This window comes from Lytechinus variegatus, chromosome 15 (genome assembly GCF_018143015.1).
Source record: "Lytechinus variegatus isolate NC3 chromosome 15, Lvar_3.0, whole genome shotgun sequence".
In the NCBI taxonomy this organism is placed as follows: domain Eukaryota; kingdom Metazoa; phylum Echinodermata; class Echinoidea; order Temnopleuroida; family Toxopneustidae; genus Lytechinus; species Lytechinus variegatus.
Window position 1 is genome coordinate 17,638,745 of NC_054754.1, and position 72,089 is coordinate 17,710,833.

Genomic DNA, 72,089 nt, shown 5'->3' on the forward strand with positions numbered 1-72,089 from the left:
ATGAATTCAGTTAACATGATGTGCTTACGGTTACAGTTGCAACAAACAATTACATGGGCGGATCCAGGGGGCCAAGGCCCCCCCCCCCAATGGCGGAGCAGAAAAAAGAAAAAAAGAAGGGGGAAATAAAAAAGAAAAAGAAGGGGAAAGAAAGGAGGACAACAGAAGAGGAAAAATAAGAGGAGGGAGACAAGTGAACAAAATAAGGTCAAGGGAAGACTTGGAAAATTATTTGAAAATATACATTTCATGTCACTCGCATAGCCTGTTCGATGCAATACATATCTTTCTCAATATGCTGATATGTAGCTAAAATATCAGGTTTAGAAGTAAGTACATATTTTAGCTCTGACATTAAGGTTTTATTATTTGGTTTGATTTACAAATTGATTTCTTGAAGTGCTCCGTAAGATGTCCGTTTTATGGTGTAATTATCATTTGCAGCTCTTTGCGCTTGCAGTATTTGCTTTGGCAAGTCGGCCTAAATATTGTCTTTGTTCATTCCATAAGATTCTTTATAAATTATATATATATAAAACAAACTAGTTAAAATTCCCCTTTTACGACAGTTTTTTTTTCAATTTTCAGGACAAAATACATGAAATTCCAACAAAAAATCAGCTCGCGCTTTGCGTTCGCACTATTCAAATAGGGCTGATGAGATAATTACATATTTTTATGTTGTTTTATAAGAATAAAGCTAAGAAATAACCATTAGGACCTCAGCTTTTTGCCCCCCCCCCTAAAAAAAATAAAATAAAAAAATCACGCCCTAGAAAATGGGAAAAAAGGAAAGGGATAAGTGAAATATATGCCAATAATTTGTCAAATGATATGTCAAAATGTATCACAAACTTTGATTTTTGTAATCAAAATGTCAAAATTTTTGCTCACCCGCTTCGCTCGCAACTTCTCATTAATTTTTACGCGATATGCCGTATCAAGCCCCCTCAAAATGTTTGGCTCGTTACACCACTGAGACAACCTCTTCAAAGAAAAAAAAATCAACTTTGAGCGGCCGATCGGGGAAAATATGGGTGAAAAAAATCGCCCCCCTTATTGGCTGGCGCTGGATCCGCCCCTGCAATTATATATTATTAAGAAAGGACTATTACATCAAATTAACATTGCAATAAAAAAAATCAAAGGGAATATTACATAGTAATGTATCGAAAATGAATATAAAATGAAAATTACTTTGATATCACTTTTGATTACAATGAGATAGGAGGGGATCATTATGAATACAGAGTTCTGTGTTGTTGTAAACGGTACCACATTTATGAAAATGATTACTTAAAGACAATGATATGCCTTTGCATCATCCTCATCGCTAGATATAATTTCTTGTCGAAGCCATGCATGGAATTATCATCTTCTTTTCCGACGTGAGAGAAAACGAAGAAAAAAAATCGAAGGATTTAATTCATGAAATAGGTATATATTGGCCCCTCTTTGTTCACGAAACCCCGTCAGAGACAATAGATATCATTTTATATCGGTTATTTTATGCAGTTTGGCAACAGTATATTGAACTCTTTCATTGAATACATGATACATTAAATAGAAAATCCTTTCTGAGTGACTTATAGCAAGTAATTCCATCAACCCGACTTAATACCTTAATACCAGTGAGATTAATGCCTTGGTCACATTTTGCTGTACGACGGCCGTACGGCGAGTCGAAATCAGCCGTTTTATTCATTTTTATTCAAACCAACCATATGTAGCTGGTACAAAATATTAAAACGGCTGTTTTCGACTCGCCTTACGGCCGCCGTAGAGCAAATGTGACCGAGGTATAAGGAATTTATGACGATTGGAATGATAAGATCTTCCAACTCACGTGATCCACTGGCTGTGCGGTATTATCGGCAACTGATTGGTAAGGAGGCGGGACTCCGGTTGTGACGTAATTCTTTTGTGGAGGGTTGCCAGAATCAACCGGGTATCCATTCCCGATAACGGGCAATTTAATTTCGTTTATGTTTACTTCCGTGGCTGTAAAATGTAAAAAAATTGCAATATGTTTCACTATTATTGCAAAAATTGAAATGTGAGACCAAATGATTGCACAGAAAACAAACAAGAATATGGAACAATTTAAAGATATAGGGTGAATAACAAGACATAACTACGAACTACGTTATATTAATCAAAGTTATGAAAGTACTAAAATCTAAATGATGAATCTACTGTAAATCAAAATCTAAGACTCGATTTTTAGCAAGTCCTTCCCTGTCATGCAATTGGCAGCCATAGTTGCCAAAATAATTTGTTTTGTTTAACCAATTTTACAGCCAGAAAATCAACCTATTCTTTTTTTCACGTTATTGTACTGGCAAGGAATCCACAATTCGTTTCATCATGTAAAAAGTAGTGGTTTATATAGACATTTTTTTTGTAAAGTTGTATTTTTGCATCAGTATTTTAAAGAGTTGATTTCGGATATTGCCGCGAGTAGAATAAAGATTTCCCCCATAAGCACGCGTGAGTAGTAATACACGTACTTCTATGGGTCGAGCAAAATGCGAGTGTGCGAGGGCATTCAGCTCAGAATTGACCAATGACAGAACGGTACGATGTCTCTTGCCGAGCTATCACTGAACGCTACTCGCCCATTCGCTATTGTTGTATGAATATTCAAGAAGCAATATACCTATCATCAAGGAAATCCGTATGCAAAGTAAAATGGATTACTGGGTGGTTTCAGATATTTCAGAAAAAAAGTGTTGAATTGTAAAATAATATTAATAATAGAACAGTTTTGGTATAGCGCAATACACCTTACAAAGGTCTCAATGTGCGTTAGGAAAAGAAGAAAAGGTGAGGGGAAAATGCTGGTAATGCTTTGATAATATCATTTTCGGTTAAAAAGATTATTTTCAGTACAGATTTGAATTGCCCAATTGCATCAATTTGCCCTAAATTGTTTGGGATACTATTCCAGAGTTCCAGCGCTGCGTGCGCAAACCCTAGTTCGCCATAAAAATCTGTCTTAACAACAGGGAAGTTATATAAATTCTTATGAAATGATCTAAAGATTTCGACCAGGATCACATTTTACGAGTAGCTCAGACAGATAAAATGCGGCCATTTTGTCGAAAACACTTAAATGAGAGTAGTAAGATCTTGAACTTGAAAGGGATGGTCCGGGCTGAAAATATTTATATCTAAATAAATAGAGTAAAATTCACAAAGCAAAATGCTGAAAATTTCATCAAAATCGGAGAACAAATAACAAAGTTATTGAATTTTAAAGAACTGCATTATTCCAGTGAAACAGTTCTAGGCATGTCTTTATGAATGTTTATTAGGTGGGCTGATGATATCATATCCCCACTTGTTCTTTTTTATGTTATCATATGAAATTAGGTTTATTCAACAAAAATTTTCTACTAAGAACTAAAACAATTGGATTAACAACTGATTAAGTGCATTATTGCCGCAACTTATTTCATCATAAGGGAGACAAATCATTTACAAAATTGTATGGAAGAATGACACATTTATGATTTCATATCGTAACATAAGGAAAAAGAAAGTGGGGATGTGACATCATCAACCCACCTAATGAATATCTCTGTCAAGTCATCCTTATAACTACAAAGACTATAATTAAAACATAAATTAATCATTTTTTTTTTATTGAAAAAAAAATCTGAAACAAGTCCTCAGTTGTGCTCGGTATTGAATCTCATACATTATTGTGTCTATCCTCTCCTCTATTTTCTCTTTCTCTCCTGTCCGCTTATCCGCCTTCCTACCGCTTATTTATTTACGGCATCAATCACATTTTTCGCGCATTATTCTTTCCAGGTCATTTTATATATTTTTTTCTCCTTTTATACACATCATGTTTGATTGAATCCAGTTTGCTTGAGTCCACGATGGCATGTGTTCTACCTACGTTCAACAGCACCCACCCATCTTCTCAGGGCATTCTTTTTCTTTTCTTTTTCGGGGGGGGGGGAGGTGGGGAAGGGTGGGGATATTTTAGGACGGGTTGTTTTGTCCAATACAAACTATATTTTTTGATAACTTCGTGTTCATTTTGTATTATTTCTCTCTCATTTATTTATATTTTTTCTCATTTGATTACATATATTAGTGTATTTGTACTTTGTTATTGTTTATGTTATCTATTTTTTGAGGGGTCGTGGAGCGGTAGGGAGAGAGGGTCGAATTGCACTCACAAAATTGGGGAAAAAATCGAAAACAAAAATCGAAAAAACAACAACAATCAAAATCGAAAATGGTGAACGGTAGCTGGTGATGATTTTTTTTCTCTCCGCTCCACGACCGTTCCAACAACGCTCGGGCGGTGTGATCAGGCCTGTACATGGGGTCGAAACCGGGGGTCGAAATCGAGATTTTATATGCATAACCTCTGTTTTCAATTCAAGGCCATTCGATCTTGACCACTCTCTATTCTCGCAATACACGTTCCACCTCTCCCCCCTCCGTATTCGGGCTGGAGATGGAATCACAAACCAATTAATACTTGAATATTAATCAATTTATATATCTGCAACTGTACTTATTCTATTATATTTGAAATCACCATATACGGCATTTTGTATGTGTATGCAATCTCACGGTATTGTAAGTCTATTAATTCTGTGTATGTGCGTAATTTGTAATTTTGTAAACCCGATGTGAAAGGAATTTCCTACACAAGACAATAAATACATTCAATTCAATTCTAATTTCCTTGATACAACTCTGCACTCTAGGAATGAGATCTTCTAAATCCGATGATTTACATGTCATATACATCTGAGTATCGTCTGCATAAGACATTTTAGAAAATCCAAAAGAATCAATAATATTTTCTAAAGGTATACATGTATACATGGTGAAAACTAAGGGTCCGATAACAGACCCTTGGGGCACACCTTGTGTCGGTATATAAGATGTTGATTGTTCACCATTAATAAATACAGACTGGGTACGAGATGTTAGATATGTGCGAAACCAGTCCAATGCAAGGCATCGGATTCCAAACCAATGCGACATTCTATGCAACGTGATGTCATGGCCAATTGTGTCGAATGCCGACGAAAAGTCCAAAAGGACTAGAAATACTTCGTGACCTCTGTCCAAGGACATCAATTTATCATTGAAAAACCGTAAGAGTGCAGTCTCACAGCTACCATGGCTACGGAAATGTCTGTAAGCTGATTGAGTTCTTGCAAGGAGATGGTGTTCAGACTCCACAGTTGAATAGCTGCTGCTCTTTCTACAGTCGGTATATGTTCACCATTAATAAACACAGACATTATACATTCTAATAATACCATCATACACCTGATCACTCAGCAATAGAACTCAATATTGATTTTACTCATTTGGTCAAACCAACGATTAAGACTGGTTATTGGAAATTTAATAATAGTTTATGTAAGGACGGAGAATATGTTAAAAGTATAAAGGAGGAAATTATTCGTTTGAAACAGATACTGTCAACAGAGATTATAGACAGCAGAATTTTATGGGATTGTGTGAAAAATGGAAATTCGAAGTTTTACTAGGAAGTACTCAAAGAAAAAGGCAAAAGAAAGAAAATAAAAGATTACAAGGCTATAGAAAAACCTTAACAAGAAAAAGAAATGAATTAAAAACAATTTATACTATTATGTTAATGACGGTAAAAAAGTATCAGATCTCGACCGCCGTGGTTTGAAAGTAGAGAAAATGAAGCTGCAGATTTTAACAATTGACAGATTCTAATTAATGGGAAAAATGTGTAATTAAGAACTTAAGGTGAATGAAAATATAATCAGTGATGAAATAAGTAGTTTGTAACATAAACATTGAATAACATTGAGTAACATTGTTTCAGTTGACCATATAGGTTATTGTAAGATTGATTAATGACATGATATTTCATACCTCAGTTTGAAAAGGCTTTCGATTCTATTTCACACGCTACATTCTTCAAAAGGCACTTAGTTTATTCGGTTTGGAGCGATGTTTAGTTATTGGGTCAAAGTACTAGTACACTAGTACTAGTACACTATGCAGTATGCTGTATTTTCAATAAAGGGAAATCAATCAATTCAATTCTTTATTCCATTTCCATTCAAAATATAATACAAAGTAATATAAATCAAGTACAATTTTACAGAAGGGCATTCTTACTTCGTAAAACAAAAAAAAACCAGTAAAATATTGAGCATAAATGGAAATAAGGGGGTCCACTAAAAAGCTAAGCTTGTAAAGTGTGGATCCCCCTTGGAAATGAAGAAAATATAGTCGACTTATTCATATATGCGTACATGTATAAATTACAGCAAAGAAAAAAGTTTCAATGTTGAGCGGGGACTAAGGTAAAGGGACCCCCTGTCCCCATATCTTTTTATATTGTGTGTAGAGTGTTTAACACACTGTATTCGAAACAAATTTACACTCTATAGATCGATTAGACATGATCCTTGAGAAGTTTTAAGAAAATTTCTGGACTAATAATTGATAAGAATAAAAACTTTCATTTGGCCTCTAGGGCCCCCTGTACCCTCCCTCTGGGAACGAAACTTGTTTTAATGGCGGGGGAAAGACGAAATGAAATGAAATGTACCTTCTTTTAGGGAGGAGGGGGTGGCTTAAAGCCTGTGTATAGCTTTGGTAAAGGGTCAATAATGTGATTGATAATCGAATATCATCTAATATGACAGTCTTACTGAAGCGTAGAGACCGTAAGATATTTTTCCAACTGCACTTCTCTGAGAAAATTTCAAATATTCAAATCTTGGATATATAGCGCCCTCTCTCGGCGATGCTTGTTATAAATTAAAAAAGGGGCATTCAAGCACTTATCTTATAAATTTAGTGATTAGATATCCAAAAGTTACAAAGAACATATCTTGAAAGTTTCAGCCCATTCCATGATTTGGAATAGGATTTAATTGAAAGACAAAAACACACAGATATTTTAATTTGATCGGGTGACCCGATCAAGTTAAATTTCCATGTAAAATCGCAAAATTTATCCTGTAAAACACATTTTCATTTCATATCCTCCACATCATAACTGTTATAGGGCATATCCATTCATATTAGCTAGCAATGAATTGGAATAGTGATAGGTGGATTTTGGTGGATTTACCAAAACTATACACAAGCTTTACCATGCTTAATTTCAAATTATTTGTAATGGTACAAAGGGTGATGTGGATTAAAAGGTTAGTAATTGGTGATCAGAAAGTAAAATGGAAAAGGCATTTTCAATTTATCCTGAGAACATTTGGTGGTAATTACCTAAATATTACCGAAAAGTCCTTTGTATTTGGTTTGATATGAATATTTTTATTTAAAAAAAGATACAAATAGTAAAAGAAGAATGGGGAAACATTTTTTCATGATTTTTTCCCCTCAAATTTTTTTTTAAAGTTCACATTACAGACGTAAAGTGGGCACTTAAAGGAAAAGTCCACCCCAACAAAAACTTGATTTGAATAAAAAGAGAAAAATTCACCAAGCATAACACTGAAAATTTCATCAAAATCGGACGTAAAATAAGAAAGTTATGGCATTTAAACAGTTTCGCTTCATTTCACAAAACAGTTATATGCACACCCTGTTCGGTATGGAAATGAGGAGACTGACGACATCACCCACTCACTATTTCTTTTGTATTTTATTATATGAAATATGAAATATTTTTATTTTCTCGTCATTGTCATGTGAAATGAAGTTTCATTCCTCCCTGAACACGTGGAATTCCATTATTTTAACATTTTGTGCTTCAGGCAAGGAGGTCCTAATCGTCAAATTCATAAAAATTGAAATATTGTATAATTCAAACAATAAAAACAAACTTTCTTATTTTGCCTCCGATTTTAATGAAATTTTCAGCATTGTGCTTATCTCATTTTTCTCTATATTGATTCAAATCAACATTTTTCTGAGGTGGACTTGACCTTTAAGCCGGATAATTATTTCAGGTGTATGGGATTGGACGAGGAGGAAGCACTAGCGTACCTAAGGGGGGAAGGGGACAGACTGCCCCCCCTGACGAGTCACAAGCCAAAAAAAGCGAAAAAGGGGGAAAGAAAAAGAAGAGGAAAAAGGAAAGAGATAAAAAGGTGGAAGGGGCAAAAAAAAAGAGTTGAAAGGGGAAAACAAAAACTGGGCTGCAGACTGTCGAAAAAAATAAACACTGTAGGGGACACGGGGCTTTTCCAACTGAGTCGGTTTTTAGTTTCACTAACTTTTTCGGTAAATTTCAATAAAACTGTACACTTTTATCGGTAAATTGTGATACAGAGTATGACCCATGAATTGAATAAAGTTGAAAATATGTATATAAAGGGACATGTCAGTGGCGGATCCACTTTTGAGAGGCTCAAAAATGGGGGGCGGGGTGTCATTCCTGTACATATTGTATATTACATATTCATGTACATATATTCTTTTTATGCTGAGAAAATAAATAAATTGAACTGAACTGAGTTTATTTGAATGATTTTAAATGAATTAAAGTGTCTTAAATTGATCCCATTGTCTGATTTTAACATTTGAATGACCGATATATCCTGGAAAACGATACCGCGTGAATTAAAATACACACGTCTAATGACTTCAAGTCACTCTTATATGAAATTGGACGGGAAAACCTATGTAACCCAAGAGGTAAAGTTGAAAGGTCTACGTCACTTCGATTATGATATAAGAATAAAACAAGCAGATAATGTACAAAAAATGACATATTTGGCTTCCCATAATTTTGATAGAGTTAGACCATGCCCATGGCCTAAGTTAAACCCGACTTCGGAATACGGGTCATTATCTCAATGGCTTATCATATTACCTTTTTCTACAAACCCTTCAAAAAGATTATATTCAAAATAATCAACAGAAATCAATACCTTCCAAAATGTCAACCTTCTCATTTATATCAACAGGAGTAAGCTATCAGATGGTTCTGTAAAACGACCAATACTGTATATAGATCAAGAATTAATATCGCTAGATTCTATGTCTTTTTGATTCACGGCGACAACTAGGAATTCAAAGGATTATACTTACTGGCCATTTTGAAAAATATAACAATCTTTTTTGAACTGCCTAAAGGAACACCTGCACTCTCGGACTGCTCTCCTAAAGTGATTCAAAATATTTTGAAAACCCGATTTATAGATTTTTTTTCATTCTATCACTTAATTGCCTCATCTACATAATAATATTCTTCCCTGGATTCCTGTCGTCACGGATATTCATATCGAACATGTCGAAAGTAAAACTAAAAAAAAAGCCATTCCTAAATTCCCGGGTAACCTGGCACAGTTTCAAATAGGAATCACATAAAGTATAAGTGGTCAGGGGGTTTCACACCAGGATGTGCAGAGTTGCGTAGCGTTGCGTAGAGTTGCGTAGAGTTGCGTATAGAGACTATACGCAACACTATGCCGCCGTTCGTTTTGCCCATGCAAGCAACTCTACGCAGAATGGGTACGCGGGGGATGCAAAAATACAAATGTTGATTTTTGCGCACTCTTGGCGTAGAACCAGGTCTACGCAACTGTCCGCCACTTTTACTCAACACTACGTAACTGTACGCCGCTCCTACGCAACGCTACGCCAAAATGATATTTCTCACTTTTTAAATCTTGCGCATTGAATGGCTGAAAATAATTACATGTGAATAAGAAGAGTAAAATTCACCGAGGAAAATGCAGAAATTTTGATTAAAAAAAATAGCAATATTTTGCAAAAACAGTTATGTGCACTTTGTCATGATTATTGATAAGGCGGGCTGATGATGAAATATACCCACTTTCTTTTTGCTTGTCATTACATGATATCATAATTATTTCACATTTTCATACATTTGTGTATGATCTTGACATAGTAACTTGGACATAAGGGTATTAAAGTATTACTAAATGTAGCATTTTGCCAGAGTTTCAGCGTTATATGACCGGGATCAAAAGTCACTTAAGGTCAATGAACTTTTGCCATTTGGGGGAATCGACATCGAAATTTTAACCAAGGTTAAGTTTGTCAAATGTCATAACTTTGATAGTATATAGAAAATTTGTTCTGGGCCTATGTCTTCATTGTTCCTGTTTAACGAGATATATATTCCAGTTGTTCTAAATTCTCCCGTTTTCAAGTCAATATACACCAAATATATTTCCTCGCACTTCGAGCTATTATTGTTTTATATAGTGACATATGCTTCTTTTTCATGACTGCCCCATTTTAAGGTCTTGATATAAAACATTTCTTATCCGTATTTACGTTCGCATTAGTGGATTGGTGAGATATGTCTGCTCTTCATGAATTCCTAGAATCAGTCCTTAAAATGTCCCTTTTTCTAATCTGAATATCAAAAATTTTCAGCTCGCACTTCGCGCTCGCATCATTTGGTAAGTGAAATACTTATTATCTTAGTGAATTCCTATAAACAGGCCTTAGAATGCCCCTCTTGAGGTCTGAATTTCTTAAATTTTCAGCTTGCGCTTCGCGCTCGCAATATTTCATTAGTTAGATGCGTTTGATAATCATGATTACAATGACTACAAAAAGTGCTTCATTAAGTTAAGATGTACGCTTAATTGGCACTCGCATTAGATGACTATGGCGAGATACACTGGCGTACCTAGGAATTCTAAAGGGGGGGGGGCAAATGCGTCCGCCCAAAAATTTGACAAGAAAAAAAGTTCTTCAAGTTCAAAGGAGCGGGCAACTTGTGGCTCGTCAGGGATCAGTTGTGACTCGTCGGGGGGGGGGCAGGGATGCATCCCTTACTCCCTTGCATGGGTTGTGACTCATCAGGGGGGCAGTCTGCCCCTGTCAGGAAAGAAATTTATACATTTGTAATGTTTCAATTGAGTTCAAACATGTGCTTAGCATTTATTGTTTATGTTTCAATTGATGTTTAAATGTACATATGTTTTGGATGTTTCAAAGGCAAGCGTTGGAAACGTTTGATACCCCCCCTATAGTACAAAATCAGGTGGATGCCATATTTTGTTCAAGTGTTAAAAATATTTCGCACTGCAAAGCATCTTCATAGCATGGATGAATATAGGTATACAAATGCACAGGAAGTCCCTTGTTATTAAAAATGTGTTGCTTTATGTACTCATCTGTCATTGGAATTCTTTAAATTACTTAATAGAAATTTCACAGTTAGTCCTAGTAACGGTAGGGTATATTAGGAGGTTAATTTTAGTAATTCGAGGAGAACCACCTAAGCCAGAATAGACTACAGATGTTCGTGTAGGCAGTTTTAAGTTATAACTGAGGGACTACGTCGGTGACGAGATAACGACCCCAGCTGCCGCCGGTTCTCCACCGACATGATTGGTCAAAATTCATGTCATCATTGGGGGCTCGATCTCGTCCACTAATTCGTTGAAGCCACATCTCTCTTATCTGGGGGCTACTCATCGAGGGGTAACACAGTCTGCGGAGGCCGAGTGGAAGAGACATCGCAACCTGCGGAGGCCAGGAACTGGACCGACCACCAGGGCCGAGTGGGGCATGTCAGACCAGATGTGATGATGGGGGCTCACATTAACGATTACCGTTTAAGTTAAGTTATATTTTGTTATCCATAATCCATATCCATGTATATTTTCATGTAAATCATTGTAAAAGAAATCAAAGGAAACCACAGAATGATTTATGAGCTTTGATTAAATCTTTCATAACTGTAATCCTCGTTTTTTTTTGTATTCCTTATTTGGTGTCAAGCAGCGGTAGTTAAATAATTAAAAAAAGTCACTTCCCACGTGACAGCCCCCCGTAGGTACGCTAATGACGAGATATGTATACCCTAATGGATTCCTAAATCAGAATGCTCAGTAGTGAGCATATTATTTACTAACAAGCTATACTTACCTATACCATCTCATCAAATTGCTATTCGTTACCCTGACTCGAATAGCCACCGGTAAAAAACTCCCCGAAAGAGGCTAACTGCAATCAGATAGCCTGGGAAACCCGTCACGGGACGAGACCCATAAAACCCCCTCGCCACATATAAGCCTCCTCTTTCGTTGCCAAGGAGGGGCGAGGTCTGCTGGGGAGGACGGGAGGGGAGCTATAGGTAAGTATAGCTTGTTAGTAAATAATATGCTCACTACTGAGCATTCTGATTTACTACACTGCGCTATACTTACCTATACCATCTCATCAAATTGCTAGAATAGCACGGAAAAACTGGAGGAGGGGCAGAAACGAGACCCTTTCCAGACAAGTAGGCAAAACAATGATAAAGAAACTGATTTACTATAAAATTGAGTAGTCTCCCAACTGGAGAAGCTACTCTTGTAATAAAGGGATAAGAATCATCAACCACGTTAATGAAATATATCAACTGGAAATAGTCTTGGAAAAATTAGGACAAGACAAGAACCGCCAAGGCAAACCCTGTGTCTTGGCTATTACATCAAATAAGTAATAAGATACAAGATATTGAATAGGTCCAATAGGATGCCTGGAGGATCTCCTCCAAAGAGGTACCCTGAAAAGTGCCCAAGATGCTGCTATGCCCCGTGAATCGAGGGCTCTAAAGGATCCTGATAAAATGGCATTTTCTCCATCTGACCTGATCCCCTGCACTAACCTTCGAGAAATTGTAATTGGATTAACAGGGCTGTGAGGTTCTATTGAACTAATGAACAGTTGGTGGGAAGTGCGAATGTACTTTAATCAATGTACCACTTTAAGGCACGTACGGGACAACATAACAAAGGCCATATCGGCCAATCGACCCATATCGGCCAATCAATCAATCAATCAATAACCTATCTTCGGAAACTGACGAGAGACTGTAAAATCACATTGTTCACCCCAGGACTTGAACCTGGGACTCCAAGGACGCTAGTCAAGTGCGTTATCCATTCAGCCATGATATCCCCCTTGGAAGAACATCACAGGATTTAGGGGTTTCTATTTCTTAGCTAGGAAATCAGGTCTAGGGATCAAGCGGACTCTGTCCTTCTCCCAACGAATATGACCCGGTCTCACCGTGGTGTATGAAGCAAACTACGTCTTAGACTTGAAGCTATAGTCAACAAGAAGGCTGTCTTAATGGAAAGATTAAGGGAGCAATTATGGGTTTAAAGGGGAATTTGGCTAGGGCACCGAAGGACTCTTGGCAGGTTCCAATTGGGGAAGAGTCTTCGGCTGGGAGGAATCTGTTAAGAAGGGTCTTGTTAGTCTGGTAAGGACAGCTGAGTTGAGGTAGTTTCCCTATTATAGAAGCCTGAATGAATGGCTGCTATGGTTGACCAGTAACCCCTTATAAAAGAGACTGATAAACCTTCATCAAATAATAAAGGAAATAAATCTGCTATCTGACGAGGCAGAAATTGGATCAATTTGTAAACTGCCACACCATCTGAAGTATCTCTGGAGTCTAGAATCATGAGTGTTCTAATTAAGATGAATATTCATGCATTCATTGTTTCCTTAAATTTTCTCTTGTTTACAAATGACATTATGCAAATTTCCTGTAGAAAAAAAAATTTACGACACTGATGGATTTCAATTTCATGATCAAACCAATGACATTTGCATATTAATGAATATCGTACAGATGATGTGGAGCGTTGTGGCCCTGTGGATTAGTCTTCCAACTTTTTTTTTTTTTTTTTTTTTTTATCCACATTGCGCAGCACTCAATCCAAGAGAGATGAATGGGTACCTGGCAGGACTTTATTCCTCGAAAACCCAGGGTAATAATATCCAGGTCATTGGACATAATGTGATATGTGCTAAACAAGAACTGATTTATTATCATTAACCAATTCCTGATGAAAGTTGCAGGCAAAATATATGAGATACCATATTGGCCTTCAATTTGATGTAGGCAAAAAATTGACCACCCCTTGTACACTTCCAGAACCAGTTAGTTGGATCAGTTGGTAGAATGTACTTCTCACAAACAGGTGTGGGGGGTATTTGCTACCACCCTGTTCGGCGTTCAACATTTAGAGTACAGAGCCTCATCGGTCTGGAGCTGCACAGTGGCTGCCGGGCTCACAATAAATTGGGTAAAGAGAATTATGGAATATTTCTTAACTCAGATTTCTATTACGAACATTAAAATATTATCTTAATCACAATCCCTGATTGAAAACTCTGGGATTGTATGGGAATCTTTATCATTGGAACACACAGTAGATTTATGTCATAAATATTTCCAAGGAGAAGCTGATATCATTGTGGCAAGTGGTAGAAACTGATGGACAATAGCAGCAATTCTTAAGGGTTCACTACCCTCAGGCCTTGGTTTGAGATCTCAAGACTGTCTGAGCATCCAAAGACCACTCCATAAACCACATCTACAAGTTACTTCTGTCATTGCTTTGTAAGCCAAAAATAGTGTAGATATACACCTCAGATGCCACAAAATTATCAAGAATATTACTAGGTCTACATTCTATACAAGTGAACGCAACTTTGTAAGTAACCCAAGTTTGGCAAGTTTTACCATTATGCCTGTATGATTTGCCTGGTATGATTTTGACAACCTCATCCATCACCACTATTTCCTCCTTTCTACATTCTTCTGATATGAAAGGGTATTTTTTTTTTTTTTTGGCACATGAACACCTCAATATTACATATTGCTGAGGACTTGGAACAGATTTCAAATAATGAAAAGTAAAGGCAAAGAAATAGTCTTCTCCCTACTGCTTGTGGGGAAGGGTTAGTGTTAGATTGTCATAAGTCCCGGTTATGAGTGGGGGCCCTGAAATATGGTGCATTGAAAGAACGCCTGGCGGCCCCGTTCCCCACCATGAGGATTCCTATGACTTTCCCAGCGGCCCCTTTCATTCCTGGCGTCGCTACCAGAGCAAGGGAAGAGGGGGATGACCTTTTAAGTTCATTATAGGTCTAGGGTATGGAGCTAGAGCTAGCGTATGGAGGTCTCTGGTCTGGGCCTGGCCCTGGACTAGGGCCTGGCGGACTACATGTGTAGGTCTACTCGAGGAGAGCTAATAACAAGTCTTGTCAGCTGTGGTGTTGGCTGAAAAAGAATTGTGCAATACTTCATGAAAGTGTCCATAAACAAGTCCTTACCTTCGCAAGGAAGCTTATTGAGAATGAGAAGTCCAGCTCAGTAGCTGCCCCTTTCTCAATCATCTTGAGAGCATCTAGTCTTTAGCCCTCCTTGCCCTTGTGCATAGCAGTGTTGATTGCTGCTTGCTCATACTGGAGATCAGCGATTTTGTGACTCTAGCAATAAGTTCTTGTCATTGGTAGAGACTCAGTCCAAGCCGCTCAGCTTCACTACGAGCGGATATCAGATACCCCTAGTAGTACATCGCGAAAACCATACCGCTCCGGGCGGCCACGTCCAGCGCTGCAACTGTAAGCTGATAGTCGGCTGAGTGGTAACCAGTGCCGCGGCGAGGGTTACGGCCCGATCTAGTCTTCCTCGCTCCCGCATCCCCGACACGGAAAGCAACGTCCGGGGCCGAAGGGATGCACAAAAAATCCTCAAAGTCTTGAGCGGTAAACCGATAAAGTTCGAGACTTCTTTACTGATGGGTATAGGCCGAGAGTGTTGCTTATCTGGGAGCGGACGTCCCGAAAGCAGGATCTATATACGGAACGTCCATCTTGATCGCAGACGGACGAGTTCAGGCGGAAGATTGACTTCTCTCTCGCTCATTATTCGCTAGCTACGTATACGCTACTGGTATACTGTTTTCGGCCCGAAGATGAGGGCAGTATTTAAAAGGCATGTTCCCACTAGTCGGAGTATCACGTTTGAGTAAGCCAGAACTCTCTCGTACCCCTAATGGTGAATCTCTCGATCGAATCCCATTTGCTGGGCAGCTTTCAGGGAATGCAAGGAGCTGCTACACTGTTAGAAAATTTATCCTTAAAATAAAAGAAGTTCCTGCAGCAGAGTCTCGAGAACACCTGTAATCTTAGCGAATTGCGTAATCTTACAGGAAATTGGTATTTGGTGTATGGAGACTTACATATTTCCTTGAATAAAACACCCTTTTTCCCCTTTTTAAACAGACCTGTTCTGTAGAATTGCAGAAAAGTTCCTGTTTAATGAATTTACAGAATGATTCTGTTATTGCTTTCTGCATAATCTTCTGTTTATTTTCTGTAAAATCACGGTGTTTTTTTTTTTTTTTTACAGTGTATAAGGATTTGATTGGGGGAAATCGCCCCCAATCTCTTCTAATGAATTGGGTCGGTGGTAATCGAATTCCGAATCAGATTCTCCCACGATGGAAAACTATTATCTACGGCTAGTACGAGGCGAGTTATCATTAGCCCCAACTCCGCGATCTGTATGAGGCGATCTAGGCCTCTTTCTCTCTACGTCTAGAGCATTGAATTATGGTCTAGAATGAGTCGAGTTTTCATTAGCTCATTGTCTCGGGCGGCTAGGGGTCGGGATGGGTCGATTGCAGCACCCGATGGGGGAGGATCGCCTGCAAGGCTTCCAAGATCCAACTACTACAATTGTTAATAATTTCTCTTAATTATTATTTTAAACCGCATGTACGTAGAATAGATCTTAATTCCACAGCACTGAATGAACTCCTGCACAATTCTACAAGTACGATGATACACCAACCTGGTGGACTGTAATGATAACTGATGATGACCCGTCTCGGCGGGGTCTGGCAATGAATGGACTGACCGGTCACAATCCCGGGCCAGTCGAAGCTTCTTATAAAATATAGGGGTTGTAGTGGGTCGTTAACTCGAGCCTGATTGTCATTAGAACACGAGTGGTCATCGCGAGGCTTCTTCTTGCCCGCCCTATACTCTTTGATGAGAAGTTTTAGTTACCCCGATCGGAAGGAGTGTAAACAGCTTCTTCCGATTTATCCGTACCCTTGTCTACTTCCCGCCTAAGGGGCTGGGTGTCTGATTGTGTAGTGTCATTAGCCGGCGTTGTCTTGGCCGGGTTACAAGTGTTAGACTTCTTATTCTTCGGCTTTATCTTGGCCGCCTTATCATCGTGCTGTTATTATTTCTCGGCTTTGTCTTGACCGAGATAATGGCCCTCGGCTTTATCTTGACCGAGTTGATCTCGCCTATTTATTGAGATCTTAAGCTTGCGGTGGCTAAACGTTTCGAGTGTACTCAACGACGTCGCGGTAACGAAAGAGGAGGCTTATATGTGGCGAGGGGGTTTTATGGGTCTCGTCCCGTGACGGGTTTCCCAGGCTATCTGATTGCAGTTAGCCTCTTTCGGGGAGTTTTTTACCGGTGGCTATTCGAGTCAGGGTAACGAATAGCAATTTGATGAGATGGTATAGGTAAGTATAGCGCAGTGTAGTAAATATAGACCTTAAGCATCCCTGTTTGGGGGCAATACCGGGGGGCAATATTATACAAAATTTTTCAGCTCACGCTTCATGCTCGCACTTTTTTTCTAGCGAAACAGGCACATATCATTATGAAAATTTGCTTATAATTTCCCTTTATAGGTCTGAATGTGAAAAAATTTTAGCTCGTGCTTCGCTCTCGCAATATTTGATCAGTGAGATACAAATCCGTTTAATGGCACTGTCCCTAAAATATTTCTATTAGGTCAGTGTACCTGGCAACTGAGCGCGCACTGTTCATTTTTGTAAAGATCGCAGAAATGTGTTTGCGCAGAAATGCTTGTTTTCATGTTGTGCCAAGGGGAAAGGGCGAAATCAAACTTACCCTGTGCAACATTTCTCATATATTTCCCTTGCACTAAAATTGAAATAAAAAGGATAGATTCAAGCATTTGAGATAATTTTGCCACCAATATTGACATTTCAACATGTAGTAACAAACTTTACCTTTTTTGTTCCAGCTGGATCTGAGGACATATGAACAATATGTACAATACGAATAAGGAAAACTAATTTTCACAAAAATGAGTACTAAACTGCAAAAAAATCGCGATGTATGGACGAAGTAATATATGCAAATCATCATTACTAACCAGATGTATCAGTTATTATGTCATATACTGGAACATTGCTATATATTTATATCTAAAATAGCCACCACTGCCTGAAGAGTATTATGTACAATGGCAATGGCCGGGGGCCCAAAAAATGACAAGAGTGAGCACTAAAATGCATATTATTAAAGATAAACGAGTGGAACACTGACTAAAAACATTGTTAACGAAATGTATTATTAATATGCCATGTATGTGATGAATGAGAGCGGTGTTGGCTCAGTCGGTAACGCGTCTGCCCCTCGAACCAAAGATCGTGGGTTTGAGTCCATCCCGGGCGGATGACTGAAGCCAGTGCGTTGTGTGTAAACGTCTCTCCCATATGTTTCATAGATGCAGGCTATGTTACAATGGAAAACACTCTGTCCCTCGGATAGGACGTTAAATGGAGGCCCCCTGTAGAGGAGAGTCACCACCTTTGCATGTTAAGAACCCACTGCACTATTCGTATAAGAGTAGGGGGAAACCCCGGTGTAGTGGTCCACCTGCATTCCCCCAATCAGTTATATCGGTAGGAGAGACCTGTGGGTCATAGTGATGACCTGTGGGTCATAGTGATGACCTGTGGGTCATAGTGATGACCTGTGGGTCATAGTGATTAGCTGTGCCTCCCAGGCACAGCTAAATTCCATGTTTTCTTCATGATTAAGGTCTAATTTTATTCGCATATCTATTTCAAAGTTCTGTGCAAATCATTTTTCACTAACTTTTCAAAAGTGAGTGGTGCTCACTCAAGCGGAAATATGTTTCGACAGTTATATCGTCATTTTTCAAATAGATCTGTATTAATATGTTAAAACATGGAAAAATCTTCAGGATATTGCAAATGTATAATTTTACAGGATTTTTCTAAGTGTAAACTTTTTTTTGATATGCACTGTATATATATATATATGTATATAAAAATGTAGTTAGGGCACACATATACACACTCTTCCACCTCTCCACTCGTGTGTAGCCCATGTATATAGATAGATACAGTAGATAGATACATTAGACAGATAGATAGATAGATAGATTGATAGATTGATAGATAGGTGGTGTTGCCTCATACCCACATACACATCTGATTCACGTACATAATAAGTCATAAATGTAAACAAAGGTACATGTAAACAAAGGCTGTGAAGTGGGCAGTGTGCAATCAAGCAACAATGGGCCGAGAAAGGGTATCTTTAGGATGAATACGGGAATACAACCCAGATACTGATTTGAGACTTAAGATTTGTGACAAAGGATTTGGTTGCAACGTGCATAGTACTGGGAGGGGTCTAGTGGCGGCATTGTTAGCGCAGCAGCATGATGATGATCATCATCACCATCATCACACCATCATCATTATTTTAATTGTCATCATAAACAATAAGAAACCTCCATTTGTGAAACAATTGAAAAGACCTTTTCACTTACTAATACGCTGTTTATATAGGATAGAATTTTTATTCCATGATAAAAAAAAATTTAAAAGATAAAGAAAAAAATCATAAATACCATAAAGATGTTCGACGTGGCTTAAAATTAAGCTGCTTGGACAAGAATTCATGACGATTGCTGAAAAATGTAATCTTTACTTCTTAATAACGGGGTGCAAGTGATTATTGAAAAAAAGAGAGCTGAAAAAGCTGAAAACTGAAAACTGAAATTTGTACAGAGGAAAGGTAACAAATAGCTGAAATCAGTTAAAAAGCTGAACTCTTACATCCCTGTTAAAAAGTAGGTTATTGCAATAATGGCTTTTAACCAACTATGATATTCACTGTCCAACTAATTAACACATGACATTACACAACTTATAATATAACGTAGAATCGATTGTACCCATTACTGGACCAATGCTAGCAAATGAATAACAAATCTTGATATCATAAAACATATTTATCATGTTAACTTAAATGTATACACATACACATATAATTCATTTTCTTGTGTTTACGTCTTGAGCACAATTAAACATGCTTTTGTTGCACTTCACAAGAGTTCTCATTTTCATTGCTTATACAATTAATGGTATGCTTCAATGAAAACCATTTTCTAACAACTATGCACTGTACCATATATCTATGATCAAATACATTTTCCTGCATTTGACTCTGCAGTGTAGAACTAATAATTTTATTAACCTCTGCATCAAAACTTTCCACCTAGCTTGGGTTACAGGCAAATGCCACTAGCCCAGTTTGATGCAGTACGAGACTCCTTACAAGACTCATGAGGTGGAGAAAAGAATGAATTAGGGCCTATTTTGGCAAATAATATCTTTGTTGCAGTGCGACACATTTTTCAAGACTCTTGAAGTGGATTAAGGCCACAGTTAGGGACTTTGTCTGAAGAAAGGGTGATTGATGCAGTGCTAGACTATAGATTAATAGGCTCTGTCCATGTTAAGTAAGATATTTATTGCCCCACATGAAGACAAATTCCTCCTTGGAACACCAATGATTTCACATCGTCATCTGGCAATGGTCTGGAGGGATGCTAAAAGATTCTTGTATGACCTCAGTTCAGCCTCAAGCTCCTCAACCTGTCAAATGTAATACAACATAACACCCTTAGGTTAGAATTTATAACTTACTCAACTGAAATCCAATAAATAAATATATCAGGCTTTGAGAAAGTATAGTGGAATTATTTATCCAAGGTTGGTCTGGCAAATATAGTAGTTTTGCCAGTCCAACCGAGTATTAATAATTCCCACTTTGCTTTTGAATGAAACGTCTGATATATTTGTTTTATATCCTACTTTTAATAATTCATACCCAAAATCTATGCGCTGAGCTTGCAAAGTCCGCTTACTTGTGTCGAATTACCTACTTTTCTCAGAGCAATCGCGCTCAGCGGAACGCAGATCAGTGCCTGCGCCGACGCAATGCGGGACTTGCCCGGTAGAGAGAGCTCGCTGGCCGGTGCGCCCGAGAGTTCAGCTAAATATCCATTTTTCTGAAATAATGACGTCAGAATATTGATAAAGCGAAAAATATATCGAGGTCTGACGTCACAAAACATCATAGTTGAAATATATTCGGTCACATGATACTATTTGAACCAATCACTATACAGGATTCGATCTATGTAGGATATAAAAGAAACTGATCAAATTTTTCCAAGGGCGCTGCACAAATTCGACTCAGTCAAACAGGTTAGCTTCAATAATCTTTATGAAGCACATGTTGATAATCAAGAGATTGCTCAATCACAAAGAGGCTATAGATTAAACCCTCACATCAATGGGCTTCTGAATCCAAAGTCACGAAAATGGCAAAACAAAAAAAACCAATGAAAATTAGATGGGATTTAACACACTTCCCAGTCTATCACACATGTCCTTCATGGGCAGGGTTAAGGGATTGGTTCAATGGCAAAGAAGCTATGGGAATATAATAATATCAAAACTTTAAATAACTAGATCATACATCCACTCACAGATCCCCTGGGGATGTACCAGTAAGTGGGCCATAATCTGAACATGTGTATCTGTGTGATGTTACACTTAGCTTGAATAAAGTTCAATACCAATCACACAAAACCGACTTAGGTTTCTCTATGTAGCTGTAATTCTACAAGAGTCCCCTTCAAGGTAATCAGTAAGTCAATATTTTTTCTCTAACGAAAATTGCCTCTTTTATGAATTATCTAAATAATTGTAACCTTGGATGACCAAACCTTTTTTGTGGAATTTTTAAAATTTGTCACTCACTGTAAATAGTAAATACATTAATGGACAAATCATTGGATGAATCCAACATTTTTTCCAGCACATTCACTTTCTTAAATCCCACTTGAGACCATCCAACATTTTATATATATATGTACAGTTAATATGAATCACGAACATCCTACCTTATTTCTATTGTTAAGCTGTATATGATCTGGGACTTTCTGTTCATAGAGTGGGATAGACATGGCCGTCATCAGCTTACTCAGCTGGTTCTCAGCCTTCACCTTCCTGGCTTGTAAACGATCTACTGCAGCAGAGCTTGAGGCTTCCTATAAAAATACCAACAAATGATTATGATAGCAGAGGTGGTGGTGGTGATGATGATGATGGTGGTGGTGATGAAGAGGAGGAGGGTGATAGCATAAGCGATGATGAAAGCGATGACGATGATGGTGGTGAATGGTGATGGAGATGATGACAATGATGGTGATAATGATGGTGGTGGTTTTGACAATGATGAGGATGGTGATGTCAATGATGATGATCGTGACAGTGATGATGGTGAAAATGAAGAGGTGGATGATGATGATGACATTGATGAAAGTGATGGTGATGATGATGGTAATTATGATGACGGTGATGATGATGATACTGATGATAACTTATAATGGAGAACAGTAATAATCTTGATAATACTTTGAATAATATCAATAATAATCACAACATATATTCTTAAAGCCAACACCATATCCCCTGGCATACATACTAATCCACCTTACAGAAACAGATGCTAGAATTACAAATTTTCAACAAAAGCAATGCTTCACATGCTAACATATTAATTGTGCATAAACTTGCAGAAGCTCAGGTAGGGAGCACTGTATAAAGCTATTTGTAAAGGCACACGTGACCTTAAGAACTGCAAGTGAGTTACAAATAAATTTGCGACACATAACTGGTGAAGTTATATATTATATTACATTACGAGATGTTACAGCAAATTTTTTCGCCAAGTTAGTAACAAGCTTTAGCTTTGTAACAATAAGTGTTTGACCAGAGCATTGTAGCATAAAGGTTAGTGTCGTGAGGCTGGCTTCACAATTGAATGCATAGATTAGTGTGTATGATCAATGACCCATTTGCTCCTGCGACAACTGCTCCGTGCTTAACCCTTTGAATCCTAAATTATTAGGGGCAGCAGTGACCCATACCCTGAATTATTTGCACATATCGACCACATTCACAAACTCCCATGATTAGAGACCCAACGGCATCTTCCCCCCCCCCCACCCCCCCCGCTAGATGTTTACCTTCTCATAGTCTACAAACAGAAATATCAACTTTATAGTCTGTTTTGGGCTCAAAATCACTGTTTTCACTAAAGTCATATACTAGTATATTAATTGCTTTCCCATAGGAAGCATGTGACTCGCTGCGTATTTCACCATGTAGCCGCAGAAAAGTGGCATATTTTGGCCATTTCTAAAATGCTAAATCCTTCTGAAATCATTGCCAATCTTGACTGAAATTATGGACTAAATATTCCTACACATACTAGAAAGATGACGTCCTTATTAAAAGATCACCTGACATTAAGAATCCATGTTTTTTAAGTAACATGGCTTAAGGCCATTATTCCGGCCTATCGGGTATATGCACGTTCACTGGAAGGCCGGTATCCCGGCCTATCAGGTTCAAAGGATTAATGTAGGGTTAGGGCTAGGGTTGCAATATGGTTTTATGTTAGGTTTGGGGTAGGGTTTAGCGTGATACCCAGGGTTGAAGTTGGTCATTCGGTTAATGTGTGGAATTCAGAGTAGAGCAATTGTCATCAGAGCAAATATCAATCAATCATAACGATTAACTCCACTATCAATCGCCTTGATATGGGGGTCCAGGGGGGTGTTTTATAAAGCTGTTCGTAAGTTAAGAATGACTTTAAGGATAACTGATGATCCTTTCTAGTGGTAAATGGTATATTCATTGGCGATGGTTTAGCGTGTAAGGATTCACCAGTCATTCTTAAAGTTGCTCTTAACTTACAAACTGCTTGATGAAACGGCCCCCTGGTCTAAACGAGCCTTTCACTGACCTGAAGATGGAGATAAGCAGTACATTTGCTTCCAATAGCCAGTGTGGCACTTCCAGGGGGAGGGGCCTCGTTGGAGGTGATTTCTACATGAGATGATCTAGTGAGTGTGGCAAGTGGTTGATGTAGTGTGCTGAGAATTGAGAACACTCCCTCATCCTGACACGCAACACCAACTGTATAACAAATATTAATAAATAAGTTATCAGCTATAAAAATAGAATCAGGAAAATGCCTCAGTGGCAAAGTAAGTGTTTTAAGTGGAAATTCAACAATTTACATATCTTGTTTCCTTTTTAACTGTAAGAATGGATTCCATGGAATATTTTCAATATGACAGAATTATAAGACAAGGAGAAATAATACGATATTATCTCAATTTCATATACTGTGAAATAACCAAAAAATTCAGAAAATTGTGAAAATTCAGCAACCCCCCCCCTTTTCCAGGGATCAAATCAAGAAAAATGATTTCCTTACCATTAGACTGCCCCCTCTTCAATCCCAGCATTCCTTCCAGTGACCTCACTGCATGAACTACTTCCAGCATGACCTCAACTTGTCCTTCGACCACCTCATTTATGAATGGGAACTATGAAGAAAGAAACATAAAATGCTGTCATATTTAAAGTATAGAGTACCGAAGTGTGACAATTTTCCCTTTTTGAACATCAGCGTTTTGATACCATATTTTAGGAGAGCATGATGAAAAATCCCCCACAACACAAATTTGGTGGGAATCGGTCCATGGGGAATTAGATATGACCTTATGAATACATAATTAGCCCTGTTGAAGTCAGTGTATTGGCCTGGCTCTAAAAGTTAGGAACCAGGGGCGGTATTCTGAACATTGTCTTTTCTCCACATTTTATCTTATCTCAGAGATATGACAAAATCGGTATTCTGGTGGACGTCATAACTTTTGTCACAAAAATTATCATAAATTTTGTCTCTTCTCTTTAGCGCGCAGCAAAAATACGCGGCTTTAAATGCGCGTAATCCTTTTATACAAGCAAAAGATATGACAAAAGTTATGACAGGGGGGTAGCAGTCATAAATTTTGTCATATCTTTTAGTACCAAATATCCCGATACCCTGCCGACTGAATGTCAAGCAAATAATTATATTATTTAGATTAGATTGTGGTATAAGTTTCACTCATCTTCCATGACAATTTTCAAAATTTTCAACTGGGAACTAACAATGATTTTGATTGGTTTGCTTCCGAAAAGATGGGTGGGAACTTTGAGAGATATGACAGGGAAAAGACAATGTTCAGAATACCGATTTGTGACAATCATAGCGGTGTCACATCTCGGAGAGAAATGACAAAATTTATGACAAAAGTTATGACAGAGTTCCAGAATAGCACCCCAGGCCAATACACTGACTTCAATGGGGCTAATTATGTATTCATGAGGTCATATCTCAGGCCCCCATGGACCAATTCGCACCAAATTTTGGTAGTAGGGGTTTTTCATCATGCGCTACCAAAATATGGCATAAAAAATGCTAAAATACAAAAAAAATTGAGACGTAATCACTTTGGTACTCTATATAAGAACAAAATTTATCATAATTTTTTTTATTGGATTATTCCCTAATTTAAATCATAATTTAGGAATGAATGAAAACTAAAAAAAATTTTTTTACACTATCTGCCTATCTCAGTCTGTGTGTGTGTCTCTCTATCTCCCTCTCTCTTTACTAATTATTTTTCTTACTACTACTCACTGGTTAAAAGGAAGGCAATTAGGCATACATGATATAAAGAGTCTAATATTGGTGATTTTCATGGAGATATTCACTTTCAGCCAATCAAATAAAAGTATTACAGTAGCTTCTAACAAGTCTTCAAGTTGAATGTACAACAGCATCATACCTCTTGTAGGGTGGGGTACGGAGCTACACAGATACTGGGATATGTGTAACTCTGCTGCCTCGGCAACCTCTGAAACAACTCTTCAGTCAGGAAAGGCATGATGGGATGGATAAGGCGGAGAGCGCCATCTAGCACTGAGTGCAGGACATTCAGTGTTGCAGTACGTTCATCTGCGGAGCACTCTCTGAGAGGTTCTTTGATGCACTCCTATGGTTTACCAAGCATGAAATGTTACTAATAATATAAAAAAACTGAGAACTTAACTGAAAATCAGATTGTTTATGACCTATCATAACACCATCATATGCCAAAGATAATAAAATGAAGCTTCTGGATGCAACTTAAGATATTTCTGATGATACACATGTACAGTCAAACACTGAGTGCATTTCTTTCACAATCAAAGTATACCAGCAATATTTGATTCCTTATCCATATAAATAAAATAACTGCCACCAACTAAAACAACTAAGAAATAGGAACAAATTACAAAGACATTTCCAGAGATAGGGATATTCTTAAACTTCCTTTTCAATATTACACAAAAATTTTCACAGAAATAGGAACATAAAGGTTAAAATTTTCTTTTCTTAAAATATGAATCTTCCTATTCAATAGGGACACTTGGCAAGTATGAAACCATTCTCTCAATTGTGTTTTAAAAATAGAATATCATTCAACTAATCAAAGCAATACCCCCCCCCAAAAAAAAAAGAAGCAAAAGATGAATTGATCAATTTGATTCTTTTCAAAGTATCAACATTATCATAGCATGAACTTAAATGATACCAAGTTTGGAATAGTACTTCAACAAATCAAAATTAGAATTAAATCACTAAGAAACAATTTTTAATGTAATATTAAAAGAAAATGCAATACTGATTTTCTTAATTTTCTTAATCAATTTCTACTAGCATTTTTACAATACATCTGCATGTCCAGTATAACAATACATAATTCAATTTAAACCTGTATCACATTTATTATAGCGATAAATATCGTCTCCAAAATACATTCAATGTTTTAAAAGATGCTCTGAAAAAAAAACATTACCAAGTAAACATCACAAAGGTTGTGCACCCATAGCCTATAGAGGGCGGTTGTCACCACGGGAAGGTCTACGTCATTGAACCCTTTATGGCAGGCCTGGACAGTTGTCGCCAATTTGTGGAGGATCCATTGATCCACTTGATTAGCGGAATGTAAAACCTTTAAAAGAACAACAACAAATATGATATCATAATAGAATTAAGAATAGAATGGGGAGGCAGATGAATTATTAACCTAAAGAAAAGAAGACCTATTCAATTGGGTCCATTTCAAATGGGGGATTCAATTATGTATAACTAATAACATACAAATAATCAATGTTCAGGAGTACAATGGACAGAATACTTCATGAGGTGAAAGATGTAAGGATCCATTCATCGAAGCATAGCCAAGTTGAATGGATCATTTATTTAATCTTTCACCGAATGAAGTATTCTGTCCATTGCACGAATGAAAAGAACATTCATTATTTGGTTTATATGACAGCCCAAATTTGATTCTTTTTCATGTGAAATTTATAAATGTCGATGCAAAATACGGTCATGCCGTGCGAGCTCGGTCTGCTGATCATCGCGTAGATACAACATGCGCGCTTCAAACACGAGTGGTATTGTGGCGCCTGCTGTCTCGGTGTGAGCGTGCAATGGACAAAATCGTATGGATCCAAAATTGCACGATGAATGGATCCAAACTTGCGAGGTTGATGATGTCATTGTAAAATGGGCTGAATGATCGATATCAAACAACCAATCAAATAAGAAGGATCTATATAGGTGTCATATAAAATATATTAACTGACATAGCAGCATACCAGGGGGGCCGTTTCATAAAGCTGTTCGTAAGAAAAGAGCAACTTTAAGAACGACTGGTGATCCTTTCTTACGCGCCAAACCATCGCTAATGAAGGATCACCAGACCAGTCGTTCTTAAAGTCGCTCTTAACCTACGAACAGCTTTATGAAACACCCACCTGTACTGCATGATCCATTTTGTTTTTGTTGCAGGAATGAAATAATTTGTGTTTGTTTTAGGAGTTGACAACTTCAGTGGCACTCCAGAGAAAAGTAGTCCAAGTTATAACCTAGGATCTATCTCATAAATACTATGTGAATACCTTTCAATAAGTTTCATGCAAACATGGCCCCAGAAATACCAAAACAATGGATATGAAACCACTCCTCAGCAATCAATGAAAATGTCATCATTGATATTACGCACCTCATTGAGGGGCTGTGGGCTGAAATCGTTTCCGAAAGCTGACAGAGCAAACCTGGAAGCATTCCATATCTTGTTACAGAAATGTCTGTACTCCAACACTTGATCCACATTCAAGTTGATATCCTGACCTAACAAAAATCAAATAAAACAAGATGAAAAACCTTTGTAACCAAATAAATCCTTTGAATTAGGTTGAGGTAGTATCAGTTATGTTGCTTCTAAAATGCCTAACATGTTACAATGAACAAATGACTTGTCATTACAATAGAATATTTTGTCTGTTTATTTTTTTTTTAGATGGATATGGCGAGCCATTTTCTTTCTAAAGAGGATCACATTGCAACTAATCAACATTCAACTTAATTTTCTAATTTTTAAGGGATCTTAGCTTGCCAACATTAAAAATTTACCCAGTAACATAGATTTTGAAAAAAAAAACATGCATAGAAAACAACGTGAAATAAACAAATGGACAAGATTTTATCCAAACGTTGCCAATTTACGTTTTTAAAAAGTGAATTCAATTGTTTTTATGATGTTACCAAAAAATTCGTAAAATTATACAGGAGAGGTTTTTTTTACTCCCCTTATTCCAGGACTGCTAGGAAGTTTAATTGAGATTGCATTGCACATGCATGAACATCTCATGCATGAGTAAAACCTCAACTTCAAACCTCGTTTAGCCCTAAATCTTCTTCTTCCTGTAAAGTACAGACTGCCGTTGGCATACTATCATACTTCTGTTTGTCAAGTGCCCAGATGAATAGTGCGAGTAAAAATCTCTACAAAACTATGTGCGGCTAAAAACAGAAGAGGCCTTAACGAAGCCTCCTCTCCTGCTTGAAAGACGCGAGGGAGGTGCTGTGAATTATCTTTGCTGGGAGTGAGTTCCATTCCATTCTTTGAAGATTTCACTGAATTTCCTCTACATTCAATCAGGTTTTTAAAATTCAGCTTAGGTGACTTATGGTTGGTTTGGGGCGGCAGGTCACAAATAAAAAAAGGAAGAGAACTCATAAAGGGATTTATTTTAGAAACATAACATACGTTAAAACCCCCTTTTTTGCGCAGAAAGAGTTTTCAAGAGGAAATAGGAGACTGTTTGCAGACAATACATGTATGTTAACGAATTAACCAATGATATTATTCATCAATAGCGAGACAGGGCTCCCAGCTTTTCAAGAAAACAAATTTCCCTGATTTTTCCCAGATGTGAGTAGTTGAGAACTTGAGGTGGCGCTTTTTAAGGCTGCTGGTTCATTTTAGATTCAACGCCCTGGTGATAATTTGTAAATATTTAACATCCAGGATAAAGAGAAACGGCAAATGTGTCTGCCAAAGGCTATTGTACCTTGAAAAAAGGGTTCCTTCCCTTCCGCAACCCCCGTTCCTCTGAGAACTTACAAGCCCCTATTCAGTGCTAACCTTGTGAGTTGTAAGAGGCGAGTGCAAACCTTAGGGCGTCTGTTCCACACTCTGGGATGCCTTGAGGGAAATCCGACCTCTGACCTTTCAAGGCGACCTTCAGTTCTTTAGGGTCAAGCTTCAGGTTGCCATGGAGAAGTCTTGATTGCAATTGCTGCACGGTGAACAAATAAACAAGAAATATGTAGTTTAGCAAGCAATGGATCAAAGCTAAGTGACTGTAGTTGCAGTAAACAATAAATAAAGACTTGAGAATGAAATTTAATTATTATATTATTGTAGATCTAGAACTTGAAACAAAGAATTGCCCTGAACACTACTTTTACCACCACCATCAACACAATCATCATCACCACCATCACCATCATCATCGTCATCATCATCATCATCATCACCATCGTTATCAGCATCACCATCATCATAGTCATCAACATCATCATCATAATCACAATCAACACTAGCATCAAAATCATCATCATTATCCCCATCACCATCATCATCATCACCATCGTTGTCCTCATCATCATCATCAACATCAACATTTTACCTCAAGGGAGACTCCATGGATGACATCAAGTGGATCAATCACATTTCCAAGAGATTTGCTCATCTTACGTCCGTGGGCATCTCTCACCATAGAATGAAGGTATACCTGAAATAAGAACAGTGTAGTCTTATAATATAACAGTTACATCCTTCAATGTTGAATTTTAATTATTATTGTGTGGCGTCACCTGTGCCTGGGAGGTAAAAAGCAAACTGAATCATTATGACCCCCTGGGCCCCGTCTTACAAAGAGCGATGATTGATCCAATCAATCATAACTCTATGGAAATCCATCAGTGTCATAATTTTTGTCTATAACAGGAAATTTGCACAATGTCCTTTGCAAAGAAAGAGAAGCACAGTGAATTTTCCAGAAAAAAAAGAATGCATGACAATACATCATAGTTAGAAAATATTTTTATCAAACATGCTGCATAGATGTTGACGTTGCTGGCCGTCCATAGATGTGATCGATCGGATCAATCGCAACTCTTTGTAAGACAGGGCCTAGGTCTCTCCTCCTGATATAACTGATTGGGGGAGTGCAGGTGGACCACCACATCATGGTTTCCCCTACCCGTATACAAATAATGCAGTGGGTGGGTTGCAAACATGGCGAATCTCCTCTACACAGGGCCTCCATTTTTCATCCTATCCAAGGGACAGTGTTTTGAATTGTAAGTAGCCTGCATCTATGGAACAGGGGAGGGGCACGTTTACACACAACGCAGGCTTCAGTCATACGCCCGGGGTGGACTCGAACCCAAACCTTTAGAGGCTTTAGTGAGCCAACTCGCATCCTTAAATTTACATCTTAATTGCTTCCTGGGAATACACATCTACATGAATAAAGTTGAGGAGAGCCTACCTTCTTGAAAGGAAGTTGTCCGGTCAGTTGTTGGCCCATCATAACCATCCTAGCCACCCAGAAGAAGAGAATATCATATCCAGTCTCTAAAACAGTGCTGGGGTAGTATGTTTCAAGATCGGGGGTCTATAGCAAGATATGGAGGAATGGATAGGTTTGTTTTACTTCAGTGGCATATCATCATCATAAATACAATAATAATAATGATAGTTACATTTATATAATGCTTTAATACATTATGTTTGTAAGCACTTCATACCATATAAAAATCACCATTAAAAAAAATCTTTAATAATCACTATCTTCATAACCATAATCATCATCATAAATATCATCACCATCATCATCGTCGTCATCATCAACATCATCATCACCATCATCACCATCATCACCATCATCATCTCCATCATCAACATCATCATCATAATCAACATCACCACCATCATCATCACCACCATCATCATCATCATCATCACCATCACCACCATCATCATCATCACCACCATCATCATCACCATCACCATCATCATCATCACCACCATCATCATCATCATCATCATCACCACCACCATCATCATCATCATCACCACCATCATTAACTTTATCATCATAACCACCACATCACTATACCACCTTCATCATCATCATCTTGTAACTTGAGCTACAGGTATCTTGTCTTATCAGTGTATGTCAGCTGCGGCCAGGACTTTGCTCGGCTGGTCTAATCCTTCAAGTGCCAAGTACGGAGATAAAACTTTTTTGTCTATTGCTCCTTGGCTTTGGAAATCTCTACCAATCCAACTTCGTGATTGTGACAACATAGAGACCATCAAATCTGAACTAAAGACCCATCTTTTCCAGCAAATTTGTGAATGTGTGACATATTGGGGAGCCGCTGTCTTTGAATGTTTTTTTTTACAGATGAATGGCGCTATACAAATGCTGTTCATCATCATCATTGTAACCAAAATCATCATCATCATCATCACCACCATTATCACAACCATAATCATAATAATCATCATCATCTTCATCATTATCATCATCACCACCATCATCATCATCATAAGCATCATCATCATTATAAGCATCATCAACATCATCATCATCAAAACTAGAACCATCATCATCATCATCATCCTCACCATTATCACAACCATAATAATAATAATAATATTCATCAGCATCATCAGCATCATCAGCATCATCACCACCATCATCACCATCATCATCATCATCAGCATCATCATCATCATCACCACCATCATCATCATCATCACCATCACCATCATCATCATCATCACCATCATCATCATCATCATCACCATCATCATCATCACCATCACCACCATCATCATCATCATCATCACCATCATCACCATCATCATCATCATCACCATAATTATCATCATCACCATCATCATCATCATCATCAAGAACCATCATCTTCATCATCATCATCATCCTCATCATCATAACCATCATAATCATGATAGCGATACCATAAAATGAGCACATGAAGGTTATTAATCTTCAACAGCAGAAAGAGAAGCAATCCTATACCAGGCCACAGAGAAATCGTGCACGTAGTCAGTAGTGAATATCTATCAGTAGTGCCATGATAAAGGCATACAGTAGATCATCCTACCGGTATGATCAGAGCATAGTTGTAATCACAATCACATTTACCTCATGAGGCCATCCATGTACAGCGAATGGGAAGAGAGCAGACGAGAACCAGGTATCAAGGACATCCTCATCTGAAACAAACAGAGATTCATTTTCATTTAAAGAAAAATGCCAGGTGTGGTAACGATCTAAAAATGAGTTCGAACAGAATCCAATATAATGACCACCCAAGTGCCTGTTGGTCTGTATATATCATAAATAATGAATTAATATGTGTCGAACGGTTCTAGCAGAAAATGTGAAATTGGTGAGAAATTGCCAAAAATAAGCAGGGTGTTTCATTAAATGTAGGGTCTTTTTCCAAGTCATGTAAATGTCCTACATATGCTCTTCTATGTTAGTGACTTTCAGAGTTCTTGGTTTTCAGCTCAAATTTCATGATCTTACAAAGTTGAGTTTAGTTCAATCATGTACTAGATCTAGAGCTATGATAATATGTTAACGATTAATCTTGATTTTAAAGACTTTCTCATGAAATAATCGTTTGTCGCAACTTCATTTTTTTACATCTAAATATCAAGCTGGCGTCAGATAAAAGTTTTGTTTCTGATAAAATGATGATTTGATATTTTCTTTAACAGCTTATCTTAAGTTGAAAATCCATATTTTATTGTTCGAAACAGATCGACCAAGCTCTATCCCTTTTATTAACGCCAAACAGGGTAGCAGTAAATCCCATCTTTAAACATGCAAAGTGTCGACGCCCTCTACATTCATTGGTGTTAACGTCTGCATACCTTGTGTTAGTGTGATATGACAACCATCTACTCCAAATTTTCTGCTTGCTTTATCTCTAGCTTCTTCCTTACTGTGACTGCTTACCCATGAATCACTCTCCTAAAATTAAAAAAAAAAATATATATTTTAAAGAAAGAATGAACCGTGATAAGAGAAAGAGAGAAAATATACCCCATCCCCCTTGTTTTTCTCCTCCTCCTTCCTCTTCTCCTTCTTCCTTCTCTTCTTCTCCTCCTCCTTCCTCTTCTCCTTCTTCCTTCTCTTCTTCTTCTCCTCCTTCGTTGGTGAATGGACATGTACATAAATGGCCATATACACACACTAGCCCTAGACCATTTCCAATCTTAACATAATGGTACTTGTGCAGATAAATAACAAAATCTGATTATCAAATTGTATTCACCTTCAAGGATGCTTGATCGCTACCTTGTATTTCAACGTGGTATGCAGGAATACGATGACCCCACCAAAGCTGTCTAGATATGCACCAATCTCTGAAATTGAAATAATAATAAAAATAATGATAATAATAATAGTAATAATGATAATAGTAATAATAATAATAATAGTAATAATAATAATAATAATAATAATAGTAATAATAATAATAGTAATAATGATATTATTAATAATAATAATAATATATGGTATTTATATTGCGCACATATCTACCTTGTTAGGTGCTCAAGGCGCTCCTATATTACCCGGCTAAGCTAGGCGTTCAGAGCGCACACAGCTTCTTAAGGAATTACTTCCTACCTATTATAATAATAATACTAATAATAATGATAATAATAATAGGCATTTATATAGTGCCATCAATCTAGAAATAATCTATTCTGAGCCGCATTGTTGTTATTAATATCATTACCCAAGCTTTAGCTCGAGCTGCCTTACAGTGCAGCAGTGCGTTTCAAGGAATTAATCCTGCTGGGTACCCATTCATCTCACCTGGGTTGAGTACAGCCTAATGTGGATAAATTTCTTGCTGAACGAAAACATGCCATGGCTTGGATTTGAACCCACGCCCCTCTGATTGAGAGACGAGAGTCATGACCACTGGACCACGACGTCCTCACAGATATAAAATACTTTAACATGCTAATTGTTCCTACAGCAATATGCTTTTGCTTGGAAGACGATTCCAGACAATTATTAGAGTTGAGGTTGTCAAGGGTGTGATAGGGTTTTAGTTAAAAATAAAGCTAGGATGAGGAAAATGGTGGATCCATAAAGGGGGGGAGATATTTCCATTTGTTCTCTACAATATTTTGTTGACAAATCTCTCACAAAAAAATTTGTGTAAAAAAAAAGAATGACACCTAAATATCAACCCTCCCCCTCCTATCCCCTGAAAAGAAAAAGAAACACCAATATTACTATTTTTCATGCTAAAAAATAGGTAAGTCTGAGTATACGTTTTTATTTATAGTCCATTAATTAGAAATTCTTCTTGCTTACATGTCATGCAAAATAATATACATATAGACAACAGATTGTATAAATCTATACACGTGTAACATGAACAATGCAATCTACAATTGGAACATGAGAATAAACATAATATTACTAACAGAACATTTCATAGCAGTGTTCTAGGATACACAAAGGGCATTAGATGAGTTTATTTAGATAAGCGAAATATCAAAGACTTAAAAGAGTTATCACAAATAAATTGATCATGCACTCAGTGAGTGCAATTAGAGAGAAGTGTTCAATTAACTCTTCATGCGTTCACCTGTAAACCCCCTGTGTGTTGCATTATTTTAGGGTCTCATTCACATTCATGCCATGAGTCACAGACTCCTAACAATAAACCTGGCCATGGTATTGTTTGTGAGGAGGGTTTTATTTATTCTATCCTCTCCTTCTTCAATGAACTTCCTGGCTGTGATCAGGGTGTATTCATTTTTTTTGAAAACTCAACGATTCTGTAATTTGTAAACTGCGATAATCTGTCGAACGCTAAACTAATGTCGCACTCGCTCCGGGACGTGCAATTGTTCGAAAAACAATGGGACAGGGGACGTCTATGGGAAATGTGTGGTTGTGCAAAAATGCGAACGAAACACGCCTACGGATGTGCAATAATGCGAACGTAACGCATGAAGAGTTAAATGACTTGTCCAACAATACAGCCAATGCTTCATTGAATTGTGATAGGACTTCGACAAGATGTCCTGTTCACCAGTCTTAACTGATCTTAGGGCTTGTCGGCCCATCTCAGAACACTTCACAAATCACTGAGATTTGAGAAGTGTCTTGTATCATAACACTTAATAGCAAACTTGATATTTAAGAGCCAATGGTCCCATGTATTCTGGTAGGCAGAGGGTATGATCTCAAGTTCACCGGTCTCAACCGATCTCAGGGCTTGTCGGCCCATTTCAGAACACTTCACAATCCACAGAGATTTGTGAAGTGTCTTGTATCATAAATATTCATAAAACTTTAATAGCAAACCTGATATTTAAGAGCCAATGGTCCCATGTATTCTGGTAGGCAGGGGGTATGATCTCAAGTTCACCAGTCTTAACAGATCTCAGGGCTTGTTGGCCCATCTCAGCACAATTCACAAACCACTGAGATTTGAGAAGTGGCTCAACGATGTCACCAGACCGACTGTACAGGAAAAGAGAGTTATGGGAGAAAGGAGAGAAAAACAAAACAAAATGAACTATAAAGGAATGAGAAAGGGAGAGGTCAAAACATGAATATTGCTAGAATTTTTTAAACTACAAAATTCATGCAGTTTCCAAGACCAACTTGATATCCAAGTATTTTTTTAAAGCTTAAGTGTGTCGATTACAGTCTGGATAAAAAAGCCTCGGAACAGTTAAGATCAATCTTACTGTTCCAACTGATTTCAACTGAATGTCAATCCATGTAAGTTGTACTTTAAACAAGCTCTTAAGTTGTAACTACCTTGATTCTTTGTTTTTTATTGTTTTTTCGATGGAAATTGTTGCAGACTTAATTCTAATCATAAACAAGACAAAATTGATTTAGTATAATCAGTAAAAGTAGAAATAATGATACATTTATGAATTTTGGCTAAGTTCACAATTTGCATTGGATTTGTGCATGAATTAACGTTTTTAAGTAGTTTTGGGTCTGACATGGACGTACATGTACATAATTTTGTGTCATTTCATAACCACGTACCTGGGCATCGCAAATTTGGTCTCAAGTTGTGCGAGAGTTGAAAGTAAAAAGTCAGTGAGCAGCAAGGTTGACAAATTGATATTCAAATCTATTTCTGAGAAATGAATTTCAAATGAGGTTAAAATGAATTTGAAATAAATTTCAAATTTATTTCTAACTAATAAATTTCAAATGAATTTCAAATCTATTCCCAACTAATGAATTTCAAATCAATTCCTGATTAATGAATTTCAAATCCGTTTCTAACTAATGAATTTTAAATGAATTTCAAATTTTAAGTCTATTCCAAATTCTCACCTACAAATTGGAAGAGACATTGGGTTGTCTTCTGTTCTCCTGTACAAGCCTCGGTCTTTAAGCGCCTGAATGACGGCTTGGCGGGCAATAAAACGCTTCATTCCCTGGGGGTTAAAACATTCAAAAGAACTTTACTCTCCTATCCTTTCATACTTCATTATTTGAAGAAATTCGCCTTCAGAGGGAGCTAATTTTACCTAACAGCTGTTTACAAAGCCTAATTTTGTTTACCTTGACAACCAATCACAACTCATCATTCAGCATACATAGTTTTCTTTTCGGTTAATCATATTTTTTTGTTTTAGTTTTTTATTCATTTATTTGATTTAACTCTGATGAGTGCATGTCCAAAAGCTTCACTATGTCCATGTTCAATGATGTTTTTTAAGAAGAAAAAAATCATTAGCACAGAAGAGAATTGAATTTGTTAATAATTCCTCTTATTTGAATGTGTCTTACTTTTTAATATACTTGATTGTTCAATTTAATCATTCTTCCAGTTTTCTAAGAAAAAAAATCATTAGCACAGAAGAGAATTAAATTTGTTAACATTTCCTCTAATTTGAATGTGTCTTTTTAATATACTTGATTGTTCAATTTAAATCATTCTTCCAGTTTTCTAAGAAAAAAAAATCATTAGCACAGAAGAGAATTGAATTTGTTAATAATTCCTCTTATTTGAATGTGTCTTACTTTTTAATATACTTGATTGTTCAATTTAATCATTCTTCCAGTTTTCTAAGAAAAAAAATCATTAGCACAGAAGAGAATTGAATTTGTTAACATTTCCTCTAATTTGAATGTGTCTTTTTAATATACTTGATTGTTCAATTTAAATCATTCTTCCAGTTTTCTAAGAAAAAAAATCATTAGCACAGAAGAGAATTAAATTTGTTAATATTTCCTCGGATTTGAATGTGTCTTACTTTTTAATATACTTGATTGTTCAATTCAAATCATTCTTCCAGTTTTCTAAGAAAAAAAATCATTAGCACAGAAGAGAATTAAATTTGTTAATATTTCCTCTGATTTGAATGTGTCTTACTTTTTAATATACTTGATTGTTCAATTCAAATCATTCTTTCAGTTTTTTAAGAAAAAAATCTCTAGCACAGAAGAGAATTAATTTTGTTAATAATTCCTCTTATTTGAATGTGTCTTACTTTTTAATATACTTGATTGTTCAATTTAATCATTCTTCCAGTTTTCTAAAAAAAACAAGTGGAATGCCTCTGGCCGTCTCACCTGCACCACGCAGTTCAATATAGCAGCAGTGCTGACTTTGAATACTACTCTAACTCGCACAAGATGTTCAGTGATACATGGTTACTCTTATGTCCACTTTTTATGAACTAGACCAATAAACTTACAGAGATATGATGGTTATTCAACAAAAAAACCCCAACATGGCCAAAGTTCATTGACCTTACATGACCTGTGACCTTGATCATGTGACCTGAAACTCGCACTGGATGTTCAGTGATACTTGATTACTCTTATGTACAAGTTTCATGAATCAGATCCATAAACTTTCAAAGTTATGATGGTAATTCAACAGATACACCCAGTTTGGCCAAAGTTCATTGACCTTTGACCTTGGTCATGTGACCTGAAACGTGCACAGGATGTTCAGAGATACTTGATTACTATAATATCCAAGTTTAATGAACTAGACCAATAAACTTTCAAAGTTATGATGGTAATTCAACAGATACCCCCAATTCGGCCAAAGTTCATTGACCCTAAATGACCTTTGACCTAATCATGAGACCTGAAACTTGCACAAAATGTTCAGTGATGCTTGATTACTATTATGTCCAAGTTTCATGAATCAGATCCATAAACTTTCAAAGTTATGATGGGAATTCAACAGATATCCGCAATTCGGCCAAAGTTCATTGACCCTAAATGACCTTTGACCTTGGTCATGTGACGTGAAACTCGTGCAGGATGTTCAGTGATACTTGATTAACCTTATGTCCAAGTTTCATGAACTAGGTCCATATATTTTCTAAGTTATGATGACATTTCGAAAACTTAACCTCAGGTTAAGATTTCGATGTTGATCCCTCCAACATGGTCTAAGTTCATTGACCCTAAATGACCTTTGACCTTGGTCATGTGACATGAAACTCTAATAGGATGTTCAGTAATACTTGATTACCCTTATGGCCAAGTTTTATTAACTAGGTCCATATACTTTCTAAGTTATGACGTCATTTCAAAAACTTAACCTCAGGTTAAGATTTGATGTTGACGCCGCCGCCGTCGGAAAAGCGGCGCCTATAGTCTCACTCTGCTTCGCAGGTGAGACAAAAAATCATTAGCACAGAAGAGAATTAAATTTGTTAACATTTCCTCTAATTTGAATGTGTCTTTTTAATATACTTGATTGTTCAATTCAAATCATTCTTCCAGTTTTCTAAGAAAAAAAATCATTAGCACAGAAGAGAATTAAATTTGTTAATAATTCCTCTTATTTGAATGTGTCTTACTTTTTAATATACTTGATTGTTCAATTTAATCATTCTTCCAGTTTTCTAAGGAAAAAAATCATTAGCACAGAAGAGAATTAAATTTGTTAACATTTCCTCTAATTTGAATGTGTCTTACTTTTTAATATACTTGATTGTTCAATTTAATCATTCTTCCAGTTTTCTAAGGAAAAAAAATCATTAGCACAGAAGAGAATTAAATTTGTTAACATTTCCTCTAATTTGAATGTGTCTTTTTAATATACTTGATTGTTCAATTTAAATCATTCTTCCAGTTTTCTAAGAAAAAAAATCATTAGCACAGAAGAGAATTAAATTTGTTAATAATTCCTCTTATTTAAATGTGTCTTACTTTTTAATATACTTGATTGTTCAATTTAATCATTCTTCCAGATTTCTAAAAAAAAATCATTAACACCGAAGAGAATTAAATTTGTTAACATTTCCTCTAATTTGAATGTGTCTTACTTTTTAATATACTTGATTGTTCAATTTAAATCATTCTTCCAGTTTTCTAAGAAAAAAAATCATTAGCACAAAATAGAATTAAATTTGTTAATATTTCCTCGGATTTAAATGTGTCTTACGTTTTAATATACTTGATTGTTCAATTAAAATCATTCTTCTAGTTTTCTAAGAAAAAAAATCTTTAGCACAGAAGAGAATTAAATTTGTTAACATTTCCTCTAATTTGAATGTGTCTTTTTAATATACTTGATTGTTCAATTTAAATCATTCTTCCAGATTTCTAAAAAAAAAATCATTAACACCGAAGAGAATTAAATTTGTTAACATTTCCTCTAATTTGAATGTGTCTTACTTTTTAATATACTTGATTGTTCAATTTAAATCATTCTTCCAGTTTTCTAAGAAAAAAAAATCATTAGCACAGAAGAGAATTAAATTTGTTAATATTTCCTCGGATTTGAATGTGTCTTACTTTTTAATATACTTGATTGTTCAATTCAAATCATTCTTCCAGTTTTCTAAGGAAAAAAAATCTTTAGCACAGAAGAGAATTAAATTTGTTAACATTTCCTCTAATTTGAATGTGTCTTTTTAATATACTTGATTGTTCAATTTAAATCATTCTTCCAGTTTTCTAAGAAAAAAAATCATTAGCACAGAAGAGAATTAAATTTGTTAATATTTCCTCGGATTTGAATGTGTCTTACTTTTTAATATACTTGATTGTTCAATTCAAATCATTCTTCCAGTTTTCTAAGAAAAAAAATCTTTAGCACAGAAGAGAATTAATTTTGTTAATAATTCCTCTTATTTGAATGTGTCTTACTTTTTAATATACTTGATTGTTCAATTCCTATCATTCTTCCAGTATATCCCTGATTCTGATAAAACAAGTCTGTAATGCTGTTTAATATTAATTTTCATCAGAAAAATTGTGAAATTTTGGAAATTATTGCCATTATGAGACAACTATGAAATATATGCGGTATCTCCCTCAAAGCCAGTCAATATTACATGACGTATTATACCTGAAACTCAGTTCCCTCAGCAATGATATTCCCTTCCTCGTCGATGACATTGACAAAGTCAAGGTCATGTTTACGTCCCATCTCACAGTCATTGTAATCATGGGATGGAGTGATTTTCACAGCACCTACAAATAAATTGGAAAGTTTAGTAGTGAGAAAAGTTGAAATGCACATGTGAACCATAATGTTATTATTGTCATATTATTTAAGTTTGAGAAAGGTGAACTACATTTGTGAAATTCAACATTCTTTTCATACTAATTTAGAAAAAGTACTGTATCTTTGCAAAAAAAAGTCTACTACCAAGGATAACTCGCATCTATATAGACCATAAAATAGATTTAGTCTCTTATACTTATTTCTGTGGAAGTGGATGTAATTCTAAGCAGAATAAGAAAAACAAAACTATTTTTCTTTTGGCAATCAAAATGCTTTTACGGCAGGTTTTTGCCATATAGAATCTCTGTCACCACATCATGAACACCAAAAGAATGTGTGTGCCATATTCATATGAAGATTGCTTGCTAAATTAACTTGTTGACAACTGAAACCGGGTTATACCTGTACAAAGTCTATGGGAATGACAGAATTCAGTATTCAAGAGGTTTAAGAAGTAGTTATATTTTCATTTGCCTACCCATAAGTCATGTGATGATTCTTGAATACCTGCTTCAAACTTCCTGTGGGGTGGATATAATGAGGGAGTACGGAAGAAGTTCCATTTTAAGTGCTCATGAAATGCCAGTATCAATTTTCCTTGTCAGTTGGTGCCACTGACCATCATGCTCTCAGCCAATAAGGGAACTTATCAAAGTAATCTGCTGAAATCACTGATAAAAGTGCCTTGAGAACCCTCCCCTGATAACTTACCTGTGCCGTACGCCATGTCCACTGCCTCATCAGCGATGACCTTCAACCTCCGTCCAGTAAAAGGATGGACAGCTGACCGACCAATCAGATGGCTGTATCTGTCGTCATGGGGATGGACTGCTATCCCAGTATCACCAAGCATCGTCTCTGGGCGAGTGGTAGCTACAACTATATCAGCATCTGAAAAACATGGTTCGAAATAATAATAGTATTATAATAATATTATCAAAGGTCAAGTCCACCCCAGAAAAATGTTGATTTGAATAAAAAGAGAAAATTCAAACTAGCATAACACTGAAAATTTCATCAAAATCAGATGTAAAATAAGAAAGTTATGACATTTTAAACTTTAGCTTATTTTTCACAAAGTAGTGATATGCACAAATCACTGACATGGAAATGAGGCAGTACATGATGCCACTCACTCACTATTTCTTTTGTTTTTATTGTTTGAATTATACAATATTTCATTTTTTACAGATTTGATAAGGACTAACTTGACTGTTCCAAATAGTATTAAACAGTGCTAGTTCCACATGCTCAGGGAGGAATTAATAGTTGTTTCACTTGACAACGAGGAGGAAATTAGAATATTTCATATTCCATTTAATAAAATATAAAAGAAATAGTGAGTGGATGACGTCATCAGTCTCCTCATTTGCATACCTCACCAGGATGTGCATATAATTGTTTAGTGAAATTAAGTGAAACTTAAAAATGTCATAACTTTCTTACTTCACATCCGATTTTAATCAAATTTTCAGTGCTATGCTTGTTAGATTTTTCTCTCTTTATTCAAATCAACTTTTTGTTGGGGTGGACTTGTCCTTTAATAATAAAAAAGTATAGTTAAATAATGAAATAATAAAAACTGTTAATTGACCCCTCCAGCATGTGCTGCTACTCACTGTTTGTATACATGAATGTATAAACCAATTAATAAAAATAATAGAGGAGTCTTAATTCAATTCATTTATTTAACATGTTTTCAAGTATACAATCCATGGCCTGCACATAATGATAAAAATGTAATCAACAAAAAACAATAATAATATTAATCACAATGAAAATAATAACAACCACCTCAACCATCATCATAATACTAATAATCACAAGAATGAAAATAATATTCCAATCATTCATAACAAGCTTAATAATAAAAAAAAATCTAATACAGATTATCATTACCCCAGTTATTTGGATTCACTCAGTCTTGCATCCATCCATACATTCGTCACCAAGTTAATAATAATATTGATAATCCGCTCTTATATTACATAGGAACGAAGTTTAAAAGCGCTTTACAGATATATTATAACCCCGGCCATCCGATCCTGGCATGCCCACATACAATGTATGCACCTTCTCTACTCCCTGGGGAGCATTCCAACAAGAGTTCAAAGACTTAGTTGCTAGGCATACTGCATAGGCTTTCGCATTCTACCGAGTACCCATTTAACACCTGGGTTGAGGGTGGCAAAATGTGGATTGACACCTTGCCAAAGGACGCTAGGCCATGGTAGGATTCGAACAAACAACCCTCTGATTGCAAGGCGAGGGTCAGAACCACTACACCACGACCCTTCCACACTTCACTCCCTGGGGACTACTCTAGCCAGTCACGTTATGAGGCAATTACAATGTAATCACAAATGAAAAATAAGATGACGAGAAAAATCACCTGGCGAGCCTTCCATAGGATAAGCAAAGTAGGTGAGAACACCAAATTCCACGGGATCAGTATAACCTGGAACCTTAACCAATGAACGACCAGGAAGCGACATTTGATCAACCTAAGGAGGAGATAACACATACAGCAAAGAGAATGTGGTACTCAATCAGTGATCATGAACTACATAGATTTTATGCATTAATGCTTTATCCATAACGGTATATATCCTTCATAACGCCACAGATTAATCTTCAGTTGCTCTTCAAATTGGCAACAAAGATGAATTTTCTATTCTTTTTCATACCTTGAAAAAGTAAAACACAGAGGTAACATGAGTCAGAATTGATGATTAGAAAACAAATTGAATTACAGGAAAGTTGCCAATTCTATTGCAAATTTAGAGTTTGAAATGATTGTCTCCATTCAAATGGCTTTTACTCAAGAATGACCTCACATATTGTTATATGAATTGTTTCAATCATTTCAGTACATGGGCAATTCCATAAAATATGTATGTCCACCTGCTATATATGGGACCTTCATGATATTTTCTGTCTGTGATTTCTTGTTCTTGTTTTGACAGTTTGTAATGCTCTCAAATGACCATGTGTGGTTAGTTTATAAAGTGAAGTAAATCTTGAGAAAAATGGGGGTCGGACGTACAATAAGGTTGATCATTTTATGGAATTGCCCACATTTTTCTCTTTTTAACCATATATCTTATTTGTATGAGAAACTGAAAAACGTGTCTCCAAAAGAAGAGGGAAAACAATGAATGCGATCGTGTCACAGGGCATTAGGTTTATACTTGGTGCCATTTGAGAAGTTTTGAGGTTTGAGATGTTGTTTTCAAATTGAAGAGTTCATTGTAATTGAAAATAAATAGCAGACTGAAACAACATCAAATGGGACAGTTTTAATATCACTCAGTGACCAAAAACTTGCATCCTTAACTCATTGACTGCTTCGTGCACTCTACATATCCTACTATAACATGCCACACTCGTGCTCGCACTCCTACTATTGATTGCTTTGTGCTTGCATTGTTTCCTACCGTGCATGACTGCGCACAATCGGAATTACAATCATTGTTACGCCGTTTTGCATTGTATTGCGCATCGCATGCACACCGTAATTAGCACTATTGTGTGCAGTGCGAACTCTGCTTTCTGACAGATCAACTTACGCGGTTTACATTCGACTTTTTCGAGTATTTCTACATTTTTTACAAGATATGGCTCCGCCTCTGAGAGGGAAGAGACCTAGGTTTTTTGATCCATACAAAACACTCCACAAAATGAAACTACTTGATACAACTCATATTTTAGCGGTAAAGATAAATAACCAATCCATAAAATGAGGACACCATTAAAATGAGGACACCATTATAAGGGGTATGAAATTTCCTACAACTTTACTACACAATATTTTTTGGATAAACTAATCGTTAGAGAGTTACAAGCAATTGTAATCATGACTATTGAAAGGAGTAAATACGACTCACGATCCCAAAATCAATGTGGCACAGGGGGATTTTGTGGCTGGCACACGGGATTAGCATCGGATTAGCACTGTGGCATTGGGTTAGTAGTGTGTATGGCATGTTAAGAGTTAAACCCCTTCTTCCTACAGATGCTAATTCTTGTAAGAAAGTGGGTATAATGTGTGAAACATCTTTAAACCACGGTTTAAAAGACGGCTGGACACAATCCGACATGCCACTCATTTTTTAATACATAATGAAATGTGAAAATCTAAATTTTTGACAATTTACATCAGATCATTGGATTTTAACAGAAAAATTGTATGAAATGTGACAAACAAAATTGTGTGGTTTGGCACCTCTGGGGTCCATTGCAGAAAGAGTTGAGTTAAAACGCAATTAAAAAAATCAATTGCAAGTCCCAAATACGCGCGGTTGATTGGTTGAAAATCAGGTTGCACATGATTTCTAGAGTTGCGATTGATTGCAACTCTTTCTGCAACGGGCCCTTTATAAAGGTATCTTTAGCTCAAAGGACATAAAGCTTCTTATCTTTTCTTGATCTATGGCAAATGATTTCTGGGGCCCGTCTTACAAAGAGTTGCAATTGATCCGATCAATAGCAACCATGGAAAGCCAGCAAAGTCAACATATAAAATCTATGTTTGTTCAAAAAAAATTTAGATATGAATGTACATGTAAATCCACAAATTCATTGAATTCTTGACAATTTGTCATGTTCTCCTTCTTTGCTTACAAAGGACATTGTGCAAATTTTCTGTAGAAAATAATGACACTGATGGATTTCCATAGAGTTAAGTTTGATTGGCCCAGGATTCCATTGACTATTACCTCAATGTCAGAGATAGCAGAGATGAGAGTACAGGACCAGTTGACAAGCTGACTTGACCGATAGATGATGCCCTCATCATGAAGACGGATAAAGGCTTCCCGTACTGCATAAGAGAATTTCTATAAAAAACAACATGGAGGTTTATCGGTTTTAGATTTTTACATTAAGTAAACCAAGAAATTCCTATTAATATGAAATTACCCGAAAGAAATCTAGAGTGGGATCCATTTGTTAACAAATCTGCACACCTGATTTACTAATGCGTATGCACATTTTCTATGCAATTTAATGTTTCCAAGAAACTTCCTGCGGTTGTGAGCCTACATGTAAATACATTAAAAAAATCAATTACCTAATTCATGAAATGTGGACAGAAGGGTAATCAAGTATCACTGATCATCCTGCACAAGTCTTTGGTCACATGATCAAGGTCAAATGTCATTTAAGGTCAGTAAACATAGTATTTTTTCATCATATGAATGTTTTTTTGTTTTTTTTGAATGATTATTGTATAGTCATTTCCAAAGTCAGCACTGCTGCTAAACTAAATTGCGTAATGCATGCGAGACTGCCAGAGGTGCTCCACTTGTTCATTCATTTGGACAATGAAAGCAAGGTGAGAGAAGGATACCTCCTGTCACCTTTCATGTTTCTTCTGGCCATAGACTGAAAAAAAAAACCAATCAGGAAAATAAATGGTATACAATGGACACTCTGGAACCAAGTAGATGATTTAGACTTTGCAGACGATCTTGCCAACAGATGCAGGACAAGCTCAAGGAATTACAGGAAACATTAAGCAAAGTGGGCACAACATCCATAAAGGAAAAACAAAACTTCTGAAAGTCAACAGCAACACCATTACACTAGTTATTATTGAAGGAGAGGTCCTAGAAGAGGTAGGAACTTTCAAGTACCTCGGAAGCATTGTTGACAAACTAGGACGGATGAATATATAAGACTGTGTCCTTGTAAATGTTTTTGTATCTTTAAAAAAAAAATCAATTTTCTGATAATCAATATACCGTCAAAGTATTATACAGTGCACCTTTAATGTAAATTCATGGCCCAATTTAGTCTTTTTTTACTACTATGCCTGTATGTAATTTTTATTTATTTAACCACCTGTGTTGTGGAGCGTTGTGGCCCAGTGGATTAGTCTTCGGACTTTGAAACAGAGGGTCGTGGGTTCGAATCCCAGCCAGGGCGTAATTTCCTTCAGCAAGAAATTTATCCACACTGTGCTGCACTCAACCCAGGTGAGATGAATGGGTACCCGGTAGGAAGAAATTCCTTGAATGCTTTGAGCGCCTAGGCAGCCCAGCTAAAGCCGGGGTAATAATAATAGCAGGGCCCGCTGGGAGAACAGTTTTCGGAACTGAAGCGGCTTCCCTGGGTAAATATACCTATATTATTATTATTATTATTATAAACCATTTATCTACCTATCTATTGACTGGTAAATTGGTATACAATAAAAAAAATCCATAAAAATGGGAGGTGTTCCACTGGCAGGCTGAACTTTACAGCTTACTTTAAAATAGAGATCATCCATAGTAAGCAGGAATAAATATTATGATATATCTTACTTGATCCATGGTGAAGTTCTCTCGATCCCAGTCCAATGATGACCCCAGCTGCTTCAGCTGTAGGTAGATCTCCCCTCCTTTCCTACAAAGATCAAGTTTAGGTTACTACACAATTAAGAATTAAATGCATCACTATTATGTGATTCACATTTAAAAGCCTTTACCAAAACTTTAAACATGCTTTGTAATTAAAAAAGGAAACAACAACAAATTTTCTGATTTTCATTACAGATCAAGCATGCAATGTAGGAGTAATGCCAAAATTTGTTCACAGCTTATAATTTCCTCCTATTAAAGCCTCTTTATTTACTATCTATTGTCCACGGCGGACTGCATTTGCAAATGAGTCAGAAAGAAGAGGTTCGAGGGTATTTGAATTCCAGTTGTGATTTAGACGTTTGAACCAGAATAGCCTGGTGGTTAAGTCACTGCCCGGAAAGCAGTAGATGACAGGTTCGAATCCCACTGGTTCCAATTTTTCTGACAAATGATTTCATTACAGATCGAGCATGCGATCTTGAACACGTAGGAGTAATGCCGAAAATTTGTTTACAAATAAAAAAATAAAAGGAAAAAGATGGGGGGAAAAAAACTCACTCTTCCTTCCACTTCCAGACTTCTTTGAGAAACTCCTCCCGGCCAATGTCATGCCTGGTGAGCCCTTTCTCATGCTGTAGTTGTTTTTCTACTACCACCTGTGTTGCGATGCCTGCATGGTCACAACCTGGTATCCATAAGGAAGGAACACCCACCATTCTTTTCCTATTCAAGGTAAATCAATATCAAAACAGATCAATGAGAATGTGACGTAAAAAAAATGATCATGAATATCCATCCGACAAAGGTGTTGTGGACGAGGTCTGGGGTTTGAATCCCTCCACAGCACTTGCATTCTTTGGCAATGCATTTTTCTACATTTGCCACGCCCCACCCAGGTGTTGTAAATGGGTACCTGTTAGGAAGGAAATCTTTGAATGATTGAAAACCTATAAAGCAGCCAGCTAAAGCGGAGGGAAAAATAACATAATCTGGGCCCGCTGGGAGCACAGTTTTCAGAACTGAAGGGGCTATCCTGGGTAAATTAATACATGGTGTTATTGTTATTACTTTTATTTTCTGTGCTGGTAGAAGATATTCAATTCATAAATAAAGCTTCTAAATACAACTAAAAAAATAAAAAGATATCCGCCATGACCTCAGCAAAGCTATTTTAGAATAATAAACCCTTCTTTAAGGACACTGAATAATCCTTTCCTCTGATTGGTCAGAAGTGGGGTCATGTATTTGACCAGGCCTGCAAAACAACAAAATTAACAAGAATTCTTCCCAGTGCCCCCTGGCTGCCTCCAGAGCAACGGACATCCTTAAATTTTGCTGAGAACCCCATTTGATTGCGTGCACAAATTGGACTTCTGCTGTGATTGCTTGTACCATAATATCAGCGTGATTTAATCAATTTAATCAAGGTGTGGGCATAACAGAGAGGCATTGATTGTTTATGGATCCTTGCACTTCCGCTTGTTCTATCCCCAATACTTTATTGAATATTGCTTAGAAAATCTTATTGGAAATAATATTAAGGGAATTGATTATACATCTATGGGTGGTCTACACACATTTGCTGATCAATCATCAAGCCTTGTTCAGGCCTCAATCAACACTGCCAAGGGTGTGCAAGACCCGACTATGTTAGGCCAACGTACTGCACAAAGATAAATAGGTTAGACTAGGTTTGATGTAAGAGTTTAGATCTGACAACAGCTGTTCTGGATATTCTTAAATCTTATGTAAAATATTTTGGAGCTCTAAACGTAACATTAATTTGGTTCATTAAAGATAGATGGACTGCTTTGATATTCAAGACATGGTTGTTTTTTCTGACCCACTCAATATAACCAGTTACATTATCAGTTTGGCATTCTATTAAATAAGCTTGTATAATTCCATAAAGCACTTACCATCTGATGAGACTGTCTTGTATGGTGGCCGTTAGGGTGTGGCCAAGATGAAGGACACCAGTAACGTTGGGTGGAGGGAGGCACATCACAAACGGTTCATTCTCTTTCTCAACTTTCCTCCACCTTGCCTACAAAAAAAACCATGAGTAATCAAATAATAACTGTTATATGGCACATGATTCAGAATGAGGTGAAAGGAAAAAAATAATAATGAATAGTCTCTCATGAACACCTGCACCGTTTCTTACCACTCTTGCTGAAAAGATCTGTCTCCTTCAAAGAAAAAATGCTGTTTTGAAAAAAGGCAATATGCCCAAAAGGCACCCCCCCCCCCCCATCTTCCTTCATTTCAAAAGATGAGGACAAGAAATGATTTTTTTTTATTGGCCAAACTATTGCAGCAGAATGATTTATTGACATTAATATATTTATGTCAGTAAATGCACCTTCGACCCAAAAATACAACATTATGTTGAATAATATGAAAAGGTAAGTAAGGTGTATTATAAAACCCAAACACTGCTAGATTATATTCAACATGGTGTGGCCAACCATAAAATGATGTTGATTTACTTTGAAAAATTTAATGAAAACAAAGTTACATAGCAAAAAGGGATGTGCTAAGAATGATGACAGTAATAAACTGCAGTGGGGAAACTATTTATGAGACCAAATCATAGCTCAAAGTTCTATATAAATATAATTGACATGTTAAGAACATACTTATATCACTATTTGTCAAATTAACAATTTATTGCTTTATGCTCATAAATTCAGCTAGGCAACATCAATTAAAATCAAAGGTATCGACGAAATTGAATTCAATACTATTCAAGTTAAATCAATACAATATAATTCAATTTAATACGATTCAAATCAAGGCAATTCTATTCAATTTAAATCCATCAAAAACTAATCCAATTCAGTTCACTTCCTTCATTACAGGTATCAACGAGGCTTACCAAAGATTCTGGTTTGAAGAATCCCATCCTTTCCCACCACTCATACCAACACGCTTCCACGTACCTGGGACTGTAGGATCGAGGAAGGTCCAGAGACACATCTGTGTTGTAAAGCAAGTTCAATTTGCCAATTATTTCAGTAAGTTAGTAATTGATAATCCAAAGGTTTACCGTAATCCAGGGCCCCTTCTTACAAAGAGTTATGATTGATCCAATCATCGTAACTCTATGGAAATCCATCAGTGTCATAATTTTTTCTACAGGAAATTTGCAAAATGTCCTTTGTAAACAAAGGAGAACGCACCAAATTGTAAAAAATTCAGTGAATTATTCAGTGAAATATAATAATAATAATATAGGATATTTATACTGCGCACATATCCACCTTGTTAGGTGCTCAAGATGCTCCTATATTACCCGGCTAAGCTAGGCGTTCATAGCGCACACAGCTTCTTAAGGAATTACTTCCTACCGGTACCCATTTACCTCACCTGGGTTGAGTGCAGCACATTGTGGATCAGTCTCTTGCTGAAGGAAATTACACCATGGATGGGATTCGAACCCACGACCCTCTGTTTCAAAGTCCGAAGACTAATCCACTGGGCCACAACGCTCCACGTTCATATGTAAGTTTTTTGAACATGCATTTTATATGTTGACTTTGCTGGCTTTCCATAGTTGCGATTAATCGGATCAATCACAACTCTTTGTAAGACGGGTCCACGTTCTGTTCCAGAGGATGTGGATGGGCAGATTTTACCTTGCGTTCATTGCAATCACCGATAAAATCCCTTTCCTTTCAATTTCTTCAATTCCCTGCATCCTCCATCTTCACAACAATCTTCGTTATCTTTTTTTCTTATTATTTTTTTATGAAATATTATATTGTTTCATTTTGTTCTTTTTGAGCTGAGCCTCTGAGGAACTGTTTCATGAATCATCATCATGAATGAAACTCAAATGAGAAATTTGAAAAATGTTCAAACAATGAAGAAATGGTCAATTGAACGACTGTCAGCATGTTCAATTGCTGATGTGGTTTACAGTACACCATGTGGAGTGTTATAGAAACAGTTGATAGAAGAAGAGAAGAAATGGATAGGCGAGAAAGTGGAGATTTGAGAGAAGAGTATTCTTTCTTGAAAATAGTCCTGAAAAGGGTTGTAAACCAGAAGGAATTGATGAGTGCAGGAGACGGGACAGTCAACCTGTCCGAATCGTCGAGTCTCTGCTACTCATCATCTCTACTCACCGACTCAAGCCAGCATCTCCTCATCAGCTCTACTACTCAAGCTGTTCTCACTCATCAGTTCCTTCTGGTTTACAGTCATTTTCAGGACTAGTTTCAAGAAAGAATACTCTACTCTCAAATCTCCACTTTCTCGCCTATCCATTCCTTCTCTTCTCCTATCCACTGTTTCTATAACACTCCACTTGGTGTACGTAAACCACATCAGCAAATTGTATATGCCACTATGCAAACCTTCAAACAACATCTGTCGGCATGTTTTCACTTCGGCCATTCAACTATATAATTTCACACAAAAACAAACCAAAGTCCTATGTTTTGAAATCAGGTTTAACTTAATAGACCATTGTCTATTAAACTCTGTGCTACAATTATGGGAAACCAAAAGTGTCAAAATTTTTATTAAGTTGTATGTCTCTTATGTTTACTTTGCTTTTTCCCGATTCGTCAATGGCGAAGACAATCATCTATTTATACTTCCTACACAATTATGAATGATTTGAGAGCCAAATAAGGTGAAATATTATATCTCTACTGTTAGTGATTTATGTAACAATTGGCTATCCATACTTCAACCATAATTTTAAACCCGAGTTTAAGTTAAACCCAACTTCAGAGTACTGGCCAATGAATCCAAGTGGGCAAAGTTAAATTATTCAAGGTTTGATATAGCCATTGCTGACACATAATCGAGCAAACAAAGAAATTCAAATATTTCAATAAATATCAACAGCTTTACCTGTTTTGTTTGTTGTTGGTGCCTTATAATGTAAGACTTATTGTTTTAAATTGTGCAAGCCATTGCATTCCTGTTCAATATAATAATTGTATTGTACATGTAGAAGAGCTGTGGTGTAGTGCTTCTGACTCTCGACTTGTAAACAGAGGGTCGTGTGTTCGAATCCCACCGCAGTCTAGTGTCCTTTGGCAAGGCGTTAATCCACTTTGCCACTCTCGACCCAGGTGCTAAATGGGTACCCGGTAGGATGCGAAAGACATTGTATGTTTGATTTTGCCAGCGCCATAATGTGGCTGCGACGAATGCAAGGAATGTCCCCAGGGAGTGGAAATTGTGCACTTTTCGTGCTTGACTGAAATGAATCCAATGACCGCGGTAATAACATGCTGTAATGCGCTTTGGGCCATTCTGGGAAAAGCACTTTATAAAAATTGGCTATTATTACATGTATGTTACTATTCATAATTCAAACATATTTGTAAACTATGTTTGGGACACTGCAGATATTGGTCTCTGCTTAAGGGGCCTACACGTTTGTATAATTGTATGCATCTATATGTTACACATGAAGGGGGACTAAATGAAATAAGCAGGAAAAATAATTGATGAAGATGAAGCCCCATGACATACCTTTCTTTTCTCCTGGAGGAGTGGGTATATCATAGGTGACGATCTCCTTCTTGCTCCAGCTCTTCAGGCCCTGTCTCCTGCTCCCGGGAGCCTTCTCTCCATCAATCTGGATCTCATCGATCCTCTCCCTCCGCCTCCTCCGTTTCTCCGCCTTGGCCCTTTGCCCATCCCCAGCTCCACGTGAGGATTCGTGCACACCAGCAGAGGGATGTCGACCATCCGAGGTACTCTCAATCTGGCTTATGTGAAGTCCCCTCCTGGTAACCAAGCGTTGTGTTCCAAGAAAACGTGTACTGGAGGGAATGTGAACCTGCCTGTAGCTGATGAAGCATCTACCCCTCTGAATGTGAACAAGCCACAGGGCTGAACTGTTCTTCAGCGGTATATACCATTGTCTAATCCCTCTCTGAAGCAGCATGGTAGCATTTTGATAATTGACCAATGGTGAGCTGTACATGGATGGGAAACAAATCTATCAAAAATTATATTTAAACTACTTGAGAGTAGTGCTGTTATCGGTAAGAAAATTCTCTGTCGATGTATTGCTAAAAATATATTACCGATATCGATAACTATCAACAACATAATCAATACCCATTTTTTATGCATTGATTAAAGGTCAAGTCCACCCCAGAAAAAATTTTATATGAAGATATAGAGAAAAATCTAACAAGCATAACACTGAAAATTTCATCGAAATGTAAAATAAGAAAGTTATGACATTTTAAAGTTTTGCTTATTTTTCACAAAACTCAAGGGAGGCAGTCGATGATGTCCCTCAATGACTATTTCTTTTGTTTTTTTATTGTTTGAATTATACAATATTTCATTTTTATAGATTTGACAATAAGGACCAACTTGACTGAATCATATAGTATTAAACAATGCTCATTCCATATGTCCATGGAGAAATTAATCGTTGTTTCACTTGACAGTGAGGAGAAAAATATTCCCTATTTCATATACTAAAATACAAAAGAAAAAGTGAGTGGATGACGTCATCAGTCTTCTCATTTGCATACCCACCAGGATGTGCATATAACTGATTTGTGAAATCAGCAAAACTTTGAAATGTCCTAACTATCTTATATAACATCCAATTTTGATGAAATTTTCAGTGTTGTTTGTTGATTTTTTCTCTTTTTATTCATATCAACTTTTTGTTGGGGTGGACTCGTCCTTTAAACATGTTTGTCTAGATGAAACAAAATTGCCAATCTGTCAAGGCTTTTGAGACATGTTTACCAGAATGCATCACGAGAAGTGTTACGTCCGTCTGGGTGGATGCACCCATGGTTTCAAATCATCTCGCATGCGAAGGATTCATATGCACCTGGTGCACGCGAATCTTTCACACCCTTTTTACCAAAATAACTATGACTTTACATCATAGCTAAGAATTCTAATTGTGCTATGACACTTACCGAACCATATGGATCGTTTGTTGACTTCTCTTTGCGTTTTTTTTAATAAAATAAGAGCATTTTTCGTGATCTTCACGTAGATACCTCATGCTTAGCGTCGATATCAATTTTTGCCTAAAGAGGGCACGCGATATTATTCACAAGCCGGTTTGTTTACGGTTTTGCAACTTGTACTGCTAGCTGCATTCTAGGCGATCAGCATTATTTTCTTGCTCGTTCAATCCACTTTCATCATCATCTTGTCAAAAGATGGCGTACTTTACCAATAAGTATATACATGAGATGCAACCTGTTGATTTTTGGTACAATTTCCTATTATGCGCTGACGACTTGAATCAAGAATGTTCGATAGGAAAAATTGCTTTTCGATTGTTGTTTGCGTACTTTCCACCGCAGTATCAAGGATAACTAAGGATGGATCGAACGGAGCATCCTGGTTGAGACTTGGAGGTAAGCGATAAAAACACTTTTATAAATAATTTCCTATTGCTTTTAAAACGAACTTAAATCATTCAATAAAGATTACCATAGTGGAGAAATACTGAAAGGTTTGGCATGTTTTATTCCCTCACATTCGTGTGATGAATGAAAACGTCCACTATGAAATCACATGCGTTGTGCGAGGTTAGTATTACTAACCTCGCATGTTGTGTGAGTGGGGTGGATGAACCTCTATGGCTTCGTGATATTTTTTTCTTTTTCGATTTGTCACGATCATTTATTCTAATTTTTCATGATTTTCAGCAATTAGATGATCTTTCTAATATAAAGCTATGTCAAGTATCCCTTTACTAGTTCACTTGAGCTAGTTCGATAAGGTTATGATATTTTGGGCCTTTTATTGGGGCGAGGGATAGGGAGGAAAATAGTCAATGTTTTTTTTAATCCATGCTAGTTGCTACGGTATACTGCCGAGAATGTATGGCTATATAACCTCATTCGTAGAATCGTAGGATGAGTGACCGTACCCAGTGATCGTACCTTGTCCTTGGTATGAAAGGAGAAATATCAAATTATAGATTATCACTGCCACTGACATTGCTGATGTCTTGATGATGAGATTGTTGGTAAAACACTAACGTTACTTTTTCAAAATCATCTTAACAACAAATTTTATAGCCATATAGGCCTAGATCCATAGGGGGCCTATAAAATAAACAAACTTTCATATCTACAAATAAAAGACTTTTTTTATTAAGTCGATCTACATGATTGTGCATTGTATTTTGTTAGATTTAACGATAGAATCTACCCGTGCCAGCGTCAGAGAGGAATTTTTAGTTTCACAAACTTAGACAGGAATAACCGTCGTTTCTGGGGATTTATTCAACAATTTCTGACATTTTACTGTAATCCCCATTCACCGACGGTAAAGTGTCCGTGTGGGCTCCCATTTGTTATAACCCCAGCACCTTTGTCCGACCAGAGTCCAAAGTTTGAGGTTCTTTTACACATCGAGGTTACAATCTAAGGATATTTAAACTAAACATTCTTAATATTTAAATATTCAATTTTACAAAAATTTAAACGATATAGATGAAAATGCATGAAAATTATACTTTACCGATGTTTAGTTGGGTACGACACAGGAAAACAGGTCAAAATGGCAGCCAAACTATGAAAACGAACGCGGAGAGGGCGTCAACAATGTACGAATGTGATATCGATATTGCATTCCACCAGCACACCTACAAGGCAATAATACGATACACTCACGAAGACAAACGATAATAGTTATAATCGCGATATATCGAGACATTAACGATAATGACGTCATTCAAGATGGCAACTTGCACGTCAGGTCAGGAGAAAATGGCTTAGATGACAGATTTCTCAATCATCCAGTGCAGTGGATTTTTTTAATTTTATCAATAAATCCGGTCCAACTCCAAGGTAGCCTATGCAATTACTTAAATTATTTGTATTTCCCTGAATTTCATAATTAAATTTCGCTCAAAAAACAGTTTTAAATCGCGATCTATAAAACGCTAGTTCACTATACGTTGTCTGTAGCCACGGACCCCCAACCACTTCAGTCTATGTATGGTGAGTGGAGCCAACGCAGTTCAGCGGAACAACCAAAATACAGAGACTGAAGCTTTAGGTCTACACAAACATCGTTTCCGCCGTGTCGGACTGCAGTCACTGACCATGGACTGTCTGCAGTTTGCGATGTTAGCTAATTGATGGGTTAATAATGTAAATTGACAAATACATTAAATACAGTTTATTATGGAGAAAATACAGTTATATTTGAAAATATGAAGTTATTCTACTGGAAGCACAATCTAATCAAACAATCAATAGGCCTACTCACTCTAGAAGAATCGGGATATCTCGATCTCGACCGCTACACGCTACTCGACTTTCGTCTGCAAATTTCATAGCTGGTATACACGTACGTGCAAAGCGCCAACTTAATGTGTTCCGCCATTTTGCTTGTTGGTTGCCGATAAAATGCGCATTTTCAGATTTTTTTACGCTCAGTCATTATCCATGACTGAAACATTGACCAATCAAAAAATAAGATTCTATAAGAAATATGAATATTCATATACGAAAGTATAAACGTAGATAATTCAGTTTTATGTGAAATTTAAACACAATTCTTCAAAATTGGGTTAGTTTTATGTCTGTAAAATGACCCTTAAAACCAAAGTTTTTTTTCGAAAAAATAAGGGTTTTCCCAAGTTGTCATGGTAACATGGTCGGAATTACAAAAGCTTATCAAACACTTCATTTCAGTGATCGAGGATGTATTTGTTTACGGTATACGTCTACATAAGTTATGACATTTTTTTCCAGACCATGGATGAACTTTCAAAAAGAGATATTTTAGGCAAGTTTTTATGATTTCCGGCAATTTTCTGACACAGGCATTTAGAAGACGTAATTTTTACAGAATTAGAAGAAGACATCATGGATTTTCCTAATTATCACGACGGATATGCAACTTACTTGTAAATAAATCAAACAAAGTCTATGATTCATTTTCGATAATTCAAAAAGAGACATTCAAGTCTCTGATTGAGAGCCGCAGATTGAACATTCGCACGGCGCAATGGTAACGTTTTCGCCGAATTCGTCGGGGCGAAAACACCAAGCGAGCCGTCCCACTCACCAGTCCCGAACGCTGCGCTGTATGTTTGATGATATATCTGGTGCCATTTCGTGCTTATAAATTTGTTTTTTCTACAATGCCACTATCTCATTAAAATTATTTGTCATGATAACATTTGAAATATTATCGTTTAATGGCCCAAAGGATCGACTGTAATAAAATACACTTTGAAATATTGTCAGAGAGTGATTAGTTAGGTGATGTTTATGGTCAGAATTTAGTCATGGCTTCGGGTGAACTTACGCGAACGCGGTCACTTGCTCACGGGGCGAGTCGGCCTGGCCCTTTGGTGGAAGGCCGTTAGGTGCAGTGCAGCAAGAGCAGAGTTGGGAGTTAAGTAAAAATACTTTGAAATAAGTAATCTGCAACTATTTTTTGTCTTACTCTTATCCCTTTAGATTAATTAGATAAGAGATTAAAATTCTAAAAGTTTAAATCCAATTTTAGACAGTGGCATAACAAAGAGTGGTGCTTTATAATTATGGGGGGGGGGGGGTCTTGCATGCCCCCAATTCAGAAAAAAGAGGAAAAGGAAAGATCAATCATGCGAAATTGTTCAATTGGATTTTTGTAACAAAAACATCAAAATTATGCTCAATTGCTCATGTCGGTTGCAACTTACTAAATACTTTTTAAATTTTGCCTGATCGATACACCATATCGTATAACCCTTAATTTTTTTCGCTCGTTACGCCACTGATAAAGTGATATAACAGCTAGTTTATGCCAACATTATTTGGTTGCGGGATCAAAGCATCAGCTATAGCTAAACATTTATACTTTATGCCTGTTCAACTTCAAATACAGATTTAGGCCTGCATTTACGAGATGTTTTTAAGATCTATGGGTGCCTTTATTATTTTCATTTTCAATTAAAACAATTATTAATTATGTATTAATTTAGTATTAACCTCCATGATACATTTTACTGTGTTAAATCATGCCATTTCTTTTATATTAAGCCCTTGTAAAATCATGCTCAGTAGCAGACCCCCCATATATAAACACAATAGAAATGTATATAAAATGAATTGACCCACCCCCCCCCTGCTTCCTTATCGAGGACAAAATGAAAATAAAAATCAAAATAATTGACCGCCCCTTTGACGAGGCAGCTGTCGGTGGCATGATGTCTTTGATCTTTTTGCGTGTAAAAATAATACTGAAGAAATATAGGGGCACTCTAAGTGTCCCCCATGAAAATCGATCTGGATCTGCAAGTGCATGGGGCTGAGCCCTCTCCAATGTCATAGCTACACCATGGCTCCGTAACACAAAGATTAGCGATCAATTGCTAAATGAATTGGCTAATCAAGATCAATGTTACACGCGCATTTGTCGCAAAATACTGACTAAGAACCAATCAGAAGCGTTCTTTCATATTTGCTATTCATCGCAAACCTTTGTGTTACGGAGTCTATATCTTTACGTTCTAGCTCTCATATTTTTCAGCTCCCTGATTTTTTTGGAAGAAAAAAAAACAAGGCGAAAGAAAAGAGTGAAATAAATCCAATACGATTAATCACAATTTGAGTTGTTTGAAAGAATTATACTTATCAGATAAACTGAATTAAATTCTACAATGATGAAGAATATTAAACAGCAATCTTGATAAATTCTGTGTTTTTTTTTCAAAATCAGAACCAATTAACCTTTTTCTGATTTTTCTGTCACTTTCCACATTTTGAAGAAAAAAATTAAGTTGTTCATCGACGCCCTGTACTGCATGATGAAACTGTATCCCCACTGGGTCCTCTTAACTCCCCCCCCCCCCCCCTCTCCCCCCCACCCCCATAAAGCGCCTTGCTCATTTCTCTTATCTCACCTTGACCTTAATTAGTTAATCTTAACGATTTGGCGGTACTGTCAAACGTGACTGGTCGCCATCATAGCTTCATCCCCAACAAACACGGAACAATCACAACAATATTCTGTTGTTCGACCCAACATCATTCCGTTCAATACGCGTAAGGCCATACGTGGGCATGCACAAACAACGTGGGTTCTCAAAAACTGACCCGCGTTTGGACTGAAATTGTGATTAAAATAAAAATGTCATAAATAACACAAAAATATGGGTGTAATAACGGATATTTGATTAACGGAAAAACATCAATCGCTTATTCATAAGAATTCCGGAAAAGATTTGAACGAGGTTTTTATCAATGGTAATCAAGAGGAATTAGTGTATAGATGAATGGCGCTCAACGTTAGCCGGGTGAGGGCGCGCGCCAAATTTGGCCAGAATCTGGCAATATGGCGTCGCCCTTTAAGCTGACGTTGGGTCTATGGCTCGTGCACGTACGTGGGTATCGCCGAGTTAACCAATCGCAAATGGAAAAATAGAGGCCTATTTCACGTACCAGTTGGCAAATGGAGGATATAGGGGAGAAAATGAAAGAGAGCGATAAAAAAACACACACACTCTCCCTCTCTTTTATCTTTCTCTATCCTGACTCTCGATTCGTATCTCTTCCTTCGTCCACTCTGTTTTACTGTATTTTTAATGGTGAATTACAACGAAACCCAATTTTCTGGCCACTGTTTTTTTTTTTCAAAATAGAGTGCTTTTTTACCCAAGACCCAATTTAATCAGGAGGGGGCCGAGCCGGCCCCGCCCCTCCTATTTTTTGACAATCTGCAGAAAAGTGTACTCTTTAACTTGATAGAAACTATGAAAAACAGAAAGAAAAAAAGAAAAGGGTATTATACCATGATGTGTAATTTACAGCCTCGTAACGGCCGGCCCAAGAAAAGGTGAGGGGAAGAATTGGACTATAGACTTTACATGAAAATTATCGCTCGCGCTTCGCGCTCGTATTGCCTGTGTAATTAATCCCATTCAAGAGGATTAAATGACACTTAATATATCCAGTTCTGAAATCAATTTGCACACAATATTTTAGCTTGCACATCAAGCTTTCATTATTTTGTTTGATTTACACAAATTGTTAATGCATATATATCAAAATTTTCAGCTCGAATTGTTTGATTTGTGAGATATCTATCCTCTTTGGAAATTCTTACCAATATTCGTCAAAATGCTCCTTTATCATGTCAGTGTATAAAAAAATTGGCTCGTGCTTCACGCTCGCATTTAATTGTTTGAGACACACAGCTTGTTCTTTATTTAAATAAAAACGCGCATAGACTGTCCAGTTTTCAGGTCGTAATATCAAATGTTTTGAGCTCGCGCTTCGCGCTCTCATTATCTAATTGGTGATACTTGTATCCTCTTCATTAATCACTAAAAACAGTCCTAATTGAGTCCCTTTTCACGTTACTTTAATAAAATTTCGGCTCCCGCTTCGCACTCGCATTGCCTTTAGTTTGATACTTTTCTTGGTTCATGATTATAAAAACTGCTCAGAATCTTCAGTTTTAAAGACATAAAACATAAAAAAATAGCACGCGCTTCGCGCTCGCATTATATATTAAGACCACATGAGATACCTTATATTGTTTATAGCAATAAAAACTAACATATACTTAAAACTTCAGTCTTTAGTTAGGACTACCCCCTGAAAAACCAACAAAAAATCAGGTTATATAGCGGCCAATCGAGAAAAATGCTGATGAAAATATTTTTCGGACCCCGCCCCCTTATTGGCGAAAGCTGGATCCGCCCCTGTTAATGATGACAATTCTATAAGGAGCCTCAAGAGGTAAAGCGTATTTGTTTAAAACAATGGTAAATTCCTGGCATCTTGCAATAGTCACTGTAACTATCATGACGACCATATAAGAAAATAAGACTTTTTTTCATTGTGTACATTGTTTGATTGAGTCGTTTGTACATTTTACGATATATCACTGAAAAAATAGGCTAGAAAAGTGTTCCCATTAAAATACAGCTGCTTTTTCTCATTCTGATCCCCCTCTCCCTCTCCATCTCTGTCCTTTCTCTCTTTCTCTATAGCATTATAATACTATACACATACAAACCCAGACTGACCAATGTTGACTGCTCAACTATCATGACTATATTTTAATTCATACACGAAAATTCAAGATAAAATATTGAAAAGCAAGAAGGGCAAATGAGTAAATACATGCTATAACTATCACTGATGCAAGATAATAGTCAAATGCGGATTTTAATATGAATTACAACGTCTCAGTTTCAGTTTGGTTTATTTCATTTCAACTCAAATCAATTTTAACAGCAAAAGAAATCATTACAAAGATATAAATGAATATGGAAGTATATACAGTATGACAATGTGGCATATATAAGTAAATATATACAATAGACACGAAACAATATAATCATTATATAATCTTTACTATTTAAATAAATGTTGAGGAAATGGAGGGATCCACTAAAAAGCAGGGCTTGTTGAGTGTGGATTCCTCAAAGAATAAGTTAAAAGACAGGTTTGTAGGTATAAGTATAAATGCAAGAACGAGAAAAAAAAAATCGTAAGAAAGCTATTGTGATGGATGGAGTACGGAAATGATGGATGAAAGTGAAAAGATAGATAACCGAGAAGAAAGACTGGTGCACCTGTGTGGATGAAAGAGAATGAAGGGGGGGAATAAGGGTGATGGCAGATGAAAGGGAAGGATAAAGAGGAAAGAAGAGAGAGAGAAAGAGAGAAGTTGGGTCCTGAGCGCTCAATTTGGACTTACTCTATAAGATTCGAGAATGTGCTTTTTTAGCTTGATTTTAAAACAGTTCAGACTGACGGAGTTAATGATGTCGTGACTGAGTGTATTCCAGTAATTAGGACCGTAAAAGGAAATTGTTTTTTGTGCGAGTTGAGTGCGGGTACGGGGAAGGTGAAAACGGAGTGATTGTCTTGTTGGGTAATTGTGAATGGCGTTATTTTTTGTAAACATGTTAATTAATATGTTTGGGAGTTGGTTTGAATTCAATTTGTACATAAATTGCCCTGTTTGAAAAAGAAATAGATCTGGAAGTTTTAAAATATTGGACTTGTAAAATAAATTGTTAGTATGAGAACGAGGAGGAGCATTATGTATAATTCTTATAATGTTCTTTTGTAAGATGAGAATTTTGTCTGTAAGATATTTGTTGGCGTTACCCCATGTCATTATTCCATAATTCAGATAGGGAAGTATTAGGGAGGAATATAGTGTAAAAAGTGTTGATTTTGGAAAAAAGTGTCTTATTTTATTCATTATACCAATGTTCCTTGATATAGTTTTGGATATATTTTGAATATGAATGTTCCATTTCAATTTATCGTCAATCATGAGACCTAAAAATTTAGTTGAAGAGACCCTATTTAGAGCAGTATCGTCCAAAAAGGATGTCTCCAAGTAGATTTTGCAAAGTGTTACTAAATAACATAAAGTTTGTCTTCAGGATGTTAAGGGATAATTTGTTTGCTTTAACCCATTCAACTACATGTCTCAGTTCACGATTTATAGTAGACAATAGTGTATTTTGGTTCGCATGGGAATAAAATAAGGTCGAATCGTCTGCAAATAAAATGAAAGATAGAACATCTGAAGATTTATAAAAGTCATTTATGTATATTATAAATAACAAGGGACCTAGTATACTACCCTGTGGAACTCCACAATTTATTGGTCGCAATGCAGAACTGTGATTATCTATTTGTACAAATTGTTTTCTATTCGATAAATAATTCCTGAACCATTCCAAGGCTTTCCCTCTAACACCATAGTGTGACAACTTTACTAATAGGATATCATGGTTAATTGTATCGAAAGCCTTGGAAAAGTCCAGGAATATTGCAATTGTATGTAAATGTTGATCAACGGCATGTGATAATGTATCGATGCATTTCAATACCGCTTGAGTTGTATTGTGATTTGCTCGAAAGCCAAACTGTGATTCGCAAAAAACATTATGTTTGTTTAAGAAGTCTGTTACTCTAATAAATACGATCCTTTCCAAAACTTTGGATAAGGATGGTAACAGTGATATTGGTCTGTAGTTTTTTGTTTCAGATGTGTCTCCTTTTTTGAATATCGGGATTACTTTCGCAATTTTAATGTTATTTGGTACAGTGCCACTAGTGAGTGATAGGTTAAAAATGTGGGCCAGCGGAGTCGCTATTGTTAAGATTATGGATTTGAGGAGACAGTTATCAATTTCGTCGTGTCCTGAGCTTTTCTTTCCTTCTAACCTATTCACTATACCGATAATTTCCTCACGGTCAGTAGGGACAAAAAACAAAGAAGATTGGTTATTATTCCCCAGATAATTATCAAATTTACTGCCAGTTGTCGGAATATTTTCAGCAAGTTTTTCTCCAATTTGAGAGAAGTACGAGTTAAAAATCTTAGCTATCGCTTGAGGTTCTTCAGTAAGATCGTTAGTCTCTGATTTAATTTTGATAATATTTTGCGTTTTACTGTTTCTGTTTAATGTTCTGTTAATTATTTTCCATGTGTTTCTCATGTTATTTTTATTAAGCTCAAATTGCATTGCATAATAATGTTTTTTCGCTTGTCGTAGTAAATTGGTCAAAATATTTTTATATCGAGTGTATTTTCACGAGTCTTATTATTTGGATTAGTTTTGTATTTATAAAACAGATTATTTTTCCGGTTTATCGATCTTAAGATAGATTTAGTCACCCATGGAGATCTAGGGTATTTTTTATAGTTATTCACTCGTTCTCTAAATGGTATACAAATATCAAATTTATCCTTTAAAATATCAATAAAATTATTGTAAGCCTCATTCACGTCCTCAGAATCATATATAAATTTGTTGCCAGTTAACTGTACTTAAATTTTCATTCAGGCGCTCTAAATTTCTGGCATTTAAACATCGAGTTTTTATTTTAGAATTACGACTTTCATCTCGTGTGTTTAAAAGAGTAGTTCTACAGAAAATAGGGTAATGGTCAGATATATCAGAAATAACGATTCCTGATTCTAAAGGCATATCTTGCATATTAGTAAAAATGTTATCAATTAATGTGGAAGATCGATCTGTTACTCTCGTAGGTTTAGTTATGGAAGGTAAAAAAGAAGCCGAAAGAATCATTTCAAGAAAATCGTGAGGAAATCCTTGAGCATTGGACTGCAACAAATTGGCATTGAAGTCACCCATTAAGAAACAGTGTTTATTTTGAATAATTGGACTTTGTAAAATGTTTTGGATATCTCTTAAGAAATCATCATGGGGACATTGAGGAGGACGATAAATCACCCCTATTATCACATTCCTACTGTGTTTATTTTTAACCTCTATAAAAAGTGATTCAAGACTGTCATTCATGTGGGTAAGATTTTTTAAACAAGAGTAATCTAGTCGGTTCGGTATATACATACCAACACCGCCTCCTGGTCTATTATGTCTGTTGTTTGTGAGTAAATAATAATCATCAATATTCAAAAGAGAGTTACTAGAGTGTTGGAGCCACGTTTCAGTCAGACCAATAATAGGGCTATTATGTGAATTAAAATGTTCTAGAAGTAGATCAAGCTGATCAAAATTCTTGTTCAGGCTCCTTATATTTAAACGTAATGAATCAGGTAAAAGAAACAAAATATAAAACAAGGCATCGGGTGTTGGAACTGTTATGAGGTGCCAGTTTACTCCTTTTTAGTTTTCTGTGATCATGCAAGAACAAGCTGATCAGGAGCGGATCCAGGATTTTCCGAAGGGGGGGGGCATTTTGTACAGGAAAATTTAGACAACCCCCAAAATAATTTTCACTGCCAAATACATAGTTCCAGGAAAAATAAGATAGCAAAAAAAAGGGTCTTCATTGCCAAATCAATGTCATTTTGTTCCATGAACAATTTGACAAGCAACAATAAAAGGCCCTCACTGGCCGATGCATGACATATTCCACCATTTGTTTTTGTCCCTCTCAAAAATGGGGGGGGGCACTGGATTCATCACTTTATGAAGTTTCAATCTCTTACACTAGCTCATACCAGCTAGAAAAGGCGGACATCAAATACCGATTTCATCGTATTATAAATCATAATATATCAAATGTCTTATTTGAGTAAAGTATCTTCGCTCTGTAACTTTGAAATTACCATCGAGCAACCGCCCTTTCACATGGAAAAAAATCGTCATTTTGAATGATGATTCCAGTGAAATATAAGGCCAATTCCAGTGAGATAAGGCGATTTTTTAGCACTGCATGTGAAACCAAACTAGTACATGATTAGATTCACAAACGGTAATCACAATCACGATTTCACCAAGGACACATTTTGCTTACGCTCGGGAATTCGAATTCAAATCCCAGTTTTCGAGTGAGCGTGTGAAAGGTCCGATGATTCTCAAGACAAAGTAATTGCAATCATCATTACAATGATGGTTCAAGATTCACGTGTGAAAAGGCCCTAAGTCTAATGTTTCAGTCCTTCTCTTCCTTCTGACGATTTGAGTATCGAGGGAGGAAAGGGGTGAGTTGTGTGGTGAAGGATGACTGAGGCCCGTATTCTGAAGTCAGGTTACCTTAACTTAGACCATGGTCTAACTCAGTGCTAAAATTATGGGAAGCCAAAAGTGTCAAAATTCTTATTAAGTTGTATGTTTCTTATGTTTTCTGTGCTCTTTCCTGATTCATCGATGGTGAAGACAATCATCTATTTATACTACCTAGACAATTATGAATGATTTGAGAGCAAAATGAGTTGAAATATGATATATCTACCATTAGTGGTTTATGTAACCATTGGCTGTCCATACTTAAACCACAACTTCAAACCTGAGTTTAAGTTAAACCCGACTTCAGAATACGGGCCTGAGAGTGCAATTTTTTTGTGTGTGTTTGCTTTTATCACAACTTCCTCATTTTTTTTATTTAATGGTATTGTAAAGAACAAAATATCATGTTAAACTTATTTTAAGTGTGTTTGTGTTTTTTTTTGTAATTACATTCACAGAGATTTTTTGAGCATGTAGAAGATTCCATTCTGCATGAATATTCCCTTTGTGATTATATATTATTACAACAAAGTATAGGCACAGATTGTATACTTTGGAATAGTGGAGTTTAAATGTTTATATATGAATTCTAAATCAATTATGTTAATGATTTCATGTTATTCATTGTTTTCACTTTTTATACAGTGCGTATCAAAAAAAGTTTACACTTTAAAAAAGCCCTGGGAATTAAAAAATATACAACATGTGGGTAATTTTTTCACATATAATTATGGGTTTGGGTCTCATCTATCCAATGAAGGTAAACGTTTTGACAGAATGTTACACTTGAGTGAGCACTGTCCATTTTTGTAAAGCTCGCAGAAATCTGTTTGCGCAGAAATGCTTGTTTTCACGCTGTGTCAAGTGGAAAGGGCGAAATCAAACTTACCCTGTGAAGCATTTCTCATACATATCCCTTGCACTTTTAGCCAATTGAAATAAAACGGATACATTCAAGCATTTTGTAACAATTTTGCCGCCCAAATTTGAAATTTCAACACTTAGTAAGCACAACCTTTACCCTTTTTGTGCCAGCTGGATCTGAGGACATAACTGAATCTGAACAAAAGTTTATATCAGACATCTCCAGCATTTTTCACTAAGTTTTTATCATTTAAAGTTGGTTTACATTTCATTTTCATTTAATACTTGTTTCTCCACACTTTTCCAAAGCTTGGCAATGATTAACAAAATGAAAATCAAGCCTAAGCCATTTCATGTAAATCACAGCTCAGTGTAAAGCAAATATCGTCACGATGGACTCGGTGTGTGGGGGAGTGGGATGGGGCGCAATGCACTCTTCGAAGTGTTTTGGGCAAGGAAACAAGTTTAAAAAGGTAAAAGATATCTTCATATCAATTTTACTTGCTAATTTCCACATGTTCTTCATGATTAAGGTCTACTTTTATTCGCATAACTATTTCAAAGTTCTGCGCAAATCATTTTTCACCAACTTTTCAAAACTAAGTGGTGCTCAGTCAAGCAGAAATATTTTTCGACAGTTATATCGTCATTTGCTTAAATGGATCTGTACCAATGCTAAAATGTGGAAAAATCGTCAGGATATTACAAATATATAATTTTACAGGATTTTTTCTAAGTGTAAACTTTTTTTTGATACGCACTGTATACATGCATAATGAGAAAGAAATAAAATATGACTTAAAAACAAACAAAAAAAAGAGAAAAGTATGCTGTTACATTATGGCAGATATTTGCCTAATATAATACCCTAATATCGAACTAATATAAACTTATAAAGGAAAGTTACTAATGTTCATATTCAAAGAGCCTTTCGAACCGAATAGACATTTTAATCAAAAGATCATTACTACTACGTTTAAATAAACTAATGGAAACAAGATCTATCTTCATTCTGAAATAACAAATCACTCCCACTCCCTTACCCCTTCTACAACAATTCGTCTTTCAAAACAGAAACGTTTCGTTTCGTTAGCTGTACAAACGATTAATATTGATTTTTTTCTCTCTACTGTTTTCATAACGAATGTAACTTGAATTTCCAATCAGAGTGGTTAAATTTGAAGATTACCAGTCAAAACAGAAAAAGCAGTAATGAGAATCACATCTCTCTGGTCGGCAGATGAATTCCGGCCATGGAGTTCGTTTGAAAACTGTTGAGAGAAATGAAAATGAATCATATGTTAAAATCAGAACATAGCAAACTTCCTATACGGTTGGCAGTGAGATAATGGAGAATGGCCCAATTTCTGAAGTCGGGTTTAATTTAAACTCTGGTCTAAATTTGTGGTTGACTATGGATAGCCAATTATTGTGACATGAATCAGCTAATTTCAAATCATTCTTAATTGTTTGGGAATGATACATAGAAAGACAACTGTCTTCACCATTGAAGAAGTAGGAAAACGCACGTAACATAAGAAACATATCAAAATAGTGATTTTTAAAGATAACTGTCTTCACCACTGAAGAAGTAGGAAAACACACCGTAAACATAAGAAACATATCAAAATAGTGAATTTTTTTTTACATGTTTGGCTTACCATAATTTTAGCACAGTTAGAGTGAGACCACGGTCTAAGTTAACCCCCGGTTAAACCCTAGTCCAGAATATACTGGCCATCGGATGCATACCTCAACATCGTTAACATTGTGAATTATGGCGGGAAAATATCACGAATAATTTATGGTCGTAAATTGATGTCTACCATGCATCAAGCGACGAAGTCTCACTCAAAGACTTTCCAGTTGTTTCTTTTTTAATTGCCACAGATTAAGAAGATTTTTAACAATCAACCCATTCCTTTCTTCATAACTGATAAAAGAATGAAATATCAACCCTTTGTATAGAAACTTCTTTTGGACGCTCATATTATAAAGGTATATTTCTGAAATTCTAAGAAATAGGGAACGTCTATACTATGCGCGACCAAAAAGACACGTTAAAAGGATGTCTTTTCAAGATAGGGCACGTTACATACGTAACGTAATAAGGGTGTAAAACACTAAAATAATGAAAATAATTGTTTTGTTTTTTTTTTTGCTAGGAATGCTACGTGTTTAGGGTCAAATTTGCGATGGTATAAACATTAAGACTGAGTGTTTTATAAAGAATGTACTTTTTGCCCCCAAAGTCAACACTACGTGTTTAGAGTCCGATTTGCGCCAGGTGTGGGAGGTGGGGTCGTACTAAACCCAATGATGTAGGTAAAGGTAAAAGGGATGATCGTGACATAACAATTCAAATATCGCTGTACTTGTTTAGGAGTTCAATTCAGGGAACTTGGCTTACCAAGAGTATCGTGTTGAATCCAATGCTTGTTAAGGGTAAGGTTTCTCACGCCAAGGGGGTGCATTTCCAGAATATGGAAAATGCTTGTTTAGGGTGCTTTTCGAGAACACATGGTATCCACTCGTCACTGGTAGTGCCCCCCCCCCCCGGGAGGATTTTAGTGAGAATAATCTGTCATTCGTACTACGAATGCATGCGGCATGGAAACTATGGTCACATCGGCACAAAATTTATTTGTTTAATAGGAACACATGATAGTTTCATTTAGTCTTCGTTCACTGTAAAAGCTGTGGTGTTAAAACTGACACCATTGCAATTGGTGTTATCAGAGGACCACACCCTGAGGTGTTTAAATAACACCCTAGAGAATGAACATAACACCAAAGAGTGTAAATGTAACAACCATATGTGTTGTAATAACACCATAGGTGTAAAACTAACACCACCAATTTAACACCGGTGTAAAATAACTGGTGTGGTCCTCTGTGTACACCGGTTAACACCATAGTTTTTGCTGTGTTGTCCTTAAAAATTCGCGAGACTTAAAACCTAAACGAAGGGGGGGGGAATTTAATTAGGAAATTTTCCGTATTGTTTCTATCGAGGTAATAATTATATACTCAGTTGATTTTGGTCTTGACCCGTTTCTTGCGGAAACTTATTTTTTAAACATTTCAATTTCAAATAAAAATTAATTTTCCTCCATTTTACAAATTTCTTCATTTTTGTTAACAAGAATTCACATGAAATCAATTTCCATAAAGAATATAAATACATACAACTTATGTTTCTGTTTGTGGTAATTCCCGTAGGAACTCGGCAGGACAGCATTTTGCTGGTAAACGCCAAGCTGGTATATAAGCAATTACCTGTGAAACATTTTACGTCTAGGTTAATCAGTCATAGTGGCTGACGTTATAGACGACAGATATCACTCTCGGGCCTTTTTATCAAAGTGGAGACAATGGCAGAGTTGGGATTCGAACTCACAACCTTGCGATTATGAGTTCAATGCTCTAACCACTGGACCACACGACTCGTGTACATCACATGAGATGATCTTACCCTTTTTAATAGGTGATGTAGAGTCGTTCATGGTATCGTCATCCAATAAAGTTTCATCGATGACATAATAACCTTATTATGTCGACATGGCGAGATACGTTATCTCGCCAAGTCTACTTATAGAAGTTATGTGTCAACATAGCGGGATATTTTATCTTGCTAAGTCGATTTATAAAAAATGATATGTCGACATGACAACATATGAATTGTCTAAGGCCCGGCGATCGAGAGTCCAAATATCTCGCCAAGTTGACATATAACCTTTTCTAAGTCGACTTGGCAAGATAAAATATCTCGCCATGTTGACATATAACTTTTATAAAGTCAACTTGACATCTCGCCATGTCGACATATAACCTTTTATAAGTCAACTTGGCGAGATAACGTATCTCGCCATGTCGACATAAATAACCTTTTATAAGTCAACTTGACAAGATCACGTATCTCGTCAAGTCGACATGTAACCTTTAATAAGTAAACTTGGCGAGATAACGTATCTAATAAGGTTATCATGTCGACATGGCAAAATAAAAAATCTCGCCAAGTCGTCAAGTCGATGGCACTTTAAATGCTCCGTTAAGTCGGAAATAGCGCCCTATAAGATCTCTCTTTTTTTATTGCAATTTGATACACAGCTGATGCATATCACCTGCTTAGACACTCTTTGTGGTGGCCTTGACTTAGGGCGATCCATCCAATGCTATTATATCATGAATTGTAATATGTTGTAATTTCCTATTGTTTATATATTGGTAAATGAAATCAAATCTATATTTTAAATGATATAACATGTCAAGTTCCGAACCGAGCCGATATTTGTCGGTAATGCTTTTATTCTGATCATCTATTCTAAATGATATAAACATGTCAACATCCGATCCGATATAATAGATATTGTCTGAATGTACAGATTTGCAGTAGTTCTATAACGTGACCAAAGAAAAGTTGAAATTTTCATGAAAAAGTGAACAAAATGGCAAAGAAAACACTTTTCAGTTTAAAAAGAGTTAGATCCATTTCATTTTGGTTGCAAAACGGGCTATGGATCCACAGAGGTAATTTTGGGAGAAAAAAAAAATCTACAAGATATGAGCCAGTTCTGATATAAACACAGGTACATTTCTTTACACCCCAATTCATGTTCACATGGTAGGTTATCAGGACAATTTAGTTTCTCATAAGAATAATGCAATACAAAAATGGCGGTCTCCTGCATTCGTTTAAACTGATATTTTCTTTTAATTGAATCTTGCCTCTTATTAATATTTAATTTTCATTGCTTTATTATGACTATTGCTTTATTGTTTTTTAAAACTTAAATGTATCACCTTTTTAGATGTTATGTTGCATCTTTATTTTGAATGCAGAAATAAAATAAAATCCATCCGATGGGAGAATAATGATCGGAATGATATAAAGTGGATCTAACCCCTTTTGTAAACAAACTCTTCTGAAGTGCTCATTTGGCAAAAGGGATTAGATCTTTTTTTCCCATAAAATTTTATTTTTGTTTGGTCTCAATGTATATATTTTTATTCACTCTGATTATACCAAATTATTGTTGAAATTCCTATTTAAACGTGAATAAAAATGGCAAAGAAAATTCACTTTTTATACAAAAGGGGTTGGATCCATTTCAGTTGGTTTTCATTTTTGATATTTCTATTCTTTTTAGGTTTCGACAGATCCCCCGCCTTTTTTTTTTTGCTTGTCATTTTTTTCCAAACCAGCTACTCTCTTAAAAAACAAGAACAATTTGTGTGTAAAAAATGTAAAAAAAACAAGAACAACATGCGTGTGCGTGTTTTAGATTTAGACCTGGAATCTGGGCATCCTAAATATATTTCTTTTATTTTAAAAATTAATAATGCGAGCGCGAAACGCGAGCTGAAAAAAATGATATTTCGATCTGGAGAAGGGTCAATTTAAACATTATTTCAAGCACTGTGTAGGTAAATTGTGAAGTGGTTTCGGTTAGCATTTAATAAACGGTGCTAGCGCGAAGCTCGAGCTGAATTAATTCTTACTATCATTTTTGACCTGGGATCGGGACATTTTAAGGACATTTTGTCATAATATAAAACAATAATGACTACCTTCCTATTCCCTTTCCTAAACTCGAGATGACCTGTTCGATATTCCATTCTGAAAAAGGGACAATGTAATTATTAGGAATTCGTGGATATTATTATCTAATAAGCCTTATGAGAGTGAGAAATTTGTTGATATTAAGACCTGAGATGGT

General features: G+C 36.4%; 2 protein-coding genes across 4 annotated transcripts in view; both read right to left on the reverse strand.

Annotated features, from left to right (window-relative positions):
* The window catches only part of LOC121429291, a 16,046-nt gene extending 6,730 nt beyond the window's left edge, over positions 1-9,316 (reverse strand). Inside the window, exons 1-2 of one of the 2 annotated variants that reach the window (XM_041626291.1) lie at positions 9,031-9,316; positions 1,847-2,001 (exon numbers count right to left, since the gene is read on the reverse strand). In XM_041626291.1, the coding sequence (XP_041482225.1) occupies positions 1,847-2,001; positions 9,031-9,037 (162 nt within the window). In that variant the 5' untranslated portion in view covers positions 9,038-9,316. The remainder of the gene's footprint in view (positions 1-1,846; positions 2,002-9,030) is intronic. The other variant, XM_041626290.1, reaches the window with a different exon arrangement.
* Positions 9,317-18,874: 9,558 nt separating this feature from the next.
* Positions 18,875-56,356, reverse strand: LOC121428537 (valine--tRNA ligase-like). 2 transcript variants are annotated; one of them, XM_041625229.1, is made up of 25 exons: positions 56,304-56,356; positions 52,563-53,011; positions 49,945-50,045; positions 48,983-49,110; positions 47,622-47,786; positions 47,025-47,106; positions 45,435-45,554; positions 43,109-43,220; positions 41,428-41,607; positions 40,558-40,682; positions 36,567-36,670; positions 35,568-35,726; positions 33,508-33,598; positions 33,104-33,203; positions 32,367-32,437; positions 30,678-30,803; positions 29,811-29,915; positions 29,264-29,417; positions 27,839-27,966; positions 26,624-26,779; positions 25,571-25,777; positions 24,169-24,280; positions 23,692-23,864; positions 21,782-21,928; positions 18,875-20,465 (listed from the first exon to the last, which is right to left on the reverse strand). In XM_041625229.1, exons 2-25 carry the CDS (start codon positions 52,978-52,980, stop codon positions 20,394-20,396), a joined length of 3,336 nt encoding a protein of 1,111 aa, XP_041481163.1. In that variant the 5' UTR covers positions 52,981-53,011; positions 56,304-56,356; the 3' UTR covers positions 18,875-20,393. The 2 variants fall into 2 exon arrangements, with proteins under 2 accessions (XP_041481163.1, XP_041481162.1); XM_041625228.1 differs by lacking the exon at positions 56,304-56,356 and having other exon boundaries at positions 52,563-53,030.
* Between the last annotated feature and the right edge of the window lie 15,733 nt (positions 56,357-72,089).

What these genes read in the sequence shown, in the direction of transcription:
- LOC121428537 (XM_041625228.1), bottom strand. Translation starts at nt 53,019, where the DNA reads ATGTACAGCTCACCATTGGTCAATTATCAAAATGCTACCATGCTGCTT. An exon ending in TCTTCAAACCAGAATCTTTG is followed by an intron (nt 49,111 to 49,944) that starts GTAAGCCTCGTT and finishes TTTTTTTTGTAG; the next exon opens with GCAAGGTGGAGGAAAGTTGA. An exon ending in ATGTCTCTTCCAATTTGTAG is followed by an intron (nt 35,727 to 36,566) that starts GTGAGAATTTGG and finishes TTTCCTGTACAG; the next exon opens with TCGGTCTGGTGACATCGTTG.